The 72089-nt window shown below is 38.1% G+C and overlaps 1 protein-coding gene across 1 annotated transcript; it reads left to right on the forward strand.

Annotated features, from left to right (window-relative positions):
* The first annotated feature begins 8580 nt into the window (after nucleotides 1-8580).
* On the forward strand, nucleotides 8581-49131 carry znf280d (zinc finger protein 280D). Its single transcript, XM_002940252.5, has 20 exons — nucleotides 8581-8716; nucleotides 12582-12723; nucleotides 16045-16409; nucleotides 21793-21910; nucleotides 23498-23710; nucleotides 24818-24991; nucleotides 25104-25219; nucleotides 28944-29173; nucleotides 30772-30929; nucleotides 32585-32685; nucleotides 33034-33180; nucleotides 35824-35958; nucleotides 36620-36879; nucleotides 39780-39920; nucleotides 41549-41611; nucleotides 43167-43285; nucleotides 43416-43455; nucleotides 47553-47598; nucleotides 47886-47923; nucleotides 48318-49131. The coding sequence occupies exons 2-20, from the start codon at nucleotides 12588-12590 to the stop codon at nucleotides 48931-48933; spliced, it is 3216 nt and encodes a 1071-aa protein (XP_002940298.3). The 5' UTR covers nucleotides 8581-8716; nucleotides 12582-12587; the 3' UTR covers nucleotides 48934-49131.
* The last annotated feature ends 22958 nt before the right edge of the window (nucleotides 49132-72089 follow it).

A 72089-nucleotide genomic window follows, 5' to 3' on the forward strand; every position in this document is an offset into this window, starting at 1 on the left:
ATATCTAAAATGGCTGTTCAACGTGTTTCAAGTGGAAGTCCGCCACGCTTCTTCAGGAACCAAAATTGTATGTGCAATGTGTGTTGCTTTCTATTTAAAGTAACAGGGGAATTGTGCGCATGTATGGGACTCACACAAGTCACGTGAGTATTTTGGATTTTTTTTTTTTGAGTTGTTTGGCTCACTGGGTGTATTGGTGGAGGAATTAATATGATATCTTCGATAGAGAGAGTTTCAATATAAAAGATCTCACAGGCCTGGACAATCTATAGATTTTGGCAAATCCTGGAGGGGCTGCTGTAAGATGCCATAGACAGTCCCTATTTAGTGGGCTGGTTGGGAGCAGTTTGCGCCTCTATGTACGTGTAATGCCAGGGCCTATTTTGAATCCCAGCCCGGGACTGTTCACAAGTCACATTGGATAAAAAAAAATATATATAATATAGGGATATATTCTATATATAATATAGGGATATATCCTGACATACAGTTTTTATCACCCAGTGTACTGTGTACTTTCCTCAATGAGCAAAGTAGCAAATAAGTCCTTATGTGGTGTATTTTGTAATCATTGAGCGCTCCTCAACAGGTTACAGGCCTGTGACTGTAAACAATTATAAGTGCATAGATCAATGACCTGGAGGTGTGATCTGTAGGTCATTGATCTACGCTTTCCTCGTTTAAGGAGCTTTCTTTCATTATTTGAGAAAAAGACAATGGGCAGAAACATTAACAGTATCAATGCCAGAGTACACTTACATTTTTGCGTTAGTATTCTCACAGCAAAATCGGGACTTTGTTTAAGCCTCAGATGCATCTAAAGGTCCCCAAACACGGGCCGATAGTAGCTGCCGATATCGGTAGCTTATTGGCCCGTGTAGGAGCAGAAACGAGGGGCCTGCCGACCAATATCTGGCCTAAAATTGGCCAGATATCGATTGGCCAGGTTAGAAAATTCAGTCCCATTGACGCCAATATAATTTGATCATTTGGCGAATTCCAAATAATCAAATTATTTTTTTTTACCTACACTGTCCCCGATATCGTGCACCCATAGGTGGGGATATCGGGTGAACATATGTTTGCTTGGTGATCTCGCCAAGCGAGCGGATCTCAATGTGTATGGGGGCATTAAGCAACTGTTCAAATCCACTGATTATCTGCCCAGTAATCCCTAGTCATTTTGCCTCCATAAATCTGAGGTTGTCCCATGAAAAATATGGAAATCAGAGGCCTGGGCTAATCATGGTGTTTTCCATTGCAGAGAGTGGAAAGCTTTTTTTCGCAAGTATTTTATACAAAGTTCACCAATCATTTTTTATTTTTATCTGTGTATATATCTGTGTATATAGATATGAGAATTTGTCTGTTTGTGCCAATTTTATTGTTATGCAGAACTATTATTTTTTTCTGTATTGAGCACCCATGGGCCCATGCTTAAGGTGATATATGGGCAGTTGCCTATGCAATTTCAGATCAGAGAGAGGGCTGGCAACTTGAGGTGGACCATGGGCAGTGCCAGATGGATATTCAGAGCTGTCTTTATGTATTCAGACATCATATGACTAAATGCAACAAATCTTCTCAAAGCCATTAGCTCATCCGTTCAACAACTACTTTTTCTGAAAAAAATACATTTGGCCCAAGTGTGGACTGTCTGTGTGTATTTTACCCCACCCCTGTCCACAGTGTTATTCCAGGTTACATCATTTCATTCATTTGTATATGAAAAGCAACTAAACTTTTAGGGACCAGCCTGTCATCAGTGGCTACTTTTTGTTCACAAATTATCACATATTGTCACATGTAAAGATTTTTAAAGATATATAAAGATATAAAGATTGTTTATCTGTCTGTAGAGCACATCATTATTGTGGCTTATTTTGTTGCTAAGCATTCTATTAATATTGTGCTTATATCTGTAGTACATAATTACCATTTGCTAACTTGCTGCTATATAGTAATATAGTGTGTATGCAGCTTACCACTATTATGGAGCCATGCAGCATATTAAACTGTATGTCTGCAGTACATGATTACAATGTTGCTACGGTATGCACTATATTTATACTGTGCATCTCTGCAATACTATACTGTATGTTTTTTACATTAGGTCTATATTGTCATTATGATATATCCCAGTGATCATAATATTTATGCAGTTTTACAAAATAGTTGTTCCATATGTAGCTTCTTCCTTGTGTACACGTTAATAATGTATTATTAGCATAAGCATTTTATGTTGCTGTAACTGTTTCTGCCACTCCCATTCAAATTTAAGATACGTATTAAAGAAGATCTTTATGCTGAGTCCTATAATACTATAAGAATACTACAACTTGCTTTGTGGGTAAGTATAATTTGTGGACTTTTCTTGCTGATCTTTTGTACCAGTTCTCAGTGTTTCTGCTGTCAAGATATCAGCTACTGCAGTCACAATGTCTTTTTATTGTATTGATCTTTTTCTATAAGAGTCTTCTGTTGCAATGTAGCTTTACTGTGATAAAATTTTCTGCTCTTGCAGCTTAGCTTTAAATACAGTAGTCAAGATAAGAATAAACTGCCTAAGCTTTTCCTGCATTGCAGTGTTTTGGGACAGTGGTGTAGCTTTTACTACTGTTGCTGTGTACCTTTGAACGACATTGCAGTGTACTTTTTTCAGAGCTGCCATCAGTATTTATGGGGCCCCATACTACCCAATTATTAGCCACATCCAACCCAGGCCCCCTGGGTGGTGGGCCCTGCCAACAAGCAAAATAAGCCACCAATTAAAAAAAAATACTCCTCCCTTCCATGGCCAAGTGCCTAATTATCCACCTCAGAAATATACCAAATATGTCCAAACCCTGCCCACCCCCACACAACCCCAAATCACACCTATCCATCTCCCGGCCCCCTCTGTCCAGAACCCAAAGTATACAGGTACCCTGAAAATCAGCAGACTTGTTCTTAAAGGGGAAGGGGAATTTAATATAAGCTTCATCATACTTAAATTACATTTTCTAAATATAATCAATTAAAAATACTGTATTGTTTCTGAAATAACCATGTTACTCTTCATTATTTCCCTCTAAAAAATCTCTCTTTTTTATTATCTTCATGCTTCATTAGTTGGGAGCCTGATATTGAATGACAGGTCTTATATCAGTCTTTGGGCAGGCTCCTTTGCCTAGAAGGTGTATTAGAGCTCACTGTTTTATAATTACCAGAAATTCTGTCTCTCTACATGAAGGATTTGTTACATAGTCAGTTCTTTGTTAGATTTTGTTTGTCGTGGAGTCAGTTATTTGAGTTAACTCTAATACATCTGATAAATGTAGCCCCCACAAAAGATATCTTGAATCTGTCAATCAAAATCCAACACCCAACTCCTACATGAACAAAGAATGAAGAGAGACAGATGCTGGGAAGAGGATAGTGAAGATAAATGTAATTATTTTACAATTGTTACAAAATTTTTGATTGATTATATTTATATAGTTTCTTATTTCAGTATGATTTAGCTTATATTTAATTTTCACAATAGTTTCCATTTAAATCTTCTACATCTGTCCCATACAAAAAGCTATTTTCTTTACCTAAGTGCCTCTTAAATAATTTTAGTTATTGGTACCATCCTCTTCTGTAGGTGTTTATTTATGGATATCGATACAGATGTTTTGAATATGTACTCTTATGGTAGATAATACATCATTGGTCCAGCAAAACTGCTGAAATTGGTATATTGACCACCGATTTCTGGAGTGTTGCTTTTGAAATTTTCCAGTGTACTGCTGGGTGTGTTTGACCTATACAATTCAGAAACCTAAAAAAAAAAAATGTATATACCATATATACTCGAGTATAAGCCGAGTTTTTCAGCACCAAAAATGTGCAGAAAAACTCAGGCTCGGCTTTTACTCGAGTATAAGCGATACGCTGCGATGGCATTCAGCGCGCAAGCACAACCTTGCTTAATCTTGCCTAACCTTGCCCCCCGTGGACGGATGTGCGTGCGTATATATATATAATCCTATTTAATGAGAAACGTTTTGATGTATGAATTCAGCTGATTTGAAAAGTCCATTATCTCCTGTACCCGCCAATACTAAATAGGTATATATATATACAAGAAGAATATGCCGCACTTGCAGGACTTAAAGCAAAATAATAAATAATAAATTTTATTTAACAATGTAACTCGTGGTTAAATAAAATGTATTATTTTGCTTGAAGTCCTGCAAGTGCGGCATCTTCTTCCAAGGATTTTTACATATATATATATAATCCTTGGAAGAAGATGCCATATATATATATATATATATATAATCCTTTAAGAAGAAATAATTGTGGGATAAGACCAAATCTAAGAGTGTCACTAAGAATTCAATGGGGGGCTGACCCTTGTGGTGTTTCAGTAAGGCTTCCCTGTAAGATGCTATTCCTAAGTCATAAGGAATGACCATATAGAGGCTTGAAACATCCATTGTAACAAGAAGGCAGTCTGGGGGAACACTTAAATCATTAAGTAGTGACAGAAGGTGGAACGCAATCTGAGAGACTTGTTGGTGGTCAAAGATCTTCAAGGACCCTCTCAAACAAAGGGCACTTGGTTAAACAGACCCTTAAAGAAAGGATGCTTCAAATATGCTAGCTGTTTGATTGTGGGGGAATGTTACAAGGGACCCATTTTGTGCACCCAAGGACAGGTAAAAAATTGGCAATTCATCATTGGGTCACCTGTACCATGGAATTCGTGGTATTTATGGCTTGGTGCCCCTGCGGACTTCATTATGTTGGAAATGTTATCTCCAAAGGAACTTAATGAAACCTTACCCATGTCCCATTTCTTTTGATTATTGACACTTGCTTACTGTGTAACATACCCACAACTGCTCTGATGCTCGCTCAGGTACCCTAATATCACGCTCCCTGCAACAGTAGTCCAGTGTTGCGATGATTTTACTAAGCACACAGATTTCCCTCGTTGGTTGCCGAGTAAACTCCCGTGCGTAAGTGAGTATAATATCTGATGACACCTTGTTGCTTCTTACTTACCTGTTGCCCTAACACTCACTGTAACTTTAGCACCGTGGATATGGTTCCTGCTGTGAGGCAGCACCCAATCCGGAGGTAGCTATGGTTTAAAGGTTGGAAAGGGTAAATGTGCCTAACGTGACTTGTGGTTAAGTATAGCTCTGGCAGAAGGTGTCTAAGTAATGACGGATGGTTGCTATGGCACTATTAGAGAGAAGAGAGAGAGGTATAATTTATGGGTAGTCAGTGAATTTGCCCCTGCCTGTCCCATCAAGCTTCTCTATTTTGTCATAGCTTTATATGTAATTTACATATGCATCCAGCCCATTATGGAAAGTCACACCACCACAACAGTACACCTTGGAAACATAAAAGTTGATTTGTCATTGGTACAACATGACAGAAAATTCAAACGTGTACCACTGCACTAGAAAATTCTCATTAGACGATGCAGCCAGTATCCCCAATGCAAAATCATGTCTTATTATGGTGAAATATTAATACATTTACTCTAGAAATGTCAGCTTGTCAAATGATGTGGAAAATAGATTCAGGAGAAGCATTGTGTGGCTAGTATGCTTCATTGAGTGCACTTAAGCAGCCAGTCTAGAGTTATTTGAGCACCTTCACCTGTCTCCTGTCCTCTACTTGTAAAACTACTCAATTACAGGAACAGAGATGCTGCTCTTAAAGCAGCCAGTATGAAGGGCCCCATCTCCTCCAATTGTGCAAACATATCATTAAAATATAACCCCCCCCGACTATATATGTCAAATCCTATGTTACTTTGGTAACCACTTTTTTATGGTGATAGGTGCCCTTTAAAGGGGACCTGTCACCCTAAGAAATAACTCCAAATTATTTTCTATATTGTTAGTTGAGCAAAATAAAATTTACTTACTCTATATAAATAATATAAATCTTGTTTCCTTCCGTCTTGGAATTACTCAATCACAGCAAGCAGGCAGGCACCATTTTGTGGACACTGTTATGAAGACTAGCTTTGTATCATGCCAAAATCTTGTGTATGTGCCAGAATGGGGGACCAGATGCCCATGCCCATGCAATGGCTATACAATTAGATGAGGAGGAAGGAGGGGAAAAGTGAGATGTGCAGTGACATCTAGGTAGTGCTGAACGGAAAGCTAAAGTTATTGTCTGCAATATATGATTGACAGCTGGGATTTTTAAATGCCTTTATAACGGATTTGGATGTGTTAATATAAAAATGAATTTGGGTTTCATGTTTAATTTGAAAAGGATTTTTATTATACAGCTTTTTATGTCTGGGTGACAGGTCCACTGTAAGGAAACTGCAGTGGTCTACAGGGCTGTGCTATATAGGAAATAATTGATCCACTACATGTAATCATTTGGACAGCACTGGTCTACACTATGGGGATCATTTATAAACACTGGGCAAATTTGCACATTGCCAGTTTCGAATATCAGATTAGATGTTTTCTTTCATTGTTTTACCTGCAGCTGGCTGAGAAAAAAAAGTAATCACTGAATAGTCGCTATGGGTTATTGCTCAGATGTAAATTAGCCCACTGTTTATAAATGAGCCCCCCTGATAGACAGGTGGAATGCACATCATCTGTAAGTGATTCTTGTAAGTAATTCCTTGTACTTTTGTTTTTTTTTTTTTGTTTTTTTTTACCTCAAGACCATTTAAACCATAAAAATAACACCTCAAACACATCTATCAAGCAAACATCTATCTTTAATATTGCAATATGAGGTTGGAATCTTATAGATTTTCATTTTACTTTCTTAAATGAGGGTCAGTGTTAAAAGTTATGCACTTTGGTAGAAATTATATAAATGTGAGTTATACACTAAAAGGTATTCTATTGAAAGTGTCCTTAACTGGGAAATATCTGGGGATTTTTTGTAGATAATAAGCTGTCTAATCCAAGGCACTGTCATTCCGTAGATACTACAGCAAATAAAGTGTTGTCTTGTATAAAAAGCGTATTAACTGAAGGGGTAAAAACATAACTTTGCCTTTTTATTAGGTCTTTGGTAAGGCCTCACCTTGAGTATGCAGTGCAGTTTTGGGCTCCAGTCCTTAAGAAAGATATTAATGAGCTGGAGAGAGTGCAGAGATGTGCAACTAAACTGGTAAAGGGGATGGAATATTTAAACTATGAGGTTAAACTGTTAAGCTTAGGGTTGTTTTCTCTGGGAAAATAAATGCTTGTAAAGGGACATTGTTACTCTTTACAAGTACTGTTGAGGGCATTATAGTGGTGGATCTTTTTTCCCCATAAAGAATCAGCGCACCAGACACCACCCCTTTAAATTAGATGAATGGATCTTTTATTTAAAGCAGCGTAGGTGGTTTTTCATAGTTAGGGCAGTGATAGGGTTTAGGGTTGCCACCTCTCCTGCCCAGTAACTGTGGGCAAGAAGGCAGGGTATGACATCATGGGGGTGGGGCATGAAGTCACAGGGGCAGGTTGCACAGTTGGGGGGGGGGGGCAATCTGCCCGGTTTTCCCAATTGTATAAGTATGTGCATATATGTGCAGTGGGGTTTGTTTGGAGGGTTTAAACTGCTGCAACCACTGGGAATGACTCTAATGAGGGCACCGTGACTTTTAACAACTATTTGGCCCTATTAGGCCCAACATCCTAGTTGCAGAACTTTTAAAGCTTGTTTTATTACATGGTAGACACCCAACCAATTTTGGTAGGTAGGTAATATAGGGTTAATGGAGCTCTAAATGTTCTGGTCTTTAGATTATGTTTATTTTATGTTCAACATCAGTACTATAGGTTGCTATGATGGGCCATGTTCCTACAGCTGATCCATCTCCCTCACAGTCCCATTAACTAGAATACCATACCACATACCCTTGTCTAAATCCAGGCCAATACAGCTGTGTATTGAAGTGTAATGTGGCAATGTGTAATCCTCAACCTTTATTATGAATGTAATTGGCCAAAATGTGATTGCAATAACCCAAAATTTGGACTGAGAGAATTGGCCATAGTGCATCTTATCACATTAGGGATAAGAAAAAAACAATTGGTACAGCAAAATGAGAATTTCTCATTTACACGCCCATGTGCTTAGTGCATGCACTTTTGAGCCCATGGAACTTTCTGCAGAACTGACAAGGAACCTGCCCGTTTCAGTTAGGACCACAGAAAAGAAAGAATAAAAGATTATAAGATTATTTTTGGTCACTTTCTCCCACTCCTTTATATGAATTTGCACTTACAGTTATTCTGTCGCTTTTGCAAAAAAAGAAATAAAACCACTGGGGCTCTCAAAATACACGACTTTACTTCACAGGACCCTAGTTCGCACAGAAACTCTTGCGTTCTTAGTCAAATAGTCCTTTTTCAGGTTCCATTGTCTACGAGCAGAAAATAAAAGTGATATATTTGGAAATAATTGGAAGCTGAGGTGGCAGCGAGTTAGGTGGGCAACAACACAAAATAAACGTACTTTTTTCTTAAAAAAGCGAAAAGACGCGTCATTACACCAATTGTCATATACACGTCGCTTTCAAAGTAATGTTCAATTACAACTTCTCTGCTAGCCACGCCTCCAAGGTGGTTACGTGTTGCGTCACTACGCTACGTGTAGTCGTGACGCTACAGTCTCGCGTGATGAGACTTTTGGAGTCGGGATTTTCTGTAAGACTGGATGCCAGGAGCTTGCAATTAAGAGCTTTGAGGGGCGGGTAAGTAGCGAAAAGCGGGACTGTTAGGGCAGTATGGACTTACGTGGATTAGCCGCCCCCAGTGCTGTCAGTGAGCTGCAGCCTTCGGAAGTGAAGTTTGAACTTCCCCCACAGCCTATTCATTCCCCATGCGGATCTAGCGGGACTAAAACTTCTATAACAACACGAACAATACAGAAAGTTGTGTAAGGGAAACAACATGTGGGAGCCCTAGCTCGCTTCCGAAGTGTCCAGCTCACTGATAGCAGGGGGCCCAGTAATCCAAGTAAGTCCAGCACGGCCGGGCACCCCATAAGACCAAGAACCCACCCTGATGGCGGCCCTAGATACAAAAGGAGGATGGTTGCAGGCGGTATATTTATCATGCTGTGTAAAAAGTGGAGTAAAACATCACCAGTGATGTTTATAGCAGCCAATCAGATGCTTTGCTAAGATCTAATTGCTGATTGGTTGCTGTGGGCAACGGCACTGGTAATGCTTCACTCCAATTTTTACACAGCTTGATAAATATACCCCACATCTTAGTCATGTTTGCACTCTTCCTCTCTCCCAGTTCTGGCACTTGACACAACTCGATTGTCTCTTTAAAATGGTTTGTAAACTTTAAATCTGGAAGGGGCAGTGAGCAAAGAATCAAACTATGCACCCTCAGTCCACTCTCACCTATTCGCAAGGAAAGCTTTCTTGTCTGAGGGATAGGAAGCAATAAATGGATTATAAGACGACTGCCACACACACACACGTACATATTTGTATGTTGCACAAGCCTTTCTAACTACTAGATATTATCAGTTTATAAAATTGCCGTCGGTTTACTTGAGTTTATAAATAAGAGTAAGTTGCCTTTATTTGAAACTTGTTATGCATTTATGGTAGGGGGGGGGATTGTAGAACTTATTAGAATGGGGGATTTGGAAGTTTTCTGAACTTTTTCGTTTAGCAGAAGCACACAAATCTGTTTTATATTTATAAACCTTTGTCTTGTCAGGCTCTGGTGAATTAGTTCATTTGCACTTGAGCATTTTTAATACTGGCATTCTTACTACTATTATTATTAGGCTAAACATTGCCTTTTCCGTTAGTTCATCCTTTAGGATCGCGTTGCATTATCCTTTAGATTGTAAGCTGTTGTAAGCAGGGACCTTCTACCGTTTTTATTTTGTAACCCTTGTTTGTTACTCAATTTAAGACCCTTGTTTGTTAAAAATAATTGTAAAGTGCTACTTAACTGCCTGCAACTATATCAATAAATAAATAAAAGATGTTGGATATTTTGTATTCCTGGTTTGGTACTGTTTTCATACTCGCATGCAATCATGGGCCAAAAAACCTGATGCTACAAATTTAATGGGGTTTATGGAACTAAAAAGAGTTTCAGATATTATATACTGAGGGGAAAAAAAACTTGTAGCCCAATGATCAGTATGTCTGCAGAGCTTGCCTGGTTTTCATTGTTGTTCTGTCAAATTGGATCAGTCCAATTTCACCTAAAGTGTAGGTGGCCAAATTGTGCAAAGATTTGAGGGAATCTTTGCATGTATGGCCAGCTTTAGATACAAAGGAGATGCGCCTAGGAATTTTTAAAGGTTCTAGGCATCAATATGCCATCCTTTTACAACCAACATCACAGGCTTCAATCATATTACACCATTCCAAAGTATAACAATACTTCTCAGCTGCATATTTTGGCAAAGGACAAATGTTCACAAAGGTTTTTAAAGGAGAAGGAAAGGTAAAAATCACTGGGGGTGCCAAATGTTGCCAGTGACCTTTCCCCTGGGCTGGTGCCCACACCACACATGCCTGGGATAGCTGCAGCAAGTGATTCCTCTTTTTTTTGTCTTCTGAATTCCGGGGATGGTGCATGCGCAGTAGAGTGAAGAAGCCGACCGAAGAAGGAAGAAGAAAAACTTGGTTGCAGCTACCTCGGGCTGGTGCAGTTTTCTCCTAACAGGAGCACCAGCTCGGGGTAAAAGTTAAGCGACTAACATTTTGGCAACCCCCAGTGACTTAGCCTTTCCTTCTCCTTTAAATCTGCTAAGCTTCAGTCTGGCATCACTGTAACCCAAAATCACAGAATGCACATCTTACCAATGAGGTTGCACATTTGCATAGAACAGCTCAGAAAATAATTCTGTTAAAGGACAAAACATATACCTAGAGGTTTTCAAAGATGCTGCTTGTAAATTTAAGTAAAAACATGACTGAAAAAAATAAAAGATGCTGCTCTTAAGTATTTTTACCCCAAAATCACATGCCTACCATCTGACCAGCAAACTTGCACCTTTCCACAGTATTGCAAAACAGAACCACTCAGCAGTACATTGTGGCAAAGGATAAAACGTGTACATGTTTCAAAGATGCTAAGCTTAACTCTGCAACTCCAAATCACATTGGAAAAATGCATTAGAGAACAGTTAATAGCTTATATACTTCAGAAGAGAAAAGAAGGACCTGCACCTCAACACTTATTCAGTTCATAATATAAAAAATGTAGACTCTGCAGATCTTTTTTTTTTTCTACACATTTTGTATCCTTAATTATTTACAGGCGGTCACATTTAAGGCAATCTGATCTGAATAAACTTTTTGCAAAAAAATTTCTTTGTGGGGTTTTTTTTTGTTCTCTGATCAATGAGATCTGAGATTGTGCCATTTCATAATATAGGGAAAATTTTGTTGCAAAGAAGAAACCATATACAAGTACTTAATCTGAGTTTAGATATGCAGTTTGTTCACCTGTAAACCTGATTGTTTTACTAGCAAATGCTTTGCAAGCCATAGAGAAAAATGTATATTATTATAAAAATGTAGCATGAAATTTCTTGGGGAACGTCGGGAACAATGTTGTGTACTGATTTCATCCGAAAAGTTATGGGCTTCTAGATGTCACTGCCTGTGCTTTGCTATATGTTGTCTCTCCCTTTGTGGTCCAGTGTTTAATGAATGTCCTTCACTAAACGTTGGACCACAAAGGGAAACCAATCAAGCTGTGGGTGAAGACAGCATATAGCAAGCACAGGCACATAGATCAGAGAAAGGTTATTGATACATGAAAACATAATGGCCATCCATGACATATCTGGAAGAACAAATGCGTTAGCCACCAATTTAAATTTTTTTTTCAAGTTTTATTAAAGTGGTTGTTCACCTCTGAGTTAACTTTTAGAATTATGTAGAAGGTGATATTCTGAGACAATTTGCAATTGGTCTAAATCTCTTATTATTTATGGTTTGTTTTTTTAATTATTCAGGTTTTTGTTCAGCAGCTCTCCAGTTAGGAATTTCAGCAGCTAGCTTGTGGTCTGAATGAGAGACTAAAATATGAACAGGAGAGGGCCTGAATTGAAAGATAATAAAAAGTAACAATCAAAGTGTAGCTTCACAGAGAAGTAATATATGTGCTGCCAGGGTTAGTTACCCCTATTTGGAAACTTAAGAGTCAGAAGATGAATGCAAATAATTCAAAAACTATAACAAATAAAAAATGTAAGTTTTGGCCATTCTATAATATACTAAAAATAAGCTTGAAGGTGAACAACCCCTTTAATTTTATAAAGGCCACTGTTTTATTGTGATATCTTTCTAGAAAGTATTTGTAGTGTTCTATAGAGATATAGGGTGTATGGGAGAAATGTCAGCTCAGTGGCTTCGTCCGCAGAATATGCACCTTGAATGCCATAACCCTAAGTGATCAGAACAGTCGAACAGAAAATTAAATATCATACATCTCTATGAAGTTGCATGGAATTTCAATGTTTATGGTTTTTGTTTGTTGTTAGTTATTGTATATGATTTTGATTGAAATTTAGTGATTAGGTTAAAAGTTTTTTTGTTAATTTTATCAAATTTGATGTCGCTATAGCTTAAAATGGCTGAATTGTTAATGGAGTGCGAGGAGGAAGATCTAGAACCATGGCAACAAAGAATAAAAGAAGTTGAAGATGATGACGATGATGAGCTAATATTTGTTCGGGAAATTAGTGGAGCACAGCAACCTCCTGCAAGTAAGAATATGCTTTTAAAATGTCAAAATGTGTGTGTATTGGATTTGTTATCTGGAAACCTGCTATCCAGAAAGCTCTAAATTACGGGAAGGCTTTATCCCATAGACTCTGTTATAATTGTTGCATAAAAGAATTTTCAGTGAAGAAATGAACTATTCTTATAGAGTCTGGTCCAAGAATCCAAGATGGGGAGCTCCCGTGACAACTGTAACGACCTATATCAGTACTACTATTGAGATGCTAAAACTTTAAGCCAGTGCCGTCAGTTTATAATATAAAATATGGCATTTCTCGGCACATTAATTTTTAGGGTTTAGTTCTCCTTTAAGACCCACAAGCAAGCTTCCAAGAGTGTTCCCTGACTTTTTTTGTCATCTCAATATTGCTCACAGATCCTATTTTAAACTTCTTAGGTTCGGAGAAGGAAATACTCATTCATACTTTATATAGTGTTGCTTAACTTGATTGCAGCATGATGAGTCGTTGCTAGAATAAAGTAATTTGAAAGAAAAGAGATAAATTTACCTACATCCAAGGCTTACGCTAATGTCATACTTGGAATTCCCTCTCTCTGCTGGTTGAAAAACTCCAGTGGAGGAAGCGCCAATACCAATCTGAACCAGCAATGTATATATATAGCTATTTTGCCTATTTAATAGACTGTGATGACACAGTGCTAATGCTGTACTTGCCTAAATTATTTAAACAAATAAGTACTTATGGTTAATTTTCTAGTAAATGTTAATGTTCATTTTGTTGGGGTTCTGGAGCAGGTTTGCCAATCCTCGCAATTGCTGATTTAAAATAATTTGTCACACAAAACTGTAAATTGTCATGTATTTTTTTGTTTGCCTGCTGTTGATGTCAATTCTTTGGCACCAATTGTCAGGGACAGAAAGAGTAACACCAATTTGTGGCACACCGTGTGTTTATTGGAAACACCTGACACGGCTTGATCATAATGATTGATAAAAGCCTTTAAATGCAAAAGTGCAGTGCATTTGTTTGTTTTGCCACAGAAAATGTGTTAATTGTTTTCTCTGCTGGCAGAAACAGATCGAAACAGGGAATTTGAAGCTATTCAATGTTTGGTCCTTGAGAGGTTAAAATTAAAGTACCAGTATAAAACCACCTCATTTTTCCTTTATTGTGACTGTTTTGTTAGCAGGGGTCCATTATGCAGAAGAATTATCTGTGCACCAGAAATCTAGTTATCTGCCTCACAGGCCAAACATGAAGTAAAGGGGGCCATACACAGCAGTTAAAAGTTGCCAACAGGCCATGTCTGCAGCTTATTGGCCCATGTATTGGGCCCTTTGAGGGGCCTCCCCAACAAATATCTGACTGAAAATTGCCAGATGTCAATCTGGCATGTTAAAAAATCCCTTAGGAGTGAGGAATGCACCGTCTCATTGATGCAGTCCTCACCACGATGGCCTGTTTGTACTGCATTGTGATCATATCAGCCCAATATCACCTACCTCAAGGTGGGCTTTGTATGGTGGGCTCTATGTATGTGTAAGAATGACTGTATTGGTGTATATTTCCGTATTTTTTTCTGTGATCATGTTTGTTGTTTGTGTTGCTATGTTTTCATATGGTCATTTTAGTAATTATATATCACCTCTTATTACCTATAGGTACTGTTTGTGTGCCTGTGTGTGTCCATATGTCTATATCCATATGTCCATATAGTAACTTAGGTTAAAGATAGTACAGTATCTTCAAACAGCAAAATGTTTATGAGCCTTGTAGATGAAAGGCAGTGCTTTATGAAACAGTTTATCTGATACTCTAGAACGGGAATCCCCAACCTTTTTTACCCATGAGACACATTCAAATGTAAAAAGAGTTGCAGAGCAACACAGTCATGAAAAATATACCTGGGGGTGCCAAATAAGGGCTATGATTGGTAATTTGGCAGCTCCTATGTGGACTGGCAGTCTACAGAAGACTGTGTTTGGCAGTACACCTGGTTTTTATGCAACCAAAGCTTGCCTTCATGCCAGAAATTCAAAAATAATTACTCTCTTTAAAGGAAAATTATACCCCTGAACAATGTAGGGCTCTATAAAAAATATATTGCATAAAACAGCTCACAAACCCTGCTTCATATAAATAAACCATTTTCATAAAAATATGCCTTTTTAGTAGTATATGCCATTGAATAATCCTAAATAGCAAATTGCAATTTAAAAAAAATAAGGGCTGCCCCCTAGGATCATAGGATTCACGGTGCATGCAAGGCACACATACATATTAGGCCCCATCAGCCAATTAATGGGCAAAGTTCTGTCATTTGCTTCCACACTTCTTCCTGGTACAGTTAGAGCTGCATTATTTCTGGTCATGTGATCTCTGAGGGAGCACACATCCCATTTATATACTAATGTTGCCAGTTGAATAATGGGCATTATATGTGTATTGCTATGTGTATTTAGGTATTAAACATCAAGAATCATATTTTTTCTTGCAATTTGTGCTAAATGATAGATGTTGCACTATTTTATTATGGTAGCTCTCATGGCCTACACTGGTTAAACTGGTATGTTTGCTTCAGAAACACTACTATAGTTTATATAATAAGCTGCTGTGGAGCCACTGGGGCAGCCATTGAAGCTGGACAAAAGGAGAAAAGGCACAGGTTACATAGCAGATAACAGGTAAACACTGTAGAATAAAATGGTGTTTTATCTGATATCTGCTATGTAACCTGTGCCTTTTCTCTCTTTTTCCAGCCTAAATGGCTGCCCCCGTGGCTACACAGCAGCTTATTCATATAAACTGTAGTAGGGGTTCTGAAGCAAACATGCCAGTACAACAGTACATTATATTTTAATTACTTTAAAACATAATCATTTTTTGGTGCTACTGTTCCTGTAAGTTAGTAATAATGAAAACAGAGACACATACATGAAAGGTGTAAAAGGGTGTTTAACCCATTTATTTCCTGCCACTGATTGTGAAGTATGTGAAGTGTAAATGTGAATTCTGACAATGCTGTTTTCCATTTGCACACTGCAGCAGTCAAAACACTCCATGTGCCTGGTTTAAAACAAGACTGGACTTCTGTTATAAAGAAAAAGGAATCGATGGGCACCAGAATAGGGATTTACCCATTTAGGCATAAAAAGTGATGTATGCCTTTAAGAACATTGTAAACATGTGTTGTTTTTTTAACTCAGTAATTAACTCAACCTAGTTCATTTTTACATGTTGAAATGTATTCTTCTGTCAGAGATAGAATTCTTATTTATAGCAGAGCTTTGTATGTTTCTTTATTTTGCCTATTCTTGTCTTACATATTTTTTTCCTTTGTAGGAAACACTGCGTCATTTCATCCTTCCAAAAACCACTATAAGACTGCATCTACTGAAAACACTATTGTTCAGCCAGTTAACACCTTATACCAGCCTGTAACTAGACCAGTCACTAGTTCTGCCATTGTCCAGCCACTACCAAGACCTGTTGGCTCTCCAGAGCCAATTAAAAGGCCACTTACAGTAGGTTTACCATCACATCTGCCACCAAGGCCAAGCCCAACAATTCTCCAGCCCATCTGCAGACCTGTGACGGTTCCTTCAAACGCACAGCCAGTATGTAAAAACATTACATTTCCTGCAACCACTCAGCCAGCCATCAGACCAGTTGCCACCATTACTGCACAGCCTGTTATTCTGAACCAGGTAATATAAAAAGTGTTTGCCTTTAGTTTATTTTTATTAAACAGCATTTAAGTAGTTAGTGGTCACAGAACAAAACTTCCAAATTTAAAAAACAAACAAACACACACACACATATGTGTATGTATGTATATCTATATATGTATATATATATATATATATATATATATATATATATAGCAAGACAGTGAGCCGCACACACAGGGACTTAGTTAGAAAGCAAAAAATTTATTAATAGAAAAAATCCAACGTTTTGAGCACTAACTGTGCTCTTCCTCAGGGACAAACGGGTTTCTAACTAAGTCCCTGTGTGTGCGGCTCACTGTCTTGCTATATACATGTTTTTTGCAAGCACCCGGGGCAGTTGACTATTATTAGGGTGTGCTCTGTCTTTTTCTGTATATATATATATATATATATAGTAAACAAAAATATGAATCGCATCGCTCAGGACTTATAACAAAATTTGTAGTTTATTAAGTGTAGAAACAGAGAACTGACGTTTCGGCCACAATTGCAGCCTTTCTCAAAGTTGCCAAAAAACAGTGCATCTAAAACTTAAATACCCAGTGTGGCGGGAAACTTGAAAGTGACGTGTCAGGATGACGTATACACTCAGTGAAATTGATTACATACAATGAAATGAAAAAATAAAATGAAATAAAATAAAAATAAAAAATGTCCTTTACCATGTGTCAGAAGTATTTTTACCAATGTGTGTAATAAAGGATATAAAATAATGTTGTAAACTGAGTCACAGTTCTTTTAGCCGCGTAATGTGCTTTAACACACTCCTACTATTGGGGCACGTAGCTACATTATTCATGTATCAATATTGAATTATTTACTGGCCAGCCGTAAAATCACTAAAATAAACGGAACCTGTTATAACACTGCCGACTGCAGCGTCAATGAAGGAGAATCCTGGGCCCTGTCCCCAGACCCGCTGTGACCACCTTTGATTTAACCACCAACGAGGAACGATTGGGGAGGTATGTGATTGTTTCCCCGGTCCATTACACAGATGCACATTGCCCCAGTAGACGCACAGGTCCATAGCAACATGACCTTAGCAACGCGTCCTACCACCAGACAAACCCATACCAGCGGGGACACACGGAGGACATGAACACACTCCTTACCATTCTAATCCGAGGCTGAAATAGGGGATCTTATGCCCCAATATCACTGAGAAGGTAATTATTTAAACGGCACCATGGGGGTCCTGGTCCATTAAGGTAATGGGGTTTTATAAAGTTTTTTTAATAAGTTACAAATAACTATATACACTTCTTTCACTCGTATTCTACTTGCTGGATATTTTACTCTTAAAATCTTTTGAATGTATAATTATATTACGGAATTAATTATAATATACAGTGATGTTTATAATGCTTGAAAATTTATAGCGCATGTGTTTTTGTGAAACCCTCTGGAGTCCAACTAACCCCTCTATTTTATCTATACAAATTAGATAAGTATGGGCTGTAAATAATTCAATATTGATACATGAATAATGTAGCTACGTGCCCCAATAGTAGGAGTGTGTTAAAGCACATTACGCGGCTAAAAGAACTGTGACTCAGTTTACAACATTATTTTATATCCTTTATTACACACATTGGTAAAAATACTTCTGACACATGGTAAAGGACATTTTTTATTTTTATTTTATTTCATTTTATTTTTTCATTTCATTGTATGTAATCAATTTCACTGAGTGTATACGTCATCCTGACACGTCACTTTCAAGTTTCCCGCCACACTGGGTATTTAAGTTTTAGATGCACTGTTTTTTGGCAACTTTGAGAAAGGCTGCAATTGTGGCCGAAACGTCAGTTCTCTGTTTCTACACTTAATAAACTACAAATTTTGTTATAAGTCCTGAGCGATGCGATTCATATTTTTGTTTACTATCTACGCTGAAGAGGACTGCACCCAGGCGCCTGAGATTTCATATATCGTGAGTGCTGTTTATCGGGAACTCTTATATATATATATATCTGTGTGTGTACTGAAGACGGCTTGAGTCTAAGCCGAAATGTTGAGTTAAACACCATTTTTTTGCTTCATACAAGTCCTGTGAGTGTGGTTTGTTTGTGCTTAGTAATTTTGTTATGTTAACCATGCACCCAGGCAGTACCTGGAGTTTTCTGTGTGCACCATTCCTGGACTTTTAATATACAGTGTGTATATATATATATATATATATATACACATACACTGCTCAAAAAAATAAAGGGAACACTTAAACAACACAATGGGGAGAATTCACAAAAGTGGTGATATTCCGACACAATAAAAGCGGAGATAGATTTGTCGGATTTTCCACCTAATTCACAAACTATTCAAAATCTATCTCCACTTTTGTGAATTTGTCTTTTAAACAGACAGTTTTCAGATTTTGTCATTTTCCCGACATTATTTATATGAATTTGCCTTAAGCTGTTAGTAAATCTGTCAGTGCCATCAAACCCAGTTCCACAGCTACAGGAGCCTTGGGATACGGATTTTACCAGCAGGATTTGGCATTTCATATGCCATTTGCCATTTCACTTTGGGGCATTTCCTGAGGGGTAATTTTAGTTTGCCCAGGGAAACTATACATAATTTTTCAGGACAATCTGGACTTTCTAATGTTTTCTATATTTCTGTGTAATTCCACTTCTGTAACAAGATTTAAGGTTCTAAATCCCTTCTTCTCAGCAGCAATCCGGCCCCCACACCAACATGCCCGGTGAATAGAGGTCCAACAGGACTAGGGCCCACTGGGTTTTTATCCAATGCCCTGTTGGGGTCAGTCCAACCTTGTACCCCAATATCCCAGTTTGGGTGCCAGTGTGTATGTGCTGCTTGCTGATCCCCAAGATGGCTGCTGGTAACAGGTGGGGCCAATGCTGTCAGGCAGCTCTGTAGTTCAGGACATGCTAAGGGGGCACAGATAAGTTGGGGTAAATGTCAGTGAAGTGATTAAGGGGGCACTGCTGCTAAAACTAAAAATTTGCCTGGGAGGCTTTACTTTTTCTTTTAATAAAAATGTTTACAATATAGTCACACAAAATTTTTATTATTGCCTCATTGATTAAGCTAAAACTAGCATAGCAATGCAAATGTGAGGTAAAAACTTTTTATATATAAGATATAAATTAAACTTTTTTTAATCAGTGTTTTACTTGTTTATAAAATGTTAATGAGGCTTTTTGCACCTATTGTTCTAGGGTTAGACAGAAACTCGTCCCCTAACAATAGGCTGCTAATCCCATTAATATGTTAATAATCCCCCAATGGGGCCCATACCTTAGGTGTGAAATGGAGACTGGGGGAAACAAAACAGCAGAGCTTAGAATTGATCTGACAGAGTTATACTGAGCTTTACTCCATTTTGAAAATGTCTGGAAAAAATGTCGTTAAAACGTCGTATAAATGTCGTTTCAACGACAAATTCACAAAAGTGTCCGTAAACTGTCTTTCTTTCACCAAAAACAGAAAAGTGGCGGTTGAGTCGGAATTTAGGCGGATTTCTGTTTGTGAATCTGGAGAAAGTGTTTTCCACCAGTTTTTCCACCACTTTTACTCCAAAAAAGGGCTCCCTCCACTTTTGTGAATTCCCCCCTATGTAACTCCAAGTCAGTCACACTTCTGTGAAATCAAACTGTCCACTTAGGTAGCAACACTGATTGACAATCAATTTCACATGCTGTTGTGCAAATGGAATAGACAACAGGTGGAAATTATAGGCAATTAGCAAGACATCCCCAGTAAAGGAGTGCTTCTGCAGGTGGTGACCACAGACCACTTCTCAGTTCCTATGCTTTCTGGCTGATGTTTTGGTCACTTTTGAATGCTGGCGGTGCTTTCACTCTAGTGGTAGCATGAGACGGAGTCTACAACCCACACAAATGGCTCAGGTAGTGCAGCTCATCCAGGATGGCACATCAATGCGCGCTGTGGCAAAAAGGTTTGCTGTGTCTGTCAGCCTAATGTCCAGAGCATGGAGGTGCTACCAGGAGACAGGCCAGTACATCAGGAGACGTGGAGGAGGCCGTATGAGGGCAACAACCCAGCAGCAGGACTGCTACCTCACCTTTGTGCAAGGAGAACTGCCAGAGCCCTGCAAAATGACCTCCAGCGGGCCACAAATGTGCATGTGTCTGCTCAAACGGTCAGAAACAGACTCCATGAAGGTGGTATGAGGACCCAACATCCACAGGTGTGGGTTGTGCTTACAGCCCAACACCGTGCAGGACGTTTGGCAGAGAACACCAAGATTGGCAAATTTGCCACTGGCACCCTGTGCTCTTCACAGATGAAAGCAGGTTCACACTGAGCACGTGACAGACGTGACAGAGTCTGGAGACGCCTTGGAGATCGTTCTGCTGCCTGCAACATCCTCCAGCATGACTGGTTTTGCAGTGGGTCAGTAGTGGTGTGGGGTGGCATTTCTTTGGGGGGCCGCACAGCCCTCCATGTGCTCGCCAGAGATAGCCTGACTGCCATTAGGTAGACCCCTTGTGAGACCATATGCTGGTGCGGTTGGCCCTGGGTTCCTCCTAATGCATGACCTAGTGCTAGACCTCATGTGGCTGGAGTGTGTCAGCAGTTCCTGCAAGATGAAGGCATTGATGCTATGGACTGGCCCGCCCGTTCCCCAGACCTGAATCCAATTGAGCCCATCTGGGGCATCATGTTTCGCTCCATCCACCAATGCCATGTTACACCACAGACTTTCCAGGAGTTGGTGGATGCTTTAGTCCAGGCCTGGGAGGAGATCCCTCAGAAGACCATCCGCCACCTCATCAGGAGCATGCCCAGGCATTGTAGGGAGGTCACACAGGCACTTGGAGGCCACACACACTACTGAGCCTCATTTTGACTTGTTTTAAGGACATTACATCAAATTTGGATCAGCCTGTAGTGTTTTTTTTCCACTTTAATTTTGAGAGTGACTTCAAATCCAGACCTCCATGGGTTGATAAATTTGATTTCCATTGATAATTTTTGTGTGATTTTGTTTTCAGCACCTTCAACTATGTAAAGAGTATTTAATAAGAATATTTCATTCATTCCGATCTAGGATGTCTTATTTTTGTGGTCCCTTTATTTTTTTTTGAGCAGTGTATATAGTGGATAATGTTAAATACATTATTATAAGTCACTGACCGTGACCATGACCGTATAAAGATACTGATGTTAACAATATCCCCACCCTATCAAAGCTGTGCAGTTCTTCCCTGTTTAAACACAGATTCAGCAAAAGTGGTATTACAATCTGCTATAGACTTAATTCTATATGGCGTTCTTTTTGGAAATATTTTTTTTTATTGCCAGAATTATATTATAGTTTTATCTGTGTTTTAAAGGATCAAATTTGCTTCATATTTTACAGGGTTATATTATGAGTTCATCCCAAGTTTCCTCAAGTAATGCCCCAAATGTGATGTATACTTTACGACCAAGCACAACATTAACACAGTACCAGGGTGTACATCCTTTCACTGCCACAGGTTTGTATTAAGCTTTGTGTAACTAATGCATGATTGTGATCTAAATCTGAAAGTATATGATAATAGTCTGATACCTTGAAAACAAAGTAACTTCTTGCATCTCTGTCTCCCTTAAAGACCTCCCTTTTATAAGTATGGTAACAAAACTTTCAGGAGTTAATTTGGAAATACTTTATGTAATGTGGCTCACCAATATGGGTTTTTGCAGCTTAGATAGGGGTCAAGTCAAGTTTAAAGCATTACTTTATTGAAAACATTTTTAAAATTTTGAATTATTTATTAAATGGACACTGTGGTGAGATGGCTTTAGTATTATGCTTGTTCAAGAAATCATCCAAGCTACTCTTAAAGGAGACAATAAAAATTAAGAATGTACCAGTGAATTATACTCCTTTAAATATAGAAGGATTATCCTTAAAAAAAAAAAAAGTTGTGTTTCGGACTAATTTATTGAAAAATTCCTCCAAAACCCCACTAGTCCCGCCCATCTGTTCTACAGCCACGGGGTCTCAGTACAGGCACTGTAGGATAAGAACCAATCAGAACCAATCAGAGGCTAGGCTGACCTGATAGGGAACTGAAGCCTGTCTTTGCTTGTCTGAGTGCAAGGCTATGATTGGCTATCCCCCTCCTGCTTTGCTTCTGACAGGAACTGTTAGGACACGCCCACCCTTCATTTGAAACACAGACAGAGACCTGAGAGGCTCTATATGGAACTCCAATAAAGGGGAATTTTTTGGTGACAGTATTCAATTTTAAGCCAAAGTGAAACCAGCTCCATATATTATTCATAATTGCCTACAAAATTAGGGTTTTTCCATTTACCCAATATGTCTCCTTTAAAGAAGAACTAAAGCTTAACTAAAGAAGTAGGAGCACTAGCCAAAGGCAGCTAAAGCAGGGAAGATCTGTCCCACTGAAGTTGCCCCCAGTAGCTCCCCATATTCTTTTCTGCTAATTAGCTTTACATGCTCTGCGCTGCTGTCAGTAATTGAGTTTAGGGACCGACACACAATATACTGTATATACATAATATAAAAGTCTCAACAAAAGGCTAGTTAGTAAATAATACAGATTATTGGTAAATGGCAGCTTTCAAACCAGTACAATTTGCATCACAATTTAATAATCAGCCCTGTACCATCAGCAACTTCCTTGGGTTTTCTCACAGACCATGCATGGATCCTTAATGTGTGTCTCCATACTGCGTAGGGTGGGCCCTCAATTTCTTGCTGAAATAGACAATAGTATTTCAAATGAGGCGCATAATTAATTTGAAACCAATATTGAGGCTACAAAGCTGACACTTGGGTTTGGACACTGGTTTATTTATATTTTATGTCATTCATTTTAATTGGCAGATATGTAAAGGTTTAAGGCCCCTTAAAATTGTTTACTGTATATTTTGTGAACTTGTCCACTGTGATTTCTAAAAAAAAAAATACTGTCTTGAATTGTCTGGTAGTAGTTCCATATATGTGTGCAAGCATGTCTGCTTGGAAGGGCGTTACACTTAAATGACTGTAAATTCAAAATTTTTTGCTTTTTAAGTGTCTCTTTTTGTGAATTTTATTTATTTCTTGACAGAAAATGCAACTCAATTAGTTCGCCCAGTACAGCCACTTAACCAAGCTTTCCCTGTATCACCTCCCACAAGGACAGTTCCTGCAGCTGTACACAGACCTACTCCTCAAATGGCAACTGCTGCAAAAAATCTAAACCTGGTTGCTGGGCCACAGCAGTCTTTATTAATGAATTCACATAAAGCTCAGCAAGGAATTCAAACTCAAAGTTCTGGAGGTACAAACTGAACTTAAGCTCCATTTAATTTTTCTAGGATCTAGGATGTCATTACCACCGTGGCTGAGAGGGTATAGGCTGCGTTCAGATCTATTTTGATTTTTGGTGCATCAACATCAAAGAAAAATTTGCACATTATGAACATAACTATGTGAAATACTGATAAAGATCTATATTCAAAATATGTAGTTCATACTAAGGCTAAGGCTTGACATATATTGGTCACTGAGGTCTCAAAAACTGAAGATTGATATGTATCTTTGTATAGGCATACAATTCCTAAATGTTTGCATTCTTAGAAAGTAATGTGTTTAGTTTTGTAGTTATAAGCAAGTGTCACATATGTCAGGTTCTTGGCCTGCGTATAAACGGCAGACTGAGAGTACGTCCCTACACTTTTAACAGCCTTTTGATGTGTCTATACCCAAAACCATTGTATTGGTCAGGGTGCAGGCTCACACAGCTAATTTTGACTTGGAAATGTTCAAGTATGCATTTTGGAGTTTAAATTTGCTCCACGTGCTTGCATCTGGGTCCAACACAGTGGCTCTGGATGTATGTGAATTAAAAAGTTGTTAGGAACTTTGGGGTGGATTCTTGCTTGCGTATATCCTAAAGTCAGATCCTAATAATTTTTTCCTTGGGGTGGCTCAAGCTAGTTACCTTGTTTATACAATTGTGAAACCATAAGGTTTCATATGTAGAATATAGATAAAAGTTTGCAAAGAGAAGATAGAAATACATTCTTTAAAACAACAGAGGATCAATAATGGAAGAAACAAAAAAACTAGAGATTCATGTGCTGTTGGAATTTTATCTTTCATTATAGAATAATACAAGGGCTATGTCAAGAACTTTGTCAAGAGACTACTTTTAAATGTGACTTTCAGGCATATCGGAAAGCCTACACAGTTATTTTATTTTTATTATAAATGCAAATCATAAATCAGTAAAATATCCATGCGAGTACCTGTCTAAGAAATAATGGTTAATTATTGCAAAGCAACACAAACAATACTTGTAGATAAATCTTTAATAACAGCACTATTTGAAATTGCATGAATTTTTTTTTTTTTTAATCCTAAGCACTTTTATCTATATTTTAAGCAAGTATTGGGTGGAATGACAACACAGCAACAGAGAAACGAGCAGCTCCTATTGAGATTTCTGATATTTCACCAAAAAAAACAAAAAATAGGGAGAATGAATGTGACAGTAGATTTTTTGATTCATCAACATCAGCGAAACCACCCATGTTGTTACAGTCTTCCCCTACAAAAGGTAATATAGCTTTTAGAAAACAGCATGCATTTGAATTGTAGTCAGTTTAATGTATTTGCTTTTAAAGAAGAACTGCATCTTAAAAGAATTATTATATTTTGTCTGTTGCTAGTAAATGCAGGGACCAGTTCGGGAACAACATCAAAACATGGGCCACCTATTCCTCAAGCATGCCCAAAGTGCAACATACATTTCAATCTTTCGGAACCTATGAGAAAACATATGAAGGTAAAAAGTCTGTTCACCCTGTATACCTACAGACACAATTTTAAGCTGTGGATAACTGAACAGTTAATAGGATCTCCACTGGAAGGAGGCCCTGTGAATAAACTTGGATAAATAATATAAAGCATGAAAGGATCTGTTTATATGCACTTCTGCAATATCTCTATACACTATACTTGTATTTATATTGGTTCATATATTGTGTTCATATCATTAAACAATAATTGCCATAGAAAGAAGTCTGTAGAAGCACTAAGAGAGGTGGGGTTGGATCTGTCCTCTGGGCCTCCAGTTAGATAGTTCTAATGAAAAAGTGCAGGGTTGGTCCTGGGCTAATGCATTTCTACATAAAAATTAAAAAATGTTTATACTGGGGTTTAGAACTAAGTGAACTAAATGGTCATATGTGCTTATTTGTGTAATGGACAACGATAGTTCACTCTCAAACTTTTTTCAGTTGTATGTATACATTCCCTTTTCTCTATTTTTCTTCCCTTATTTTCTATTCTTGTCTTTTTTCCCCCAATATCTGTCTTTTTTTTCCTGTCTGTTTTCTCCTCCATGTTCTACTTTTCTCATGTCATCCCATGTTGCTATTGCGCTAGCTCATCCGTTCTCTCAAACGGATGAGCTAGCAAATCCCTTTGCTTTTCTGTCATGGCTTCTAGCTAGTCAGACTTGCTTATAGTTTTAGTGTTCCCAGACCCAGAGCTTTTTTAAAGCCTATAAAGCCCTTCTTGTCCCTTGGTACTAAGACATGTTTATGTAATAGTGGTTTTTCTTCTGTTGGCATTATGCTAATAATCGCAGTGAAAATGTACCAGCCCATAGATTTTTCAGTCCTTGTAGCTCTTTGTTTGTGGGCATGAATTTTGGCTTATTCCCTTTGTTCAGTTCCAGGTATTTTATTTATGTATCTCTGGCAATTGCTTCATACTAAACAGCAGTATTACAAAAAGTGAACAAACAAGGATTATAGAATAAAACTGAAGATTTATAGGCCCATTCTTAACTTGTATCATTGTTTTGGAAACTGCAAGGTGACCAAGAACCCACCCTGCCTGTACTGTTCTTGAATCTTCAATGGCCCTTTATGTCTAGTAGTACTATTAATACTAGTTTGATTGTATTAATCTTAGAAATTTGTCAGTATCACATGCTTTGTTAGCAAATTAAATTGTATAAAGACTTTTTAAGTTTTCTTTCAACCTTGGTTGTTTTTTAAGAATGCTTGAAACCTTTAAATAGCTGCCACCCTGGTAGCTCAAAGGTTAAAAGTCTGTTTGCAGCAGTCCCTTAATAATATTGACTTTCTAATCACCAGCTAACTCACTTGCTCCTTCCCTTTGGAATCTGCTTCGGTGGTTGGCATTACACGCAAGCGCATTCCTAACCTTTATTGCAGAGTTGCCAGTTGCCATAGTAACCTGATTAGTGTGGCTCTGCTCCTTAATGTAATTCTACTCCTGACTTCAGTGATAGGACAGCTTAACTATTTCAGTGCTTAAATCAAGGTGGATCCTCTGTTGATGTAAAGCAGTGATCCCCAACCAGTGACTCAGGAGCAACTTGATGCTCCCCAACCCCTTGGATGTTGCTCCTATGGCCTCAAAGTAGGTGCCCATTTTTATATTTCTGGCTTGGAGGCAAGTATTTGAAGCAAAGAAACACAGTTTTACACCAAGCAGAATCTCCTACAGGCCAGTAGTCTACATGGGGCTACCAAATAGGCAATCACAGTCCATATTTGACATCATGCGTGTGTGGCTCACCAACACATTTTACCTGAGTGTGGCTCACAAGTAAAAAAAATTTGGGGAACCTGGTCTGCTTATATTCTTTATTGCATGCTGCACTGTAAATTAAGAGAGAGGTCAGCTGACATGGCTGAGCAGCACAACTTTTGTTGAGATTATTTTGAAGACACTTTAAAACAAAACTAAAGCAAATTGCAAAAAGTTTTTGGGCTGTTGAAATCAGGACATTTGTCTAAAATGTACACATCCCTTTTAACATGGTTACATGGCAAAAGGGTGGAAGGAACCTCTGTTTTACAAGAGAAGATATTTAGCAGAGCTGATGGAATTACTAGTTTCGCAGGCAATCATTGTTAGTTTAAGATGACATTAGTAATCTGCCCTAAATTGCTTTCAAGGTATCTGCACCCACAGGGACAGACCTTAACCTGTGGGGGGAAAATAGCTGCACCACAGTGGGAGCAGTGAATATCTTTAGCTATTTCAAAGTTGTCTGAGGCTGTAGACAGGTTACTTAGCAGGCTGGAGACAGAACCTTTGAAAGAAAAACTAGTATATACTTACTGATCAAATTCACAAAACTTAAAAGAAAACACGTTATGTAGGGACTGCCTTCGTTTTCTTTACAGTTGATTGTTAAAATCTTTATTTACTGCATGGTTAATTGCAGAACCGAAAGTGAGAGTCACAAGATTACAGCTATTGGGGAGAAGCGTCTGCAGTTTTTTTTTTTCCAAAGTGTCCAGCACATTAAGAGGATGGAGTTATAGTTATTATTCTTGTGCCCCTAAGAGACTAGAGAGGAAAAAAAATTGTATGTGGGGTAAATAATTTATTCTTAGTTTACAACCATGGCTGGTGTTTATCTGTTTTAGATATGGGAAATCTATTTGATTTGAAGTGGCATAACAGGGTTAGTTTAACAGTATAAACCAAACTCTCAAGTAATATTAAAGGAGAAGGAAAGGCTAAGTCACTTGGGGGGGCCAAAATGTTAGGCACCCCCAAGTGACTTTAATCGCTTACCTTGTACCCCAGGCTGGTGCCCCTGTTAGGAGAAAACCGCACCAGCCCGGGGTACCTGCAGCAATTCCTTCTTCCGTGTTTCTTCTGCCGGCAAAATCCCTGGGTCGGCACATGCGCATTAGAGTGAAAAGCCGACTTTGTTGTTGAAAGTTCGACTTTTCACTCTACTGCGCATACACAATTCGCCAACGTGGAAGCAGGAAGCGCTCGTATGTACCCTGGGCTGGTGCTGTTCTCTCCTAACAGGGGCACCAGCCGGGTACAAGGTAAGCGATTAAAGTCACTTGGGGGTGCCTAACATTTTAAGCACCCCCAAGTGACTTAGGCTTTCCTTCTCCTTTAAGGCTGTGTTTGCACAAATAATATTACTCTTGCATCCCTACTCTCGAATTTACAAAATTCTCATATGGAAAATAATACTTTAGCAGTAGTTTCCAACCAATTTCAAGTTATTATTCCTCTTTCCAGTAGTGTTTTTATTTTTATCTCTTTTACTAAGTAATTTTATAGTATATAGGCTATATACATGGGGGGGCTTCTGCTGGAGTTGGGGCTGCCACTGTAAATAACAGCTCAGACCAAAGACCACTTTGGATGAGATTTGAGGTCAATGCGTAATTACTTTCCTAAATATTTTCTTTTTCTGGTTGTATTAAATAGGGTTATTCTCCTAGCTATTTCTAGAACTATAGCAGAAGGAATACAAATTATTTTCCTTGTCTGTAACATAGTTGCTAATTTAAGGGGATCCTAAATAATAAATGTCTGACCACAAATTGATGCTTAAACCAATTTACCCAGTTTGACAAGAAAGCTTAAACATTTAAACAGCTCATAGCAGTTGTATATTATGTTATTTCCTAATGTAAGGAAATCAGAATCCATTTTGATTTGCCTAGTGCACATTAAGCATTATTTCCTACCTCCCTTTCTTTCATTTCTAGTTTTGTTGTCCTGACAAAGTGGACCACTTTTTCAGTGGAGTGACAAACAGTGAAGCAGTGAATGCCTCAGGAATTATAGAGGATGCAGAGAAAGGAAAGCTGATTATGTTAGTCAGTGATTTCTATTATGGAAGGTATGGAGGAGACCTTTACTTGGCCCAGCTGGAGCGGAAGACACATACAACTTTCAAATGTTTTAGCTGTCACAAAATTCTTAAGAACAACATAAGGTACGTTAGTACTGCCAACATATTCTCATAAAAGGTGTTAAATTCGCAAGTGTATTTAATTTTTACAGAGATTACCCATTTAAACCAATAATGTGATCTGAAAAAATAGGTAGTTTACCTTTAAAATGTGTCATTTTTGTGCCACTTGTTCCTCTGCCCCACTGCTTTTTGCCAAAGCATAATGCTAAAAACTAACGATCTGCTTCTTCACCTGAAGAGCTGCAGATAATGTAGTCTCTACAGTCTGAAATTCATGGTACGTTGGTCCCTTTCAGACATTGTATATTCTACAATCAAGTCTGCTGCTGTAGACACCCATAGAAACCTATCAGCAAATACAAAACAATAAGGTGATTGTATAGAAGTAAGGCGTTGTATAGATGCTGCCACATCAAAAGGCCTTAATAAAGTAGGTAGCAAGAAGGCATTAGAATGTTAAAAGTATTTATGTGTATATTTGTTGTAATGGTACATGTATATGCAGCACTGTACATTGTACAGACAGGGGGAACAATCCATGATAAACATACATAAATATACACAGTTCCAAAGGTTAAATACTACATATTTAGACTTGAGAGGAAGGACCAAAGATCACTTAACTTTCACCATGCAGCATTTTCAGAAATGTTAAGATATTGTTTTATTTCTGACAATTTTGTCTTAGAGTAAAAGCTTATTAAAAAAAAAATTGTCTACAAAGGGAAAAGTTGGTAAAGTTGGCCATGGTTAATTTTGGCTACTTTGGACGAATAATCTCTGTGGAATGAATTGGATATTACGTCATTTTACTCAGGTGTGCAAAGTTTCCCCCTGTAAAATGGAGAAGGTTGTGTATTATCACTATACTTATTCAAGAGAAGTACAGTTGGAAGAAGATGATGGGGGACTTGAGATAGTTGGGAGAAACATTAACTATCTTAACATGCTGATGACGTTACACCAATAGCTAAAAAAGAAGAACTGTATGAGGAAAGCTATTGAAAAGATTTGAATAAATATGAAGAAAACAAAAAGACACTGCTAATTTTAGTTGAGTTGATGGTGGAGACTTGAAAGAGTTTGACTTTTTTTCACAATGGATGTGAAAAATGAATAAAGATGATTCATTGGAGAAAAAATATTATTACTTTAGAGCTGGAATTAAAGTCTTTTGAAAATACCAAAACAAACAAATAGATCCTTGACTAAATCAAGCCTGACCTTCCCCTTCAGTACAAAAATAACATAATTAAAGCTGCCTTATTTTATAGAGAAGACCTATTACAAAAGACAGTTATGCTCAAAAAAAGGTGAAGGGAAAACAGGATGGCCAACAACAAGATAGACTCAATCACAACAATTAAGAACATGTCATTCACTGAGAAGCCTGAAGGCACAAATTCATGTTATTCCACAGAAAAATTATCCATATAGTTGCCAGGAGTCAAAGCTGACTTGACTGAATTTATTAATACCAATCTGTCTTTTGAATGTTTTGCAGTGTTCTTTACATATTTCATTATTTTTTTAAACACAGGTGAGCAAGGAAAAAAACTGTTGAAACCTAATTGTCTTTAAAGCTATTTATGCAGCTGCTATATTGTATCTATTATAAGGTTTATGAACCACATGAAGCACCATTTGGAGCTTGAGATGCAGAGCAATGAAAGTTGGGAAAACCACACCACCTGCCACCACTGCTATCGGCAGTTTCCCACACCTTTCCAGCTGCAGTGCCATATTGAAAGCTCACATACTCTCTATGAATCATCAAGTAAGATCTTTTGTGGATTTAAGATAAATGGATTGCTATTTATAACAGACATATATATCACATATTCGTTTTTATAAAGTTTTATAAATCCGGAAGTATTACTTTGTGTGTAGAAACATATAATTCAAAAGAGTCGCATACACCAAGGCATTTGTCATTGTGATGCCCAGAAGCTAGGTATATAAGTTACACTTTCTGACATATTTGACTTTTTAGGCCAGCCCTGTTTTATCGATGTGAGCTGTTTTTGCTATAATTCTTCTTGGGGGCCGATTCACTAAAGTGCGATAACGCTTATCGCATGCTGTTTTGCGTTAAAAAGCACGCGATAAATAAGTACCGATTCATCAAAGTCATTTTGCATGCGTTAAAGCACATATCGAATGCAAAAAAAACCGCACTCGCATGCGTTATTTACCTCGCATTGAGTTAATTGACGCATAGATATAATACTAATACATGATTCACAAACACATATGAAGCGTTAAATGCACTAAATATCGCATAAGTCTGTGCGAAAAATAACACCTACTTGGGGCAGGTGGTACTTAAAGAAAATTGTGGTTTGTGAGCTTTTGGCAACACAACATGGACTTTACAGTGGGATTTTTTCAAGTATGTGTTGGCCCTAGAGTGCTGCATCCTCCAGTTTTCAGGGAAATGGTATTTTTCAGAAAAGTAGTTTTCCGAAAGTAATGGTTACATGCATTAAATAGTGTGCTAATATAGCACGCAGCGAAATATATTGCACGCAGCGGAAAATAACGCACATGGCGGGAAATAACGCAAGAAAAACACTCATTGCGAGTTATCAGTGAATCGTGCGTTAAGTCGCAAAAAATAAGATGCAATAAAAATTTTACCGCATGCTATAAATAGCGCTCATTTTAGCACACTTTAGTTAATTAGACCCTTGGTGTTATATAGTATACTATAAAGATTATTTCACATGTTTACTTTTTTTTTTATGAACCTACGACTGACGACTGTAAAACTGAAGATTAAGTGTGCATTATATTAAAACATATTGGATGTCCATTGTGGGACTGGCCTTTTTATATATAAAAAAAAATATATGGACTTTGCTTTTAATTTATAACTTGTTCAAGGTTGTTCAAATCTAATTGCTAAATAGTTACTGTTAACAATGGCATTTGTGCAGTTTATGCTCATAAATCAACCATTATGAGGCGATTATAGACACTTTTGGCTTGCTTATTTCCTGGAACACATGTGCTTGTCCCTATATAATAATCTTGCTCAATTTTACTTAAATTTTACACAAGGAAGTCAGAAGAGATATGAATACAACAACATAAAATGTATTGCCTTATGCAATTAAAAAAATGGTTTAAAAAAGGTTTAAAGGTATAATTCAATTTTTAAAAATGTCTAATTACAATTTTTCTACACTAATTATATAACATTTGACTCATTCTTCCTGTGAAAATAAAATCTTTTTTATGTATTATACATTTGATTCTCAAGCTAAAAGAAAATGGGGTTCAGTCTGTCTTTGTAACATTTACTCCTAAATCATGTTGAATATTTTTTTCTTTTAAAAAAAAAATAAAAAAATGTTTTTTTGACAAATGCTAATTGACCCAGTACATGGAATGTGTCACAATGTAAAATTGATTCTCACCTTTCTTTAGCCATTTGCAAGATATGTGAGTTATCTTTTGAATCAGAACAGATATTGCTGCAACATATGAAAGACAACCACAAGCCGGGTGAAATGCCCTATGTTTGTCAGGTAAGGGCTTTAGTGTTTGGTGTGTGTATTTAATATTGTAAAATGTTTTGATCGCTGTTATTTTTACAGGTTGTAACAATCAGACAATTGTATAATATGGCCCTACATACTATAATTATTTGTAGAATGTTTTGTGATGAAAAATTTAAATATTTATGAAGCAGCAACATTTGCAGTGTATACAAAAAAAAGGGACTAGGGATTAAGGATTATCCTAGTTTGTGCTGCCTGTACAGAGCACTAACTGAATATTAAATAGGGCAAAGTATAATCTGATTTGCAAGTACTAATAGAATTATCCTGTATTTTTGTACCTATTGCACATTCATTAAGATATTTTATTTTTAGGTCTGCGGTTACAGATCATCAGCTTATGCAGAGGTTGACAGCCATTTTAGGTTTGCTCATGAAAATACAAAAAGTTTGCTTTGCCCATTTTGCCTCAAAGTTATTAAGTCTGGAACACCATATATGCAGCACTACATGAAACACCAGGTAAATCAACTAGTTTTCTGCAAAAACTACTGCCACAGGCCTTATATAAATATATAAAAACATGGCAATTGCTCTCAAATTTGCTTATGGCACTTGTGGACATAAATGAGCCTTGATGATGTTTATTAAGTTTGTCCATTAGAAAATATGGTAACATTCTGCGGGTACAGCTTTTTTACTAACTGATATCATGTTGCACTAATAAAGGATATCTATATATTTTCAATCCAGTCCTGAGAGTGCTGTGGTTCTCCTATGGCTATATATATTGTGGTAGAGTGACTCAACAAATAAGTAAAAATGTGAGTTTTCCCTTTAAGTTCTCTATAGAGGGAGATGTAAGCTTTAAGGGTGATGTTTCTAGACAATGTTTGGAGACAGGAAGAGTTCTATTACCAGTATTGACCGTAGATCTGTGTTATATATATACAGTGGAGGAAATAATTATTTGACCCCTCACTGATTTTGTAAGTTTGTCCAATGACAAAGAAATGAAAAGTCTCAGAACAGTATCATTTCAATGGTAGGTTTATTTTAACAGTGGCAGATAGCACATCAAAAGGAAAATCGAAAAAATAACTTTAAATAAAAGATAGCAACTGATTTGCATTTCATTGAGTGAAATAAGTTTTTGAACCCCTACCAACCATTAAGAGTTCTGGCTCCCACAGAGTGGTTAGACACTTCTACTCAATTAGTCAACCTCATTAAGGACACCTGTCTTAACTAGTCACCTGTATAAAAGACACCTGTCCACAGAATCAATCAATCAAGCAGACTCCAAACTCTCCAACATGGGAAAGACCAAAGAGCTGTACAAGGATGTCAGAGACAAAATTGTAGACCTGCACAAGGCTGGAATGTGCTACAAAACCATTAGCAAGAAGCTGGGAGAGAAGGTGACAACTGTTGGTGCGATTGTTCGAAAATGGAAGGAGCACAAAATGACCATCAATCGACCTCGCTCTGGGGCTCCACGCAAGATCTCACCTCGTGGGGTGTCAATGATTCTGAGAAAGGTGAAAAAGCATCCTAGAACTACACGGGAGGAGTTAGTTAATGACCTCAAATTAGCAGGGACCACAGTCACCAAGAAAACCATTGGAAACACATTACACCGCAATGGATTAAAATCCTGCAGGGCTCGCAAGGTCCCCCTGCTCAAGAAGGCACATGTGCAGGCCCGTCTGAAGTTTGTCAATGAACACCTGAATGATTCTGTGAGTGACTGGGAGAAGGTGCTGTGGTCTGATGAGACCAAAATAGAGCTTTTTGGCATTAACTCAACTCGCTGTGTTTGGAGGAAGAAAAATGCTGCCTATGACCCCCAAAACACCGTCCCCACCGTCAAGCATGGGGGTGGAAACATTTTGCTTTGGGGGTGTTTTTCTGCTAAGGGCACAGGACAACTTATTCGCATTAACGGGAAAATGGATGGAGCCATGTATCGTGAAATCCTGAACGACAACCTCCTTCCCTCTGCCAGGAAACTGAAAATGGGTCGTGGATGGGTGTTCCAGCACGACAATGACCCAAAACATACAGCAAAGGCAACAAAGGAGTGGCTCAAGAAGAAGCACATTAAGGTCATGGAGTGGCCTAGTCAGTCTCCGGACCTTAATCCAATAGAAAACCTATGGAGGGAGCTCAAGCTCAGAGTTGCACAGAGAGCCTCGAAACCTTAGGGATTTAGAGATGATCTGCAAAGAGGAGTGGACCAACATTCCTCCTAAAATGTGCGCAAACTTGGTCATCAATTACAAGAAACGTTTGACCTCTGTGCTTGCAAACAAGGGTTTTTCCACTAAGTATTAAGTCTTTTTTTGTTAGAGGGTTCAAAAACTTATTTCACTCAATGAAATGCAAATCAGTTGCTATCTTTTATTTAAAGTTATTTTTTCGATTTTCCTTTTGATGTGCTATCTGCCACTGTTAAAATAAACCTACCATTGAAATTATACTGTTCTGAGACTTTTCATTTCTTTGTCATTGGACAAACTTACAAAATCAGTGAGGGGTCAAATAATTATTTCCTCCACTGTATATACACACACACACACACACATATATCTATATATTTTTTTTCTCTACATTAAAATATCCCAGGGTGTGCTCTGAAACCATAGAAGTCAGGATTTCCAAGTGTCACAAGTTTGATTGTCTGTTTTATTACTAGATTACACTGTGTGCCTTGCAACTAATTCATTCTAACATTTAAAATGTTATTTTAAAACAAATGTTTTAGTTTTAATAATTATATATGAGCATTCATTATGCATAATCCTGTGCTTGCAGAAACAGCCAGTACATCCATTTTTTTTCAGACAGCTACTGCCTTAGCAATTCAGTTATCTTCCTTTTGTATATTTCCTAGCTTTTCCTACTTATTCTCCTGTTTAGCCCTATTCTTACATAAATCCATATTAAGCAGTGCAAATTATTTTTGAGCAAATTTAGACTTGTAGGATATACAAATATAAATGTTATTATATTACTTATTTATCATTTAGTTGGATTGCGTAATTCTCTTTTGGCATAGTATATAGGATAATATTCTTTGTGTAATACTCAAAATGTTAGATATAATTTAGGCAACTGTGGAGTGATGTTTTTATAATTCTAAATATTCTTTTTTCAATATAGAACAAAGGAGTATATCGTTGTGCAAATTGCAGACTTCAGTTTTTGACTTGTAAGGAAAAAATGGATCATAAAACTCAGCATCACAGGACCTTTCGAAAGCCAAAACAATTAGAGGGCCTTCCTCCTGGTACAAAGGTAATTTGCAGCAAACTTTTAAAATCTACTTAGCTTCCCAAAGCTACTTACAGTTACAATTATAAATAACATCTTTTTCTAAATCCACATCAGTGGCTTGTTATAGCAATACAGCTTGATGTGAATTGCACTAATAGAGAGAACTTTGGGTAGTTGCAGAGTAGGAAAGCAGGAAAGGCAGCATGACCATGGGTCGAGCTGTTATCAATTAATTAATTGTTCAATTTTGATAAGGTGACTGTAAGATAAACTGTTTTACTTTCCACCTACTTTGTGCTGCCAGGATATTTAAAGCATAAGAAAATCAATTCAGAGGCATTGACTGACTGACAGGTGATGTACATAAGGCAGGCCTTCTAAAGTTACAATGTTCTTTATGAAATTTGATGGTCACTGCACAGATTTGTCATCCGCGATTAGTGTGGATTTCCTGTGAGTGACAAATCTCCTTGTGCCATTGCCCTTAGATATGTGTTTCTTAATTTATTATCCCTAAATTATAGGCTTATGATTTACATACATTTTCAGCAGATAAGATTTTAGATAAGTTTATAGATGCAGATCAAAATTCTCTGTTGGTTCACAAAAAACTATGTATATGTGCAGGTTTAACAAAACCATTCTCTTTTTGATGATAGTATCAACTGTTCTGTTGCTTCAGGTTACAATTAGAGCATCAGTTGGATCCATCGTGAATAGTGTCCATTCTCCCACCAATACTGCTTGCACAAGCCCCCCATCTACTGCTCTTCAAGCATCTTCAATAAGCAAAATTACAAATGCTAAAATTACTCAAGGACCTTTAGTTAAATCAAATGTGCAAAACACAAAACCAAAAATACCACCTCCTAAGAAGAAGCCAGTAAGCACAACTTCCAAAAAACGAATTAAGATGATCAATACAGCACTGCGAAATCTAAGGTGAGTTCTTGATGTAAACAGCCGTAAACAGGCCCAAATACAGTGACAGAGCAGAGGGTAAGGTATGTGTTAATTGTACACAATACTTCAATCCTCAGAATGTAACTTCCGTGAACATGAATATGTCACAAAACATTGTTTTAGGTTACTCGCACTATGGTTACAAAGTAACTATAATTTTGCTTATAAAATCCAACATCTAGATGATTTTAGTTTCACTAGTTTTTGTAGTTATGCAAACAAAGACAGTAGGGTTCCTTTACAACCACAAGTTAATTTGGAGTTGCGGCAATTTTTCTGCAGTCGAGTGCAAAATCACTTTAAATGTATTTCCATATAGTTGGTTTATAGGTATTTTCATCACTTCCATATAGTTGTACTTGGCACCGCTTAGTCCATCCTACTTCAATGCTGAATCGAGCCCTGCTCCACCTATTGATGCAGGGGAACCCTAGAGCTGCTGCCACCTCCTGACCAGGCGGTAGTTCCAGGGTTCTCTTGGCACTCATGTCAGTAGGCACGCAGCACGCTTGTGCCTCAAGAATAGGGCGCAGACTACATGAACACCAGAAATGACGGGCTTCTGTGCAGTTTTGTGTGATTTTTGATGAAATGTGTACACAGTTGCTGTAATTTTGGCGAAGTGGACCAAATTGCGGTAGATGCTGCTTACTTGTGCCAAGCACATCTGCCCCTTGCAACTGCATTGATGCTGGAATTCTGGGGGGAAAAAACTCTGCATTGTGGGAAACCTGATATACTTTTATTGGATGCATGTTACTTTGATTATATACTAAAATTTAAAATGATACAGACTTTTGTATATAATATATATTTTGCTACAGGAAAACTACGCTTGAATGTGCCAGAAGTCAGCATTTCCAAGAGTGTCATGAGCTTGATGGTGTCTGTTTATTACTATATTACACTGTGTGCCTTAATTCTACCATTTACAATGTTATTTAAAAAAAAAAAAAATTATATATGTTTTAGTTTTAATAATTATCTGTGGGCATTCATTTTGCATAATCCTGTGCTTGCAGAAGTAGTCAGCACTTTTTAACAGTTTAAGCAATTCAGTTATCTCCCTTTTGTATATATGTACTAGATTTTCCTTTTATTCGTCTGTTTTGCACTATTTTTACATGAATCTAAATTAAGCAGCGCAAATTATTTTTTAGCTAATTTTAACCTGTATGATACTGAAATTTTCTCCAGCCTTTAGCTAACCTGCTTTTTGGATGCGTGTCATGATCCATTACCTCTCATTGTAAATAATATATTTGGGGCTACAATTTCAATTGCCTCTCACTTTATTATATATGTTTGATGTCAGAACCCTCTGCCTCTCGCTGTATTTAGGATGCAGGAATTTTGTTCTTGGAAGTTATGGTACAGGTATTCCTGTACCATTATTTACAATTGTATGGTCTACAACCTAATTCAAAAAGTGTAAAGATAATGGCAACCAATGCAGCAAGAACAGATGGTTCTCATTCTGAAAAATGCAAATTAAAGCAGTTAATGCCGGCATACTCTTTACAAAAGGCAAAATACACACAAATATGTAATGTTGGATAATTTGCTCAATAAGTAAACAAACAAGCATTATGTTTTGAATCAAAAATCTGGATTAAGACTTGTGTGAAAAACATCACTTTTAGGTCATATTTATGCAGAAGTATTGAAGATTCAAAAGGTTCACAAACTTTCAAGCATCACTATATGTAAGTTGCTGCGTTCCAGCCTATTCCCCTTTTTATTCTGTAAGACATTTCCTTGTGGACTGTCCAGTTCCGGTTATTATAAGGAGAGCCTTTGGACAGATGTTGCAAACTTAAATAAAATTAAATGCACATTATGAACTCCACTCCACTCCACTCCACATTATGAACTCCATTATGTTTTTTCAAAGTTTTTATTTTCATTTTACAAAAAGAAAAAGTAATAAAGAAAGCAATAAAATATATTTTGCGGCTCCATTCAATTTTTAGTATAAAGTAGATAAGAGCTGCCCAATGAATGGGTACACAGGTGTCCTTATTGTGTCTTGGAGTCTGCTGTGATTTTTTTTCTGTCATGCAATTCTGATCTATATCAGTAATACAAAGCCTTATAGTTTTGTTACAAGATAAAAGCTGCCTAATTGATGGACAAACGGGGGTTCTTTTTGTTTCCTGGGGTCTGCTGTGCTTCTTCCTCTCATGCAATTTTGATCTATATCACTAATACATATACTTCTAGTTTTGTTACAAGGCCTTCACAGAAGGGAGCTGTGTGGATTGGTTGCCTGAACACAGCAGCAACCATCAAATTTACCCAATCCTGTGCTGCTTACTTGTTTGATCAACTTGTAATTGCACTGTGCGTGTCATCTGTATTAGCCATTCTTATTACAACATCCTTCAGGGAAAAAAAATGTGCACCCGTAAGTGGGGATTTTGGGAGAAAATCGCAGAGCGAGTGGATCTTAATGTGTATGGCCACCTTAAGACAGCCTGTTTCTAGCAACAGGACAGAAGTTCTGAAGTTCAGGACAAATGCAGAGGAGGTTCTGTGGGAGAAAAATGATTTTTCTTCAATATGAAACTTTTTTTTTTTTTTTAAACCTTAATAAATTGTTCCTTAAAATAACATTTAACAAAGTGTGAATATCAAAAAGACCAGCTACAGTTTTGTCTCAAAGATATTAGATTAACTTCTTGAAGTGATCTTTCTGTTGTTATACCCTCTAACCTTCTCTGCCACATGTTTTTTTATTTAGGCTTTTGACAATGCCTGAATAAAATGTGACAATTTGGGTGGAAAAAATGTATGATATGATGTTGAACTTAACAGTATGTCAACTGCCAAATAGTGCTACAAAGGATGTGGTTTTCTTTTATGTTTTTCACTTCCAGGTCGGTGGCTGGGTACCATAAATGTATTGAATGCCAGCTGGAGGTAAAAGATTTTGAGGGTCATTTTCACACACATGTGCACTGCACCAAATGCAAATTCAGTACAAGTTGTAATAAGGCCTATACAAATCACATGATTCGGTAAGTAGTTACATTATAATTTTATGAGATTAAATTCTTTTGCATGTGTAGTTGGTCATAATGCTGATTATGTTTTAGCATTATAGCTGTTATGGTTGTTAAAAAAATTAATGAATTGCACAATGTGTATAAATAAATGTATATATGTAATTTATTGCATGAATAAATGACTTCCCTGCACAAGTCAGTTTGTGTGAAAGACAAGATGAAAGAAGTATCATGAGTGCTGTTCATTCACACCGTCCAGCCAGAGATCTAGGGAATTAAAGCACCACTAAGGGTCATGACCCCTGGGAAGATGAATTGCCTGCGGTTAATCTTGGCTACCGAAGGCAACTAATGTCCCCGAAATGCCTCCCCGGGAAGTAAATTGCTGGTGGGAAGGCATGTGCTCCTTTTCGTGCAGAAGGAAACTTTGCGTGCCTTCAATAATATTATTGATAATAATAAGTGATGTGTATGCCTTCCTAAAGGCGATTCACTTTATTGCCAGTGGGAAGCCATTTCGCAAAGAAAAGAAGTTCTGCTGGTAATCTTATATACACTTGTTAAAGGAACAGTAACACCAAAAAATGAAAGTGTATAAAAGTAACTAAAATATAATGTGCTGCTGCCCTGCACTGGTAAAAGTTGTGTGTTTACTTTAGAAAGTCTACTATAATTTATATAAATAAGCTGCTATGTAGCCATGGAGGCAGCCATTCAAAGGAGAAAAGGCACAGGCACATAGCAGATAACAGATAAAACACTATTGTATTCTACAGGACTTAACTGTTATCTGCTATGTAACCTGTGCCTTTTCTCCTTTTTTCCAGCTTGAATGGCTGCCTCCGTGGCTACACAGCAGCTTATTATATCAATTATAGTAGTGTTACTGTAGCAATCACACCAGTTTTACCAGTGCAGGGCAACAGTGCATTATATTTTTATTACTTTAAAGCGCTTTCATTTTTTGGTGGTACTGTTCCTTTAAAGGAGAATGCAAGTCAAAATTTAAAAAGCATACTGCCCAATAGTCCTCCTATTGTTTAGTAAAAACGCCACACTTTTGGCTCACCTAATCAAATATTTACTCAGTCACACTTACTTCACATTTTCTAGAACAGGCAGCCATCTTTAAAAAGGTATTCTCCCTTCCTTTCCCTCCTTGCTTCATACTGCACATGTGTTTCATTCCCTCCCCCCCTCCCCTCTGCCAGATCCGCTTCTGATTGGCTGGTGGGCATGTGTAGCTCAGAACAGGAGACAGGATCAAGTTACACACATGCTCAGAGAATAGGAAGGCTGCCGCTGGCACCTACAGGAAGGGAAGAGATATTTCAGTGATGTCACTGTAGTCTTCACACTGCTGTAGGCTGCCAGCACCATATCTCAGAGAAGCAAGCAGGGATCTGGGAATTTAGATATGCAGTAGGTACTTAAAAAGAATGCCTTTAGACTTACTTTTAATTTATATTAACCTTTCATTGTCCTTTAAGGGCACTCTCATTCCTTTGATTTGTCACTGCTGATCACTGGTGGCATTTTCTATTGCAGTGGGATTATTGACACTGTTTAAATTTTAAAATGTAATTTATATTTCAATCTGTATTATAAAGTAAACTGATTTCAGTTTTTTATTTTTGTAGCTTCCATGGCAGAAGTTCCAGCAAACAGGCTAAGGCTTCAAAAAAAGCTGCAAAAGGCATAAGGTAATTTACAGAGGAAAATAAAAATATTAGGGATATTGTAGACACAGTGATTATATCTGTAAATCATACAGAATTTTGCGTAAATTATTGTCATTTTGGGTAAAAATTATTTGGTTATGTAAATGATTTCATTTGCACAGCCAGTTCACTGATTAAAAATGTGCACATAACTCAATTCTGTCGGGTTCTTAAGTACACAGTTTTGCGGCACTTTGCATCTGCTGGCGCTGCTTACTTGTGCCGCTGTATAAGCCACAAGTTATAGAGCAGGATAGGGGATGCCATTTTTCCCCAATCCCCCATTTCCTAGTGAATACAACACTGCTGAATGCATCCAGTGTTGTTTTAATAGGGCAGGCAGAGCCCACTGTGCTTCACCCTGCAGTGCAAAGAACTGCATCAAGGTTTCAAAGTGTGAGACGTCTAATTCTTGGGCAGAATACACAAAAGTAAAGTTAACGTAGAATTGCAAGGAAATGATTGTCTGTTGTAATTATCTAACAACAAATTCACAAAAGTCTTAAAGATGCAGTGTACCCTTTTGTTTGTCCATGAATGTGGCTTGTGCTGTAGACATATTTTTTTGCATAGATTATCCCCTGCATAATAGACATGTTTCTCTGTAAGCCAAAACGTTGAAGAGAGGGGGGTTGTTTAGAATTAGGTCAATATGTAGTTAAACTAGCTCAGGTAATTAAGGTATATAAGTAAAAGATAAATTGAAAATAAGTAAGTTTCAAAAATCCTTTATAATACAATACAAAGAATTGTGTGTTTTTATTAAAAGAATAAGCTAAATGCATTTTAAGCAGAAATTTTGTTTAACGTGCTCATGTTGGGAAAAACAAGATGTATATTGGTGTATACTGCCCCTTGAAAGCCTGTTTCAAGGGGCAGTATACATCGTATGCCATTGTTTTTATTGATCCAAAGTTTTTGGAGTGTTTCTGACCATTTTAAATGTCCACTGACTTAATATCATTGTAAGTTGTGCTGTGAGTTGTAATTTATAAATGGTAAATTCATAAGTGAAACAACTGAGAGCTTAACAAGCTGCATTAAAAAAAAAAGGCAAAATATTCAAAGGCTTGAAGTGGTCTATGTTTGTGTTGGAGTTTATGGAGGATCATGTGCTTGGCCAAGCCAGCTGTGAGGCTAAAGGGTATAATGTGTTGTTGTACCTGAAGTTATTCTCCATGATGGTGTAATATCTTTGTGTTCTGTGGCATCATTGACTATTTTGGATACTGTTGCAATTAATTTAAAGAAACTGGAATAAGGATTTTAAAAATATGACGAACCATTTCTATTTCGTCTAACTTTTACTTTACTCCGCCTTTGTTACTTTGCTCCCAGAGGTAACTCTTTAGAGGTGATCATGACCAACTTTAGAGATGTGGCTATAGTATTACAGTTGTAATTATTTTGTTAATTCCTATGTTTCTTAAACCAACAACAAACAAAACTTTAGAATGATCCAGTTGTTGTTTGTGACTATTGCTAATATGTTACGTAGCTAATTAAATTCCAATGTATTTACTTTTTGTTTCTCCAGGCGGATTACTTTAGTGTGCCTCAACTGTGATTTCCTGACTGATGTGTCTTGTTTAGATGACATGGCCAAACATCTGAGTGAAAGCCACTCTCACTCTTGTCAAGTTATCTTAGAGAATGGTATGAAGAGAGATCATTTCTGTTTTAATGCATTCATACCATGCAGTTTTTTTTTTTTTTTTTTATCATCCATCATTGTTCATTTAATAGTTGGTAAAAGTAAATTCATATTTTTTTCTTTTGATCTCAGTTTCCATATTTTCCTCAACTCTTGAAGGAGACATGGCTAAGTAAGTTAGATTTTTACTTACTGCCCTTTAATATTAACCACCCTCTTAGTTGTTTGGCTTCTTGTTAATGTATATCAAGTAGTGTGTAGGATAGTGTTTCGTAAGTAAATCTATTTGCTTAAATAACTTACTGTATGAGCTGCACTGTGCACGAGAAATAGTTATACAGCGGTATGTATTTTAAAAGCATTTCCCTAGGTTAATGATTCATTTAGTGTTGCCTTTAAATTTGCTTACATGAGCATTGTGCTGCATCCTTATATATAGTTTACATTTTTTATTGTATTTTTTTTGTTCCCTAACGTAAGGGGGGGGGGGGAGAATTCCTTTCAAATGAAATGCTTTTAACTTGTGTGTTGTGCATGGTCATATGCAATGCACCTATGGCTTTTTATTTGGGGGGGGGGGGGGGTGTATCACATATGCATGATGCCAGTTCACAAGCTGCTGATTTGCTTGTATGTCTTCAGTACCACATCTTGCTTTCCCTTAGCAGTCCTCTTTGCTCTTATGCAGCACTGCTAAAGAATTGTCTTGTAACAGAATAAATATATATCTTCAGTATGTGTAGCACAAAAAAAAATCCAAGGCAAAATATTTAAAGGCTTGAAGTAGTCTCTATTTGTGTTGGAGTTTGAGGATCATGTGCTTGGCCTAGCCAGCTGTGGGACTAAAGGGTATAATGTATTGTTTTTCTTGTAGTTATTCTCCATGATGGTGTAATACCTTTATATTTTGTGGCATCATTGACTATTTTGACTGCTGTTGCAATTAATGACAGTAGGTGTGCAATGTTGCCATTTAGTTTGGGACCTTGTTCCCAATGTGTTTTGAGAAGTAATACTGGTTTGATTTTTCTGCAAAGTCAGATCTGCTACTTTATCTCTTGTGATGTCTGTAGAGACTTTACTTATGCCATGTCTTCATTAAAGAAGACATGTTTCACAAACTGCAAGAAATAGGATTCCCCTAATGAAGGGCAGTCCAAGCCTTCTGGTAATATATGCCAGGAGCCCTGGGGAAGGTAACAAGGAGCTTGTAGCCAACCTGGCAGGCAGGTAATATTTAATAAGGCAAGGCTAAAACTTAAAGCTGAAAAAGTAATGCAGTATTCCCCCTTCTAAATATTAATGCACTGAATAACCTTGTGCTCAGCATTCTTTTAGCCTATTATTTTAATTATGAAATATGTAAGTTTTTTTTTTAATTTCTTGCACTAGATGTTCAAAATCTGATAAAGAACATAAAGTCACATTATACTTCCTGTCTCTAAAAGCAAAATCAAAACAAATCATCCACTAAGATTTCATATTTATTCACAACCCCTTCTCCCAGTTACAGCTTTCTAGGCTGTGATATAAAGAGCACCTCATTATACAGAGGGTTCTCTGTGGATTGCTGGAAGTAAAATGTGACTTTACTTTCATTTTCAGGTTTTGCCATGTTTATACCAAAAACCATATTTCTTAAAATCAGTTGTTTTTGGAGTAATTTTAAAAAAGGAGTTATACTGACAGTTTCATGTTGCTTTAGGCTAATGCCACACCAGGCCTGGGCTTTCTTCTTGTAGTGCTTTCAGTGATATGTTTTATGATTAAATAGTCCATCAATACACTCTCCCCACCCCCCCAACCCAATCAGTCTTTCTTTTCTGTAATTTTTTACTAAGGGGTATGTAGTGAGCGCTTAAGTGAGCATAAATAAAAATCTGTAAAATTAAAATTATTAACAAATAATAAGTTTAGCAGAGTATAAATGTTAAATGTCTCAGAAAAATAATGCCATGAATCATTTCATTCATGATTAATAACCTCTTAAGTCAGAATCTCCGGTTGCAGAATACTTTTTGCTGATTACCTTGGACTTTAATGCTGCCTTGACAAATTATACTTGTTGCAATTATTTTTTAAAAAACAGACCTCTTTTAAAGGTTAGATAAATGTTAAATTTGATGACTGTACAAGGCAATATGGAAATCGGGCAGTTTTGCTATCTTTTGCAACATTTCTTTTTTAACTTGGCTGAGAAAATCAATGAATTGGATGTTGAGATAAGCAGTATAATTAACAGCCATTGTCAGCGCATGTAAATAATTTATATCAGTTCAAGAAATTACATTGGTAGATTTTTCTTCCTATGTTCATTAAAGAAATTGAGTGAATCCATATAATGTTTCCAGGGTTATTTCTTAACTAGATTATTTTCTTGTCCCCCACTTCATTTTTAGAAATAGATTAATGCTGGCCATACAGGTACCGCTACAATTGTACGAAACCTAGTTTCATATGATGTTCAGACCGTGTGGGCTCTGAACTATCGCCTCGATAATTTTCGTACCATGGCAATCGGTTGTTTATTCGATTGCCCAGGATAGCAAGTTCCGGTCGACTAACGAAAATATCTGCACGTGTATTGTGTATCTGACTATGGAAGTCACTTTCGTACAGTTGGTGTCTACCAACTGTTTCATGTTCAGAACATCCTTTGGTTTGTATTTTTAGGGCTTTAGCCTACAATTTCAGTCTGAATGTTAGTTTCAGAAATGTTGCATTTACACGTACGACCGATATCCAAATGTTCGGATACTTCTTCAGAGTAAGAAGACTAAAATCTGAACGTGTGTGGCCACTTTAAGAATGTATTAATCTGATTTGATTGTACCATAATAGTGAGGCAGCCTTTTTGTCACTGCCAGTGATAAAGGTTTTTAATGTTCAATTGTGTTGAATTGCTTCCAGACTATCTAAGAAGCACTAAAGCTGGCCATACACATGGCGATCTGACGATGTTTCGTGCGACCATCGGATCCGCCACACACAGTCAGGGCTGAAACAGCAGATAAGGAGGTAGAAACAATAGGATTTCTACCTCCTTCTGCCGATTCAGCCCTGACGGCAGATTTTGGTCAGGCGCCTTCTATGGCGCCCGATCAAAATTTTCTAACCTGGCCGATCGGCGAGTCGTCCGATATCAGCAGCTTTAGGCAAACACTTGTGGAACATGTTCTGCTTATGTGGAATATTTGTGTCATGTGGTTGCAGGTTGCTTAAAGGAGTAGTTTAACTTTAACTTAAAGGAGAAGGAAAGGTAAAAACTAAGTAAGCTTTATCAGAAATGTCTATGTAAATACAGCCATAAGCACTCACAGAAACGCTGCACTGAGCCCTCTATCAAAAGAAACACAGGATTTCCTATCTCCTTTTTTGGGAACATGTTCTTCAGTATCAGACTTCCTTCCTTTTGGACTCCTTCAGGTTTGGGGCATGAGTCTGCTCAGTTCTCTCCTCTCTCCCTTCTCCTGCTCCCCCCTCCCATAAGAACTCACTTCACCCTCCCTTAGGAATGTGTGATCTGAGCTTCCATGGCTATAACTGCAGCAGGAAGCTACCAAGCCCAAGCTAAAATGGCAGCTGCTATCAGAGGGAGCTTCTAGGGCTCTTTACTCAGGTATAGTAATGCTTTTTGTGTTGATAGTGGAGTACCGCAGGGGTCAGGCCTTGGTCCTTTGTTTCTTAACTTGTTTATTAATGACCTGGAGGTGGGCATAGAGAGTACTGTTTCTATTTTTGCTGATGACACTAAATTGGGCAAAACTAAGTTCCATGCAGGATGCTGCCACTTTGCAGAGAGATTTGACAAAATTGGAAAACTGGGCAGCAAAATGGAAAATGAGGTTCAATGTTGACAAGTGCAAAGTTATGCACTTTGGTAGAAATAATATAAATACGAGTTATACACTAAATGGTAGTGTGTTTGGGGGGATCTTAATTGTGAAGGATCTGGGGATTTTTGCCTTGCATTTGCCTTGTCTAATTCCAGGCATTGTCATTCAGTGGCTTCTAAAGCAAATAAAGTCCTGGCTTATATAATAAAGGGCATTGACTCAAGGGATGAAAACATAATTTTGACTGCTGGGGTAGCAACAAGGAGGTACAGTTATGCCTGCGCTTCACAGATTCTCACATTTTTTATGTTTCAGTCATATTTTGGCACTCCAGATTGGTTTGTATGTTATAATCAGATGCTTGGTGTTCAGAAACCTTTGTCAACATTTTTCATAATAATCAAGCATTTTAATTCTAAATGTTCTCTTCTAGATCAAGAAATGAGTCTTTAGTAGGGGAGAGGCACAACTATTGCAAGGTAACTAATGCCTATGAGAATTAGATTCCTTATGTTTAAATTGATATTGAAAGGGGCACCAAAAACCCATCTTAACATCCAATCATATTGTTTTTTGGTGTCAGCAACCAAGTAAGCTGCAGCAGATGCTACCCACCATTATATAGAAAGACTTCAACCTTAAGTTTAAAAAAAAAGCTGTAAATTTGAATTCTGTATTTATATACATGGTGCATAGAAGTCTGCTTCATGGTAGACAAGTAAGACCTAAAATCATTAAATTAGTAATGACTGTTTATGTCTTTCAGATAATGTTGTATGAAACAAAGACATCAACAAACCAAAGGTAAATATGCCCACGTATTGTCTTATCAACCCATATTTCTTGTCCTTTCAACATTACTAGTGAAATAGTAAAGCGTTCCTTATGTGACCCATGCATTAAACATAGTTGATCTAAATTTAAAATAAACTTGTTTGTTTCAGTAGTTTTTTTCTAGTTTATGGCTTGTGAGCAATCTAACTTGTGTATAAGAGGCCTGAATATTTTATATTTAGCCTCTTAAAAACATCGGCTTGGGGTATGATTAAATTGCTATATTCTACTTAAATCGCTCAACCTTCCCTGCCTGCTTTCTGATATTATAACGTAACCAGCTGAAAATTATTTTGGGATTTTGTGCTTTTGTACATAAACACTACTAAACAGTTTCTTGTTTAATGGTGCTGTGTCTTTTTAGCAAAGGGGAAACCAACACTCTCAAGACAATTAAAGAAAACAGTACTTCTGAAAGTAGCAAGATGAGTGATGTTCAGAGTAACTTATCCCTACATGACATACATGTTACACCTGTGGAGCCTGTGAAAGATTCTGATCAAACCACTCAGGATGGATGTAACACTAACCCCATTATTGGTATAGCACAAACAGACAGTGATGATAAGGGTTTAATGAGTTCTGTAGAGGAGGAAACATTGAACAGAGATCTTTCTTTAGAAACAGACCATAACCTTGACAATAAATGTATCTGTGACACCGCCAATGAAAGCAAGCCATCTCTGGAAGATGTTATCCCGAACATAGAGAGTCCGAACCCAAACTTTGCATGTGAGGAAAACAGCTTTGTGCAATTTTTGAGAAGAAGGGATGAACCTGAATCCATATGTTCTGATGTTAGTGAGCAAAGCAGTGTACACCTTGAACCATTAACACCTTCTGAAGTTCTAGAGCACGAGGCCACAGAAATACTGCAGAAAGGCACTGCCACTGCTTGCCATCAAATTGGAGCACCTTGTGAGCAAACTGATGACACTAAAGAACATTTAGAAACAAAGACTCTTACAGAGGAAAATTAAGCTATTTCCGAAGTGTTTTTGGATAAAGCCCTGGCAACCCACATAATGAATGTTTTTGTTACATGTGAGCTTTTTGTATGTGGAGTCAGCAAGGAATGATGAACTACTTTTCATTTTGACTGACAGAGAGACACAGAGGGGCACATTTACTAACCCACGAACGGGCCGAATGCGTCCAATTGCGTTTTTTTCGTAATGATCGGTATTTTGCGATTTTTCTGAAAATTGTCGCGACTTTTTCGTAGCCATTCCGAAAGTTGCGCAAACTGTTGAGATTTTTTCGTAGCGTTAAAACTTGCGCGAAAAGTCGCGACTTTTTCGCAGCTTTCGCGCCGAGTACGAAAGATTCGGATTCATTCAAGCTTCAGTATGGTGACTTTTCTTGAACCAGGTTGGAGCTGCAGGGTGCCATTGAGTCCTATGGGAGGCTTCCAAAATCATGCTAAGTCTGAAAGTTTCGGCCGCCGCTTACGAGCGCTCAATACGAAAAAGTCGCCACAAGATATGAGCGAATCGTAATGGCTACGAAAAACTCGCGTTTTTTTGCGCAAGACGTAATGGTTACGAAAAAGTCGCGACAATTTCCGAAAAGTCGTAAAGGCGACGAAAAAATCGCAAAAAATACGAAAAAGTCACAAAATGTTCGTTTTCCAATCGGAATTTTTCCAATTCGGATTCGTGGGTTAGTGAATGTGCCCCAGAGTATTGGAGAATTCTGAGTACAACCTGCTGTTAATATCAGTGTTAAAAAAGTAAAATGTGTAGTGCTAGCTAGGGCAGAAAGAAAATATGTTTCCATGAACTGGGCATTTTACAAACAAACACTTAAGCATTAGTTTAGCTTGGGTTCTGTCTTGCCATGACACTAAATGATAATACAATTTGACAAATGGAGCCTTGTCTATTTCAATAGCTTGTTGGAAGAAACATAAGAAAAGACTATGTTGTGCTCAAAATCATACCTGCTTTTCATATTTATACACCTCAGCACAGGTGTAATCCTGCCAGTCCAGTCTTATTTTAAAACTTTCAGTGAAAGTGAAAAATTACTGCATTTTGGACGTGTATATAAGTCTAGATATATAAAAGTGTGTATAAATACATACAGGTAGCAATTATTCATACATAGTCATCAATTTCCTTTAATGGTTTGCAAACCAATAAATAGAGCATCAAGTAAAACTCTAATTGGTTTGCAGATTTGGCACGCTATGCTTCCATCAGCCAAATGTTAAGGATGGAGACTTGGTTTGCAGAAAAATAGAATCTCTTTATTTACAAGGGAATCTTTTTAGAGCCACAAAGCAGATTGAACATCTAAATTGCAATGGTGGGGTCATCTGAAAATTCAGGATGATTTTTATGGTCTGCCTTTGTATTTAACTTATAAACACAGGAATGCATTTTATAATAGTAGCTTGTTTAAAGTACTAACACCTCCTAAAAATATTAAACTACTAGTATGTAGTTTTGAGATCTTGAATTTAGATTTGTTTAAATTGATGTTCTATTATTTTAAAATAGGTTTATGTTGGAAATATTACTTTGTAAGTAAATATTTGAAACGCACTCTCATGTTTTTGGATGTCTTTATTTGTATGCCTAAATTGGTTGTTAAAGAAAAGAAGACATTAACCATGTATAATTTGTAACACTACAGTTAAAGGAGAACTAAAGCTTAACTTAAAGAAGTTGGGCAGAAATGCTGAACATTATGTTTTGTGCTTCTGTTTCAGCCAAAGGCAACCATGATCCTTTAACAGTAAATATCTGTGCCCCCAAAGATGCCCCAGTAACTCCCCTTTTTTCCTGCGGATTCCCTGCACATGCTCTGTGCTGCTGTCACTTACTGAGCTTAAGGACCCACTCACAATATTCAGTATAAAGAGTATAAATGTCACATAGTTACATAGGGTTGAAAAAAGACCAGAGTCCATCAAGTTCAACCCATCCAACTAAACCCAGCACACACAACCTATACTGACCTATCTATACACTCAAATACATAAACTATATATACAAGCATTAATACTAACTGTAGATATTAGTATCACAATAGCCTTGGATATTCTGCCTGTTCAAGAACTCATCCAGGCCCCTCTTAAAGGCATTAACAGAGTCTGCCATTACCACATCACTAGGAAGGGCATTCCCCAACCTCACTGCCCTTACATTGAAAAACCACCTACGCTGCTTCAAATGGAAGCTCCGTTCCTCTAATCTAAAGGGGTGACCACTGGTGCGTTGATTGTTTTTATGGGAAAAAAAGTACATCCCCCATCTGCCTATAATCCCCTCACAAGGTTGATTTGTAATTAATACAGATGATTACTACCTGAATAGTATCAGAATTTAATAATCAGCCCTGTACCATAAGCTTATATTACAGGCCAACCTCATTTTCAGCTTGATAATTTTCGACAGTCCCTAAAGTTAGCTTCTCAACAGCTGCTTAAACCACACTGAGCATCAATGGCATTTCTATGTATATTCACTTGTAGTATATAGTGCTCCTTTAACTAATTATGGAACATTATCAACATTTTAATTAGGTATTATACTTGGGATACCTTAATGGGAAATAAACCAAAATAACCAATTCTGAATTAGAAGTAAACACGCCACATAAAATGGTTGGTCTAGGTATTCAGCTTAAGGAGTAAAGGTGCTGGAAATTAAGATTTATGCGGATATATTATTTAAAAAGTAAATATTTGTTTTTTAACATCATTTTTGTATGCCTGAATTGGTTTGGTGGGAACAGTTTAAAAAGAAGGTATTGGCAGTGTTTAATATGTAACACTATAAGTGAACGCACCACATATAAAATCAAGCTGGCATAGACACAGTTAAACTGCTGCTTAAAAGTATATTTCAAATAAATAAAAATCCCTTAATGGTTGTTGATGTAAACTTATTCAGAGTACTTTCTTTGAGCATGTTTGCATACATACATTTTCTCAGTGTCAGAGATATCAGTAGTTTTATATAGTTGTATACTTCTAGGCCAACTTAAAGGGATACTGTCATAATTTTTATGGTATACATTTATGTATATATGTCTAAATTACACTGTTTACATAGCAAATAATTTACTTTACCATTTAAAGTGTTATTCTTGAACCAACAAATGTATTTTTTTAGCTGTAATATTAGTGTGTAGGCAGCCATCTCAGTGCATTGTGCCTTAGAACTGCTTTCAGGTAACCTATTGTTTCTCCTACTCCCATGTAACTGGAGGAGTCCCAAGCAGGACTTGGATATTTTACTATTGAGTGCTATTCTGATATCTACTGGGAGCTGCTATCTTGCTCCCTTCCCATTGTTCTGCTGATCAGCTGCTGGGGGGGGGGTGATATCATTCCAACTTGCAGCGCAGCAGTAAAGTGTGACTGAAGTTCATTAGAGCACAGGTCACATGGTTGTGGCACCCTGGGAAATGAAGAATATGGCTAGCACCATGTGAAATTTCAAAATTAAATATAAGAAATTCTGTTTGCTCTTTTGAAGAACAGATTTCAATGCAGGATTCTGCTGGAGAAGCTCTATTAACTGATGGGTTTTGAAAAAAAAAACATGTTATCCCATGACAGTATTCTTTTCAGCTGAACAACCCCCGTTAAAGGGCCAAGTTTGTGACCCTAACTCTCTATGCACTTCCTGATTTTAATTAACCTTGGGGTTGCTAATTGTTAAGACACAATCCTGGTGTTAGCAATCTAACTTGCGAATATCTCAGAAACTGCAAATGATAGAAAATTAATATAAATTGCAAACATGCTCAGAGGAGCACCATGAGTAAGTTTACTTCCCCTTTGACTTTTTATTTATTTAAAAGTGTAGCAAACTTGACATCTGGTAAACTATTATCCACCTATAACCAAATAAGTATTGTAAAAATCGACATACTCGTGCTATGGAGCTATTACCCTTTGCTAAAGGAAGCGGGATGTTTGAAGGATTGCGAACGGTCCCAGGTGCAATTTTGGAAAACAACGTTGCACTTCTAAACAATACTACTTCTAAACTCCTCTAGAGCGACCACAAATAAAGTTTGGGGGGATGTTCCTGTTGCTGCCTTGCTTGCTATTGACAGGTAATGCCCCTTATGACTACAGCCCATTTATTCTTTGCTGCCGGATTCCCTAGTTGTGCTGCTTTGGCACAAGGATGCTTATGCAAACAGAAATGTAAAAAGCACTGTAGCAGAAATAAAATCATATATTCATTTTGCAATAATTAAATATAACAATATGTATTTTGTCACTGTTGTGACATCAGTCTGTTCTCATCTGCCAATGCCCCGTCATTGCAGGGTATCCACTGCTCATGAGTTTAGAGGAGATGCAGGTCTTCCTCACTTTCTTTCAGGTCTGATCCCCATCAATGGGAATCAGACACAATATCGGTTTGTGTGGTTTTCAGGAAGATCTCTTGTATAAGCCCAATCTGGCCAGTGTATGTCATTTAGTGGCCTATTGACATTTCCATATCAGTCCCCATTAATTGCTTTCATTCCTAGTGTTTTTTCATTGCTTGGAAGTCTTTCAAAATTCTGAAACAAATTCAATTTGAGATAACATCCCCTAGCTGTGCCCCTCTGAAACTCCAGCATGGAGAAGGAATGCAGCTCCAATGTATGCACATACTAAGAGAAAGTAGGCTTCCTAAAAAGCATTTACATTAATGTGAGAAAGGTATGTCTTTGAGATATATATATTATACCTTTTTAAGATTAAGTATAAAATAAAGTTAATAACTTATCATATAAGTAGAACACTGATGCTGCAAAATAAAATGCAGTACAGTAAAAATCATTGCATTGCAGTGACTTTTTTTAGAAAATGGTGATGTTTACAACAAATTACCTTTCTGATGAAACGCACTGTGTATGTGTGCTGCTGTACGCATGCAGCTGCCATCAAGGAAGCACCCTCTGCCATTATAAACAGCATGAAGCAAACAACACATATTAAAATGCTGTCTTTGAGTCTTTTGTTCTCCAGCAGCAACTCAAAAGCACTAACTTAAATTTATATCCAGGTTTCATTGGGCAAAACTAACCAACCACGTTAAAGCTGCGATTGTTTTGTACGTACACCAGATGAAAGCAGGGGTGAAAAACAGTTAAATGTAAAATGTTTCATCCTCCAGGAGTTTCATCTAATTGTTGGTGCCTTCTAGCGACAATAAAGCTAATGCATCGACTCACATAAAATAGTGCTGTTTTTTTGTTGATGTTTATTTACTATTCTAATGGTTATTTCTAAGAGGCCAAGAATTTAAACGACATCCACATGGATAATAGCAACATAATGTGTTTGCTTTTCAATTTAATCTGTTTAATTCTATATCCACCAACAAAACTAGTGCTTATGCTATGCAGACTCTATTGAACTCCAAACAAACATTAGCTAGAATATCAGATTCCGCAGTGTTGTGGTTCTGCCTTTTTATGGAAATGACCTATTCCAATTTAATTAAATGGCTGACATTTTTAAAGGGGAATTTAAGCTCATCTATAAGTTGACTGCATGAGTGTTTTTCTTTATCACCATACATCTTCGGTATCAAAACAAAAATGCTACCAATGGTTTCCTGGGTATGCGTTCCCTACATTTCTGCATATAAGTGAATTCTTTAAGGAGGTTTATATTGGAAAGTTGCTTCTTACTTTAAGAGATGAGGTATATTCCAATGTGGTGTCCATAACATTTATATTTGGCTAAACACTTCATTAAAATGCCTGAAGTTGCTCTCCATTGACAACAATGTATGTGTATAATGTCATACATTTCATTCTTCACTTCCCCTTCTAATCTTGTGTTTTGGCACATAGACATGTGTGATGATTTCAGGTGGGTTCTCTAATGCCCTTGTGTTATGCACCATAGAACTTATAATTGCAACTTTGTCTATGTTTTTAAAGCATCAGGCTGCAGTGTTTTAATGCAACAGGTTTTTCTTAACTAACCCACGTACATTATGTTTTTTAGAGCCAAGCACATCATTTTGATGATAGCCGACCCTAGCAACCAGACAGTGGTTTGCAGGTGAGAAAGAAAGATGAATAGAAGAGATCCTAAATAGAGGAGAAACAGTATTAGCAATCACAATCCTTACGGCCAATCTCCTTTGCAATTACAGGGTCTATGACCCCAGTGATATTTAAATTCTATTTTGAAATAAATGCAACATGACCAATAACACCAACAATATAGTAAAAGGTAAGGAATTTATTTGTCTTTGTGTTTTTTTTTAATTTTCGGGGTGCTATTTGATTGTACCAATGAATCCACAAGTCTGTATGAGCTAATACACAGAACAAAATTCATGTATACTGTATTTATTGATTTGTATGTACAGTGTATCTGCAAATAAAACATTTTTTTTGGTAGCAACAATGTGTTTTTCTATAGAAAAAGCTTTGTTATAGGTGTGCAGATATCCATGAATGACAATGACCACAGTATATCTTATCTGTCAATTGCAAAGTGGGCCCTGAGCTATTTATATCATCCTCTTCCACTACAAAGGAAGTATATTGTATGACAAGTGACACATTTGACCCCACAGTTAAACAGCCAGAATATTGGCCAGTTTGGCAAACTAATTCATTTGGTTGGCCCAGAGTTGGTTAATGCCAATATTTCCCTGTACAGGATTGTGTTTTTGTTAAACTTTTATTTCATTGGTTAATTTAAATTATTTCATGTAATTTAAGTGTATTCGTACAGATGGCAGATTCTGAAATATACTTTTGGGATACTGTTGTCATATTACATGTTTATATTGAATATATTTACATATAGTCGTAAGGCTAATGGCACGTCACATATTTTCAGGTGAATAGCAATCACCTTCCCTCGTGTACAGCAAATCGCAGTTAAGCAATTTCAGGCTGTAGACAGACAGGACAGATTATCTGATCATCCGGCTTTAAAATGGATCACAGCAAAGTCTGCCAAGACCCACCCCCAACCTAGCATAGATTCCTAGATGTTTGTGCAGTATGACTAAAATTGGCAAAACTACCCAACCAAAACTGGGCATATATAGACAGCTTGAGAGAAAAGATTAGGTTTATTCTGCCTACACATTCTTTTCTCTCTAACCATTAGGCTATTGTCACACAAGGCTGAGACTCAGCTTCACTCCATCTGTATTTTCTCCACTGTATTACTGCACTGACAGACACAGCGTCGGCCTGTGTACAGACATTGGCTTCTCTCTGCCTGCAGAGGAAACACAGGCGGAGAGAAGCCAAGACCCAGCTACATGTGACATTAGCATTACTGTTAAATTAGCCACAACCATCATAAATATTAGACAGATAAAGAGTTATTGTGCCTGCATTTCCTTGTAGGTACAAAAGTAGAGGAGAAGGCGTCCCTGTTACAAATCATTGGTAGGGCCACAGTGGCGCTAACCCTAAAAGTACATCTAGAATCAAATAAAATAAGGACGGTGCATTGCCAGAAAGAAATTATAGATTGTTGAATGGGTACCAGTATACACAAACATACAAAGTTAGGTTATGTTTTTCTAAAGGAAATTTAATTTTTGTTATTGAAATGTATGCTACATTTCACAATGTCTTTATGCAAAAGACTTTTTTATTGTGGTGACAGTATGCCTTTAAGTGAACAGTCTTTGAACAGCCCTTTGAAATCATTTCCAAGCTAAGGCAGTGAATCTCCTCAGCTCTAGATTACTAAACACGCTGTAATACTGAGTAAAAGCTGCTATTTGCTTAAAGGAACAGTAACACCAAAAAAATGAAAGATCTTTCAAGTAATAAAAATATAATGCACTGTTGCCCTGCACTGGTAAAACTGGTGTGTTTGCTACAGTAACACTACTATAATTTATATAATAAGCTGCTGTGTAGCCATGGGGGCAGCCATTCAAGCTGGAAAAAAGGAGAAAAGGCACAGGTTACATAGCAGATAACAGATAAGTTCTGTAGAATACAATAGTGTTTTATCTGTTATCTGCTATGTGCCTGTGCCTTTTCTCCTTTGAATGGCTGCCTCCATGGCTACATAGCAGCTTATTTATATAAATTATAGTAGACTTTCTGAAGTAAACACACAACTTTTACCAGTGCAGGGCAGCAGCACATTATATTTTAGCTACTTTTATACACTTTCATTTCTTGGTGATACTGTTCCTTTAAGAAAAATGTGACTGCTGGCAAACGGGATATATATATATATATATATATATATATATATATATATCCAAGAAGTGACGGCACTCTCAGGGATTTTCACACAGGAGTCAAGTTTCAAAAAAATAGAGTGAAGATTTATTTGACCGACGTTTCAGTTCATACTGGAACTTTCATCAGGGATTCAAACACCACAGTGAAGCACACACTTTTGAGCCCAAAAGGGCGCCAATCTTGTTGCTAAGCAACCATACACAAACACAGAATTATCAATAAAGTGTTTAGAATTAACACATGAATATGTAAAATAATATAGAGCACAAGTGTCCCTATACATAAGTTGATATGTGACCAAAAGAATAAAAAGATAATGACATAACCGAGTGACATTGCAAACCTCTCCCGCAGTGTTAGCTCTTACAGACCTCCGTAATATTAATAATGGAAGCGCCCATTAATACGGACCTCTCCTGGCCGGTTCTGGTGTTTAGGTCTCATAGCAGGCCCCCCATGGTTTGTATCCTTCGGCACAACGCTGGCACGGCGATCGCCGTTGCTAGGCAACCGAGTAGCGGTGAGCGGGTTCTATATGACCCGTCTGTATCGGCAATGCACAGTGCGCCGGTCCAATGGCTTATTCCAAGAGGAGATACGGGGGCATTCTGCAGCCAACGCTAGGGATACCTAAAAGTAGCCCAGCGTTGCTGTGTGTCGCTCCTCATAGTGCTTATGGCACCCATGACCCTGGGGTGCTCTGAACCATATACGCAAAGGTATTGCCATTTACAGCTCTCACTTACAGGGTTCCAGCATAAACAGCGCACAAGGATAATAGCAGACTCACGTCCTCGGTGAGATACAGCTAAAATGGGGAGAAAAGGGCACCTGCTGCTAATCCCATAGGCACACCAAGCTGCTAGAGAGGATATAGTACATAGCCCCACGCGGGGCATTTGAGCATATAAGCAGATACGCCTGCTATCTGCAAGAAGGAGGTAGTATATGAGCCTACCACAGGGGGGTAGCACATCATTCAGGTAGTGTTGTACATGGCCCAGCAAGGTAATGCGCAACTATGTTGCTATATAGGTCGCACATAGTAACAAAGGAATTAGATACAAGGAAACATATATGTTGCAACTATACAGATATTGAGAGAATCAAAGCAGTCAAGTAATATGCATCATATCTGAGTAGAACTTATAGACAAAGAGTAAACAGAAAGATCAGTCCAGACATTAGATGAAGCAACTCAATGGTAGAATTTCATTCAGACCCCGAGGGGCCACACAGTCTAGTCTATGAATCCACCGTGCTTCTCTTCTAAGTAGAGCCAAGTCCCTGTTGCCACCCCTAGTGAACCAGCCTATTTCAACCTTTATTGATTCATTTCTGCAACCCTTGGTTAAAAGTCTTGAATCATATACCCAGGACTCTACACATGTTATAAAGAAACTCAAAGCTTTGGGGGAGATACCTGACGATTGTTTATTAGTGACAATGGACGTGACGAGCCTGTATACTATTATCCCACATGACCAGGGTATTAGATCAGTTAGAGGGGCCCTTGCTAACAACAAGACCAGCACAACACCCACTGAATTCTTGCTACATTTATTGGAGCTTACATTGACAAAAAAATTTTTTCGTTTTGAGAACAAATTCTACTGGCACCTGCTTACGCAAACTTATTTATGGCTGACTTTGAAACCATACATCTACTCCCCTTACTGCATAGATCTATCTTGGTGTATTTTCGCTACATCGACGATCTGTTTTTCATCTGGACTAAGGGAGAAATGGCCCTATTAGCCTTCCACCAGTCACTCAATGATTTGGACTGCCCTATCAAATTGACGTTAAACTATCACCAGGATAATATCGATTTCCTGGACCTAAACATTTTTAAACAGGACAACAAACTTGGCACAAGACTTTTTCGCAAATCAACCGACCGGAACTCGATACTTCAGGCATCTAGCCATCACCCTCCGGCGACCATCAAGGGCATTCCATACTCCCAGTTCCTTCGGGTCATTAGAAATAACAGCTCACCTGAAACTGCTAAGATACAACTCCAAGAAATGTTTGAGAGATTCCTTGAACGCGGATACAAAGAGCACATTCTACTAATCCAACTTCAAAGAGCCCTTAGTCACTCCCAGGATTCCCTGTTGAACAAAAAACCCATAGAGCAACAACAGGATAAGCCATTAATCTTTACCACTACCTTCTCCTCTACCTCTTGTGCACTGGCCGACAGCATCAATAGGAATTGGCCCATGGTAAACCAAGATGAGTCCCTGGCTCTTTACCAGGCACCCAAACCAACAATGGGGTACAGAAGGAGCAGAAGCCTAAGGGACTTGTTGGTGAAAACTGATTTCAAGGACTATGCCACCATACAAAGGGACTGGCTCTCTGGAAATATGAAACTGGGGTGTTATAAATGCCCGGACTGCGTTACGTGCAGATGCTTACTCACAGGCCCAGACTTCCCACACCCCCACACGGGCAAGAGACTTAAAATCCACCACAGATTAGGATGTATGTCAACCTTTGTGATATATATTATCACTTGCCCTTGTGGCTTATATTATGTAGGCAAGACTGTTACTACCCTGAGGGAACGAATTGGCAACCATCGATCCTCTATTAGTAAAGCAATAAAAGAGGGTGATTCAAAACAACCTGTTGCCAGACATTTTTTGAATTTACGACACCCACTACCCACCTTCCGTTGCATGGTCATTGACCACCAGCCCCCCCTGCCTAGGGGTGGCAACAGGGACTTGGCTCTACTTAGAAGAGAAGCACGGTGGATTCATAGACTAGACTGTGTGGCCCCTCGGGGTCTGAATGAAATTCTACCATTGAGTTGCTTCATCTAATGTCTGGACTGATCTTTCTGTTTACTCTTTGTCTATAAGTTCTACTCAGATATGATGCATATTACTTGACTGCTTTGATTCTCTCAATATCTGTATAGTTGCAACATATATGTTTCCTTGTATCTAATTCCTTTGTTACTATGTGCGACCTATATAGCAACATAGTTGCGCATTACCTTGCTGGGCCATGTACAACACTACCTGAATGATGTGCTACCCCCCTGTGGTAGGCTCATATACTACCTCCTTCTTACAGATAGCAGGCGTATCTGCTTATATGCTCAAATGCCCCGCGTGGGGCTATGTACTATATCCTCTCTAGCAGCTTGGTGTGCCTATGGGATTAGCAGCAGGTGCCCTTTTCTCCCCATTTTAGCTGTATCTCACCGAGGACGTGAGTCTGCTATTATCCTTGTGCGCTGTTTATGCTGGAACCCTGTAAGTGAGAGCTGTAAATGGCAATACCTTTGCGTATATGGTTCAGAGCACCCCAGGGTCATGGGTGCCATAAGCACTATGAGGAGCGACACACAGCAACGCTGGGCTACTTTTAGGTATCCCTAGCGTTGGCTGCAGAATGCCCCCGTATCTCCTCTTGGAATAAGCCATTGGACCGGCGCACTGTGCATTGCCGATACAGACGGGTCATATAGAACCCGCTCACCGCTACTCGGTTGCCTAGCAACGGCGATCGCCGTGCCAGCGTTGTGCCGAAGGATACAAACCATGGGGGGCCTGCTATGAGACCTAAACACCAGAACCGGCCAGGAGAGGTCCGTATTAATGGGCGCTTCCATTATTAATATTACGGAGGTCTGTAAGAGCTAACACTGCGGGAGAGGTTTGCAATGTCACTCGGTTATGTCATTATCTTTTTATTCTTTTGGTCACATATCAACTTATGTATAGGGACACTTGTGCTCTATATTATTTTACATATTCATGTGTTAATTCTAAACACTTTATTGATAATTCTGTGTTTGTGTATGGTTGCTTAGCAACAAGATTGGCGCCCTTTTGGGCTCAAAAGTGTGTGCTTCACTGTGGTGTTTGAATCCCTGATGAAAGTTCCAGTATGAACTGAAACGTCGGTCAAATAAATCTTCACTCTATTTTTTTGAAACTTGACTCCTGTGTGAAAATCCCTGAGAGTGCCGTCACTTCTTGGATATACATAATCTTCTCTGCACTGGCACCCAGGTATCGTCGATTGCTTATGGTGTGCAGCTTCTAGCTTTCCACTTTTATATATATATATATATATATATATATATATATATGAAGTACAAATTATGCTGGTTGGGTGTTGGAGATGTGGCCAACTTATATACATGGTAGGAAAATGTAGGGTTTCCATGCACTTTAAGCCAATTTTTGTACTACTACTTTACTTTTTCACCATTAGTACATACAGTTCCTAGATTCAATCCACTTATTGTTCTCTGAGAGGTCAATGTCCATTCTCAGGGGCAGATTTCTCAAAATGTGAGTTAAGAGCGTAATACATAAAAACTCATCTGCTCTCTGTTCATTCCTATGGGATTTTTATAAGTGTATTTATCAATGGGTGAAAGTTAAAACTCGCCATTTGGCCATTTAAACTCTAAACTCACATTTTGATAAACCTGCCCCTTAATATGTGACAGAGGTGGACTTGCACGTTCTCTGTCTGGCTGCACTTATGCTAAGTACAGTTGTCTGACTGACTCAGGAGAACCACGTTGTATATAATAATATTATCTTTAAAAAACTACAAACAATATTGGACATTATAAGCCAGGGACTACATTTTATTGTTGGGTATTTTAATTTAACAGGTGCATAAAGTGCTTTCACAAGCAAGTACAAATATAAACACGGCATTGTTTTTCTTTTCTTACATATGTCCTTACATTAACCCTTTTGTCCGTGTCTGTGAAGATTCTCATTCATCCAGGTTATGATATACAGTATCTAATAGAATTAAGTCTAAAGCAACTGGACTTTCTAAATTTTCTTAAAAACCTTTTACCTCTCATCCGAGTGGCTACTTGCCCTTTCTTCCCTGATTTGCACTGCAAAAAACAAACACATTAATTGTGCCAAGCATCACTTATGAATTTTAGTCTAATGCAATTCATGAGCGGAATTTCAATAGAAAACACTTGAAATGATGTGTTGCTTACTGATTTACAGTGAGCAATATGCTGTTTCACCTGCTCAGGTCATGTATAAACGCAGTTTGAGGCAATCTCTTTATATACACGACTATACATCCTCATTGACTTATCCATCTAGTGCTTGATTAAACATAAGCAGATGGTCATACTACCAAGTCACTTTCGGTGTTGTGCATTTAGTTGTAAGCATATGTTACATTTACATTTTCTGCAAGGAGCTCTAGTGTAGGTTTTCAGACTGAGAAGTACCAATAGCAAACAGACGTACACACCAAAATCCAGTGGAAGCAGTAAAAAAAGAACCTTTATTTCACAATAATCCTGATGCGTTTCACGTCTTTTGACATGTAACCATAGGCCTATGATCATGTGTCAAATGCGTCAGGATTTATTTGAAATAAAGCTTTTTTTACCGCTTCCACTGGATATTGGTGTGTGCATCTATTTGCTGTTGCTGTGCTTCTGATGTGCTGAGAAGGGGGCACTACTGCCATGCTGAACGTGTCGCATGTGGCATCGCCCTTAAAGTTACAAGAGGCAGAAAAAAAACATAAAATGCGTAAAAAGTGTGGTTTTATTAAAAATATAAAGAGATTTATAGAAGCAGCTATAGCATTCCCCATTCTAGTAATTTTCTTTCAAAAGGAGTCTCTCAGTGGTTGGGGCCTAGGACTTTTTGCAAGCTGTAAATACACTTCTAAAAATCCAATAGGAATGAATAGAAAGTTGTTGAGTTTCTTTGTAGTGAGATTTAATTTCACATTTTGATAAAGCTGCCCTATAGTGTGAAGAGGGAGGGGGAAAAATCAGAAATGTAATCGTTCAGGGTAGTAACTAAGTGAGAGAAAATCTAAGGTGGAATACAAAGACCAAAGGAGAGAAGATAACATGGTGGAATGAAACTAAGAAACATATAGGGATGAGCAGAAAATAAATATGGGAAGAACGATTTTAGGGGGAGAACATAAAGCTACAACAGGAGGTAAAGAAGGAGGAAAGTGAGTGGTAAGAAAATTATATTTCTTTGAAAGACCCCAGGACACCCAAGTTTAAATTTTCTTTTCAGATACATTTCATGTGAATTTTTACTTGATCAGCTGTATTAATTATTTATTTTGAGTTTTGGCTTTATTAGGTGTGAGAATTTACTCAAATGGTAGCCTTGCCAATAACTTCTCAAAGTATTCTGGGACATTTGTACCTTTCCTTCAGATTTTTCCCAGACACAGTGCCACATAAGTTATAATTTGTTATTGGTTTTCCTTCAGAAAAGAAGAAAAAAATGATTCCTACGATAAATGCATACTTCTCCTTTCTTAGGGTGAAACTAAAATAGGGTAACTCTTAGCAGGTTGTACAAGGTTACTTTTGTTTCCTTGGGCAAGGGCACACAGTGCGTTCTCGGACTTCCCGTGCAGATTACGCAGAGCTGCAGACCAGAGTGGATCCGCCTGCCTTAAAAACGCAGGATGAGAGCAGCGGAGCCAGTGCTCTGTGTGACCTTGCCCTTAGGCTAATGGTACTGGCATTGTAATACTGCTGCCCTCTAACAGCCCTCGCCTGTTGCTGATGCTAATGCCACTCCATGAACACTGTGTGTGATAGGGGCGAGTGTTTTTACTGTGAGTGAGTGCTACAGAAAGATTTAAGTAAGCAAGCAGAAGTTCAGTTTTCCCTGTTCCACCTTAATGCTTCTCAGTTGCAATGTGAAGCTTCAGTAGTGCTCTGGAATGTAGGATTTAGCTGCATGAACCATATGCCTCAGATTTAAATAGATAATACCTACATCACTCAATGTGATTTGTAAATGTGCTTGAATTTACTAATGCTGCTGGAAATCTGACAGGACAGCTACTAATGCAGATGAGCAGCACAAATCATCCAGCTTTGGATCATGGTTTAATTCATTACTATTTCTTTGCAGTGGGAAGATGAGCTCATAATGTTTTTCTAAAATGCTTTTACGTTTTGTTTATAGTAACTAAATATTTTTTTTGTACATGAATAGCTAAGCTCAAATGTTTTAAAGAATACTTTGTACCACTGTACAATCATAAAAATGTCAAGAGGACCAACAGAAAACCATTAGAGTTTCAAAACCCTGATTGCCCCCATAGTTGTGCTACCCCTATGCTCAAGTTCAGTGCTGTCTAACTTCTGTAGTATCGAGGGACAGAATTTTTCTGGCCTACATGGAGGAGGGCCGACAATGGGAGCCAGTTTAGACCACTCCCATTTTTTTTAAACTGCACCCACTTTAAACCACACCCATGTTATCACAAGAGCTTTTAAGACCATACCCACATTTATGGTGGTAGCACAGCAAAAACCCAAATGGTTGGTGTAGGGATATCACCCTTCATTCATATGTGAAAGAATTATATCATGCCTTATTAAAACATTAAATGTATATATCTCCACCTCCCCTGTGGATAGCACAGCAACCCCGAGCATATAATTACACAACTTAAGGACCATATAATTACTATTTTCAAATGCTAACAAACTTCCAGAACAAACCCCAGCCAGTTTCACCTCCCACAGGCAGCATAGGGCAGGCAGAGTATGGCACACACGGGCAGCATAGGGCAGGCAGAGTATGGCACACATGGGCAGGGTAGGGCAGGCAGAGTATGGCACACACGGGCAGGGTAGGGAAGGCAGAGTATGGCACACACAGGCAGGGTAGGGCAGGCAGAGTATGGCACACACAGGCAGGGTAGGGCAGGCAGAGTATGGCACACACAGGCAGGGTAGGGCAGGCAGAGTATGTCACACACAGGCAGGGTAGGGAAGGCAGAGTATGGCACACACAGGCAGGGTAGGGCAGGCAAAGTATGGCACACAGACAGGGTAGGGCAGGCAAAGTATGGCACACACAGGCAGCATAGGGCAGGCAGAGTATGCCACACACGGGCAGGGTAGGGCAGGCAGAGTATGGCACACAAAGGCAGGGTAGGGCAGGCAAAGTATGGCACACACAGGCAGCATAGGGCAGGCAGAATATGGCACACACAGGCAGCACAGGGCAGGCAGAATATGGCACACAGGCAGCATAGGGCAGGCAGAATATGGCACACACAGGCAGGGTAGGGCAAGCAGAGTATGGCACACACAGGCAGGGTAGGGCAGGCAAAGAATGGCACACACAGGCAGCATAGGGCAAGCAGAGTATGGCATACACGGAGCATAGGGCAGGGAGAGTATGGCACACACAGGCAGGGTAGGGCAGGCAGAGTACAGCACACACAGGCAGCATAGGACAGGCAGAGTATGGCACACACAGGCAGCATAGGACAGGCAGAGTATGGGACACACAGTGGACACAAAGTCTGAGGTGTGAACAATGCAGGGGGTGAAAAACGCAAGGATTAAAATGTGTGAACAGTACAGGGGATTACATGTTTAAACAATATAAGGGGTTTACAGCCTGAATCTGAGGTGTGAACCATGCAGGGGGCCAATTAATCTCAGTACTGATACCATTTAAAGCTTACATAAAGGTAAGCAGTCACAGCAGCCAGACAGGTGGGGGGCCACACAGAAGGGGGCCAGTTGGACACCCTGCTCTAGTCGGTGCCTTATGCTGTGTTGTAAGGAAAGCTTTCAAGTAACACTTTTTTGATTGCTGATGCTGTTTTATATTCATTCAGACTTCCTACTATTAAAGGCTAATATAATTGCAAATGAGTTTGGCCTAGGGCCTTGGGTTCCACTTAAAAAAACCCTAATGCTACAGCATACAATCAAATTCTTGACAATTCCATGCTTTCTACTTTGTAGCAAGTTTGAGTAAGGCCCTTTCCTGTTGGAGAACTGTGAATACCCCCTTGTACAAAGTGAGGTGTGTGCAGAACTGGTTTAATTACAGCATCAGAACTTGACTGGCCACAGTCAAGAAAACACTGTGCTTAGAATATACTTCCACCACCACATTACATTAGCCATCATTTTTTAATTAACAAAATGTTCTCTTACAATATATATATCTAAAACCATTCTCTGATCTTCAGAAGGGGTGAATGCATTTGCTTTCTACTTGGTATTTTCGGTCACCCTGTGTAGACAAATCATCTTTCCTTCTTAACTGTCAGTACATTTCAGTGTGTTCCCTCTCTAGTTTTCTATACACAAATAAATAGTGACATATTAGCATAATAATAGCTATGTAAGGAAGGGCAGGACCTTCTACTGCATTTCTCTTCTCCCAGCCCCGTTGGGATAGCTGAAGGCCCAGTAGCAGTCACTGAAGGACATAGATTTCCCGCTTTTCTCTAATGGCTGAAGGATACTTTTTTATATTTTAACCAATTAGCATTTTCACAATTTCCTAATTGATTCGATGAAGTATGTATTCTAAAATGACAGCTCCTTATTTGCAAAATACAGCATGCCTTTAAGCTATCCTTCCCTCCAACGACACACTATTTTGTTTCCAAGAATGTCAGTTTGAGAAAATAGCTGTATTATCGAGAACACACAATTTCACCACTCTGTCAACAAAAGAAAAAAATAAAAAGAAATACTTTCTGCTGCAGTACGGCAACCCTAAAATTATTATTCCTATTTTAAAATGTTACAGACAACAAATCTGCTTGGAATGTATATATTCTTAATTGCCAAGCAGCCATTAGCAAATGAAAGAGTAAAGCTAACAAGACTAGATTCAGTGTTCCACTTTCCATAGCCTGCTACAAGTAATTGTGGTGAATACTATAATCAGAAGGGGTTATGAGTGGCAGGAGGTTTGGTTTCTTGGCAAGATAGTGGCTTTAACTGATAATAAAGCAGATATGTCTTCAGGAAGCTGACGTTTATAACCAATACATGAATATACCATGGTGGAAAACCGACTTTAAATAGTCTGTTTAGCAGTGCGCTCATGAAATTGTTGCTCAGGCATAAATATGTATGTGAAATGAACACACTCAAAGCATAAAAACTGTTTTCTTAAATGGCAAAATGAGCAGGTTTTTCTACTGTCTGTATGAAATATTCCGTTCAGTCCGAAATTGGACGCTATAGGCTCTGTTAAATGAGACCTGATAGGCTTGCTTAATATTGCATAGCCTGTGTGTAAGAAGAATGAGCTTGATCTAATCGGCAATGTTCCCTTTAATCTCAGCAATGTTACTGCAACTTGGAACATCTGGCACAGCTATTTTTTTTCCCTTTCCTGCACCTGCAAATGTAAGAACAAACATTAAAAAAACAGAAGGAAAGGAAGAAATTAAATCTTCTACACTGCCCGAGGTAACAAAAAAAACAAATAGCAGGCTCAAGGGAGCAGTGTGACAAGTGCTGAGCGGTAAACAAGCGTGAGAGGGATTTCGTTCATATGACAAGAGCCAGCAGTGACTTCCCGCATAGGCTCAGTAAACGCATACATTTCATCAGGGGAAGACTCAAGTCAAACAACACGTGTGTGTGCAGCCAGCGGGTGTTGAGATGCAACTGCCTTCCCCCTCCCTCATCATATTTGTAGTTCAACAACAGTAAGAAGGGCAAAGGTTGTGTATCCCTATGAACCAATAATCATAGAGTATGGCAGACAACTGATACATAAATAGTGTTTGGTTTCGCTCATGAGAGTCACCTCTTGGGAGTAGAAATCACTCAGCTGGGTATATATTTGTTTTGTGTTTATTTGGAGATTCTGCAAGTGCTGTGTCACTTTCATTAAGGGAAAGCTTATCACCATTGTGGGGCGATTCTGTATATGGCTGCAAGAAAAGATGGAATTTGCTTCGTTCATCGTTGCTTGTCATCTCCTATAAAGATTTCCTACATGGGAAGTCAAATAAGTAATGTCTCCTAATAAAAGCTGTCTGCTGCATTCAGCAATGATCACCAGTTTGTTTCACCCCTTGGTATATACCAATTTAAAATTAGCTATTAAAGAAGTCACTTAGCAGCTCAGCTGCTGCACAGTGACAAAAATGTTCTACCACCTCAGAGCTACCATTTGTCATCTGCGGTTTTTAACCATGTGGGGGCCTGGGGGATGAATTCATAAATCAACCTCCATTTCTCACCATAAAAAAATGGTTAAACTTGAACAAGCCCCTAAGTAGTTATATGTCATCCAAGGTTCAAATAAACAGTAATACAGTAAAACAGTAATACCAGTCTTATTTGTAAAAGGGGTTGTTCACCTTTGAATTAACTTTTAATATGATGTAGAGAGTGCTATTTTGAGACGATGTGCAATTGGACTTTTTCGTTATGAATTATTTAGCTTTTGTTAAGCAGCTCTCCAGTCTAGCATTTCAGCAGCTATCTGGTTACTAGGGTCTTATTTAACCTAGCAACCAGGCAATGGTTTGAAAGACAGACAGAAATCTAAATAGAGGAGGGCCTAAATAGAAAGAAAAGTAATAAAAAGTAACAATAACAATAAAATTGCAAAAAATTAAAAAACTATAACATAAAAAATGAAAAAAAGCTAAAAAGTTGCTAAGAATAGGTGATTCTATAACATACTAAGGGGCAGATTTATAAAAACACGAGTTCGAATCCCGAATGGGAAAATTTGGATTGGAAATTTCTGAAGATCGCAAATATCACGAAAATTCTTACAAAAAAATCATATTAGTCACATATCGTATTGGCGATCCGAAAGTCACGGAATTTTCGTACCGAACCATTGTAAACAGCAGCAGAGCCTTTCCGAATTTTTTGTGCGGGCGCTCGAAAAAATCGGCGAGAATGTGCTCGGAGCGTTCGGGTCTTGGTACATCTCCCCCTATGAGTTAACCTGAAGTTAAACCACCCCTTTAACTGGACACTGGGTCACTCATACAGTTATGGGACCCATTATCCAGAATGCTTGGGACCTGAGGTTTTCCAGATAAGGGATCTTTACATAATTTGGATCTCTATACCTTAAGTCTACTAAAAGATTATTTAAACATTAAATGAACCCAACAGGATTGTTTTGCTTCCAAAAAGGATTAATTGCATTTTCTAATGGGTTTCCAGAAAACGGATCCCATACCTGGGACTAAATTTAGACCTAATTTGTGCCTGTATGTTACCAAACCACTTAGATTGTAAGCTCTACGGGGCAGAGACCTCCTTCCTACTGTGTCTCATACCACATGGCACCCTGTGTATTTATACTTATTTATTGTATTTATTATAACACTTGTCCTCCCTGTGTGTAATTTTGTATTCTGTAAGATTGTACAGCGCTGCGTACCCTTGTGGCGCTTTATAAATAAAATGATACATACATACATACATACAATTGCCAGTGTGGTTTAGGCCATTTTAAAGATAACCTTTAAGTTTAAGACTTAAAATTTGAGAGTACTTAAAATATAATCTCAAATTTTTTTGAAAACAGTAGATGCACAAAGATTTATTCCGGGTCACCTACATAACCTCAGGGTGCAAAGTAGTGTACCCCATAATGTTCAATTAACAAGCACTTGCAATGCTGCATTCTGCACCAGGCGCCATATTAAAGCCCCAGTGCTTGGTGGAGAGAGTTAGGAGGGGGCACTGCTCTCTGTAAACAGGGATGAAGCACTGAATTCTGCGTCAATACAAAAAGAGCAAACTCAGTGTTCAAGGTGCAAAAAAACTGGCAGCTTAAATGACCTCTGGCCAACAAAACATTATATATTTATTTACTCTACAACCCTCAACAATACTGAGAATACATTTTGTTAACAAAACCCTTACCGTAAATTAAATTAAATGATGCTAAGGGCTGCCCCTTTAAAATTCTTTAAGATCTGGGGCTATAGTTAGTTAAATTGTAAAATATTTTGTATCCATTATGCCAAGGTGTTGCCCTCAAGGCCAGGGTCTTACAGAGGATTCCAACTGGCCTTGAGTGTTTGTATTTCTTGCTTTTGCCTTGAACTTCCAGTGTAAATGGACTATTGTTCCTCCTGTTCAGACTCTGACTGGGATTCAGAATAGGCCCTGGCATTTAAGGTGAAGACACACTGAGCTACTAGTAGCTACTAAACGCCAGACAATACCCTGCCATACTGAGAATTGCCTCTGCTAAAACACACGTAGAGACAATTAGCAGTAAATGATCAGCATTGTCTATTTAAGTAGCCACGACAAGTAGCTGCTACTAGTAGCTCTGTGTGTCTTCACTCTTAAAGTACACAGAGGCCTAAACAGCCCCTATCAACCCACCAAATAGTGACTGTCTATGTATGACATCTTCCAGCAGCCTGGCATTTGCCAGAATCCTCAGATTGCCCGTCCGGGCCTGCTCCTGTTTTCTGTTTATATATATTATTCATATTGGAGTGGGCACATGGTAAACACACAAAAATCCAGCATCTGCATTTAGGGAAATGCAAACCCTTAAAAAAAGAAACATGAAATTGCTTTTCTGTGCAATTTTGCAATTCATATACATTTTTGTCTAATTTTTAAAATATCAGCTGTTTTTGCATTGCTAATATAATGAATTTGAAACAATAGCACCACCTGCTGTTCATTTCAGCAGACTGAACACAGTTACAGTAACAAGGAAAAATCTAGTGATGTTGTTCTGCTTAGAGCTGACCAGAGAAATGTCAGATCACTCTTCCCTGCTCACAGACTCACAGACATTCTTTGAGCAGCGTAATATCACTGAACTTTCCTTTTCACTGTGACTCCGTTTTCTACTGACTGTCCATTTGGCCAAAATGAACAGCAGCATTCATTATCCCTTAAATGTATGTTGACAGCATCAAGGACAGGGAAGACATTTTTAATTTATTTAGCAGGCCCCCACCTCTGTGTCCCAAATAAAGAATAGATCTCACACTGGGTGCAAGTTCAAGGAGCATTGAAAAGCCACTTGCATCTTAAACATGCTAAAATGCATTTCTTTATTTTTTACATTTTTTAAACATAAGTCTTAACAATTTTTTCACTTAAGGGATTTGGATTTTACACATTGCAATTGTATTTGCATGCAGTGTAACTAAATATTCATACTTTCCATAAAATTCTCTCTGGACTGCAGTTGTGAAGATACAACTGGGAGAGACAGGGAGTGACTGATTATGAGACTCTTGCTCTCTTTCTATATCTGGAATCCCAACCATCATGTTGTCTAAGTTTTTGACAAGAAAAAAAATATCTTGAGCACCAGGCAGTGCTCATTTGTGAATGCAATAACTACTGCAAGCAGTATCATGCAACTTACATTCTTGGCACTTCTGGTTCTGACTCCTGAAGCAATGTTACAGTAGCCAGCCAATTAAAAGAGCTGGAGGAGAATTATTATCTGTTACTTTGTTTCAGGAATCAGTGAGATAAACAAATAGTGCAATTACATTTACAAATAACTGTACTTTAACAATATCTCCACAGCTGTATGCTGTCGGGCCATAATGCAGAGCATCCAGAGACTCAAAGCTTTTGTGCAGGTCTATAATAACTATACAGTATATATATATATATATATATATATATATATATATATATATATATATATATATATAGTATAAAGAGCAAGAGTAGTCTGCAGTTGCAGTTGGAAGATACTGTTTACCTTGTGGCACATCACAATACAGACAGAGAAGAAAATGTATTTGACAAACACTGCAAAACAGTGTGTTCCCTCCTGGGTAAAGTGGCTGCAAGTAGAGTTAATCCACTCACCAGCTGTGTCCTCTCAATATCTTCCATATTGATTGGGGGGCATTGTTCTTTCTGCCGCTACCCCTATTGTCAGGAAGCCACAGAGCATTTGGGGGCTGTATAAGTGCATTTTATTACAATCAATCTTTTCCATTTCACAATTTAAAGTGCAGCAGCTCGCCAAGATATTTATTTCTAATTTGTTCTTTGCACTGTGTTGGCTAGGCAGAGGCCTGTAAATGGAAGCTATAGAAATATCTGGCCTGCAAGATCTTCTGGTGATTAAACATTTACATGAGATGCTGTAAAACATAATGAACCCGTAGC

This window comes from Xenopus tropicalis, chromosome 3, assembly GCF_000004195.4.
Source record: "Xenopus tropicalis strain Nigerian chromosome 3, UCB_Xtro_10.0, whole genome shotgun sequence".
NCBI classification, from domain to species: domain Eukaryota; kingdom Metazoa; phylum Chordata; class Amphibia; order Anura; family Pipidae; genus Xenopus; species Xenopus tropicalis.

Coding starts and splice junctions, on each gene's coding strand:
- znf280d (XM_002940252.5), top strand. CDS start 12,588: ATGGCTGAATTGTTAATGGAGTGCGAGGAGGAAGATCTAGAACCATGG. Junction 24,992..25,103: donor ACAGTCTTCCCCTACAAAAG/GTAATATAGCTT, acceptor GTCTGTTGCTAG/TAAATGCAGGGACCAGTTCG. Junction 43,286..43,415: donor TCAAGTTATCTTAGAGAATG/GTATGAAGAGAG, acceptor TTTTGATCTCAG/TTTCCATATTTTCCTCAACT.